This window comes from Erythrolamprus reginae, chromosome 1 (genome assembly GCF_031021105.1).
Source record: "Erythrolamprus reginae isolate rEryReg1 chromosome 1, rEryReg1.hap1, whole genome shotgun sequence".
In the NCBI taxonomy this organism is placed as follows: domain Eukaryota; kingdom Metazoa; phylum Chordata; class Lepidosauria; order Squamata; family Dipsadidae; genus Erythrolamprus; species Erythrolamprus reginae.
The window spans coordinates 155,980,293-156,052,381 of NC_091950.1; the positions used below are offsets into that span (position 1 = coordinate 155,980,293).

Consider the following 72,089-nt stretch of genomic DNA (forward strand, 5'->3'; position numbering starts at 1 on the left):
TAGACATTCCTGTAACATTAATATAAAGTACATTTTTTCACTAATTATGTGTAACAATGGAAGTGAAAGCTACTAAACATGGGCAACAAAAATCTGGACAACTATGAGATGATAGCAGAGAGATATGGAAAATCTTACTTTTAGGTTATCTAGTGGTCATCCTTTTTTTACAGTCCACATAAGATTCTCTCACAGTGTGGTTATAAGTAATTTTCAGACCCTTCTCCCCAATTAGTAAAGCAGAATAGAGTTACAACTAAGAAAAAGAGCAAAGCTAAATAGTTTTATGAAGCAGGAAGAATTTATGTTTCACTGTGTTGTTGCCTTAACTTTACCTCAAGAACCTTGAGACTTATGTAATACAAGTTTTTCAGAAAATCCTATTTCACCATATCAAATGTACTTGTCCTTACTAAATGAAAAAAAAACCTCTTTGATAAATAATAAATTTATCATTTTATCCCCCATATTCTCTTTGAAAAATAGATTCATAAATATGATTTTGTATATGAGCTCCAGGTATTTAAAAGATAACAAAGAGAAATAAAAATAAATAAAGAGCTGCATACAGAAGTGAGAGATTATTTGAATTACCTAATGGACAACCCCTTTCAGTAATGTATATTTTAAAAACTGTGGGTTGAAAAACTTCTAAGCAGGGCGTTTAAGATTGCAATTCTATACTCATTTCTTAGAAAGATGACTTATATATTTGCTATTGAGTATAAGATGCTTATATAAGATGCTTCAGTTCGAACTGGTTTCAAATCCAATTAACGGAAGGAATACTTTCTTTTATAAAGTATTCATCTCTTTGTGTTTTAAGATTATCAGAGGACACCCCTTCCACAAGGAAAAAAAAACACATTTCATCTACAAAAGAATTTTGTTCTCTGTGGTGATATCCCACTTTAGAAATATTCTGGGATGGGCTAACACCATATCAGTCAGACATGAAAGACTAGGACCACATATTAAGTTCCAATTAAATTGTTTTATTGCTCTTTCCTATGCACAGGAATCTAGACAACTAGTAGCATTATTTTGGCAATAAATAAGGATTAAGGAATTTAAGAGGGATTAGATTTACTCTGCTTGTGGCAGCATACAGACTCTAGGCTGATTCCTCTTTTGACTCTGCCCCCAAGCGCTACCATTCCTTCTCCTGCAATGTCCTTTTGATGGCTTAGATAATGTATTCTAATACAAATTATGTGACTATTTCAATCTGATTCAGTTTTAAAGCTCTATAGTCAAATTTTAAGCTATTTTGTTTTATTTAAGTTTACCTTTCTGGGTATATTGTTAGAACTTCTTGAGTAATTTCTAAAACAATTAATAAAACCTTGAGAAGATACACAAATGAAGTTTTCAGCACTAAAATTTAGACCTTGAATATTCTTAAATCAGCCTGACTTTTTAATATATGTTATTTAGAATTAAGTCCATGGAGTTCAAATTATACCCTAAATGTACTTGTGACGGTTTAAAGCTATGCTTTCAATATTTTTAATAATGCACCAGATTAAAAAATAATAAAAATAGTTCCTAGTAATAATTAAATTATTGACACTAGAGCAGTGTCCATAACTTTATGGGTTCATTTCATAACATGTCCATTTTTTATCAATGTGTAGAAAGTTTCTGACATTGATTTATTTGGATATTCATGTTGCTATAAACTGCCAACTTTTGTACTTGCTATGAGCTGCAAATGAAATTATAAATGTGGAGCTGAAGAGGCTGTTAATACTTGTAAATGGGGTGTCAGGAAAAAATATGAAAAAAGATCACAAGTCTTCAATTAGACTGGAAAATGAAATCATATTGAATGATATTAGAACCTGCAGCATAAGTGTTAATGTTTTAAAGATACCAATATATAATAGAGTTACAAGAGACTCACCTTCCCCCGTATGTTCCTGACAAATCAGGTGCATTTGATGCTGCAAGTATAGGAAAAGAAGTTGCCAGATTTAAATAAAGAAATCTCTTTTTTTTTCCCTGCATGATATATCGGCACATTTCAGGTTTTGGTGATAAGTTCAATTGCTCTTATGTAGTATGAATTAATTAACACCTGACTCTAAACATAATTATATGTATTTAGAACTAATAAATGCATGTTGAAATGTATGTGACCAAGCCAAATAATATTTTGTCAGAATTAAGCTGCAACAAATATAGGCTGCTCTAGAAAGGTAAAATAGATTCAGAATTTGGGTTAAGAGTTTGTTACTTGGAATCACAGCCTTGGAGGTATGCCAATTCTAATTCCTATGTAAAAATATTTAAATTACAATCATTAAACATGTTCAAAGTGGAAATATTTCATGTTGCTCAGAAATTTCTTTTCATATGCTATCACAATATGCCAGCAGTGGCTATATCAAATATGCCTCTTCTCATTTTGAAAGACAGATGCTCAATGGATTGCTGTGGATATATACTGCTAAAAAAAAATGGAACACTCAAATAATACATCCTAGATCTGAATGAATCAAATATTCTCATTGAATACTTTGTTCTATGCAAAGTTGAATGTGCACAACAGCATGTGAAATTGATTGTCACAGTGTTGCTTCTTAAGTTGATTTTACAGAAGTTTGATTTACTTGGGGTTATATTGTGTTGTTTAAATGTTCCCTTAATTTTTTTTAGCAGTGTATGTATGTGCACGGGTGTGCATATGGCTATATACTAATAAAAATACAGTGATAGCTCGTCTTACAAACGCCTCATCATACAAACTTTTCAAGATACAAACCCAGGGTTTAAGATTTTTTTTGCCTCTTTTTACAAACTGTTTTCACCTTACAAACCCACCGCCGCCACTGGGATGCCCCGCCTCCGGACTTGCGTTGCCAGCGAAGCACCCGTTTTTGTGCTGCTGGGATTTCCCTGAGGCTCCCCTCCATGGGAAACCCCACCTCCGGACTTCCGTGTTTTTGTGATGCTGCAGGGAATCCCAGCAGCGCAAAAACGGGCGCTTCGCTGGCAATGGAAGTCCGGAGGTGGGGTTTCCCAGCGAGGGAAGCCTCAGTGAAATCACAGCATTGCAAAAACACAGAGGTCCAGAGGTGGGGTTTCGAGGACTTCGGTGTTTTTGCGATGCTGCAATTTCACTGTGCTCCCTTCGCTGGGAAACCCCACCTCCGGACTTCCGTTGCCAGTGAAGCGCTCGTTTTTGCGATGCTGGGATTCCCCTGCAGTATCACAAAAACACAGAAGTCCAGAGGTGGGGTTTCCCATGGAGGGGAGCCTCAGGGGAATCGCAGCAGCGCAAAAACAGGCGCTTCGGCTGGCAAAAGGGGTGAATTTTGGGCTTGCACGCATTAATCGCTTTTCCATTGATTCCTATGGGAAACAGTTTCGTCTTACAAACTTTTCACCTTAAGAACTTTGTCCTGGAACCAATTAAATTTGTAAGACAAGGTATCATTGTATAGATGACATTTATTTTATTTTATTTGGAGAATTTATATGGCTGCCCATTCACTTTCAGTGACTCTAGTCTATGCAGTTCATAATACTGTATCATGATTTTAACTGGATGAAATGGTGCATCATAGAAGAGCAATTTTTGAATCAAGCGTTCTCAAATTGACTAACTTACCAAATGTGTTTAGACTCCTGAAGAAATGAAATTTGGGGAAGTTGTGCCTGTTTTAGCCAGTGGTGAAATTTATTTATTTTTACTGGCTATTACTATCCATTCTGTGGGTGTGGCTTGGTGGATGTGGCAGGGAAGGGACACTGTAAAATCTATATTCCCAGCTCACTCAAGGGGAAGGATACTGCAAAATCCCCATTCCCTCCCCACTCCTGGGGCCAGCCAGAAGTGATTTTGGCGGTTCTCCAAACTAGTAAAAATTTCCACTACTGGTTCTCCAAACTACTCAAAATTTCTGAACTTGCTCTATTTCACTTCTGGTTTTTAGTGCTGCTGGCTGCTGCTATAGTTATGTTTTCCCTAACAGTTTCCCAGCCGGTCTCACAATTACCTCCCTTCTTCCCTGGGACAGAATATACACCTGTAGAATTAGTGGATAGGACAGTGATTCCTGTCAGAGGGAGGTCTGGATTAAGAGACTGTGCAGTCTTGAACTGGAGGGGAAAAAGCAGAAGTGTTTAGGGTAACTATGTCACAGAAACTTGCAGGATACAGTGATCCCTCGATTTGCGCGTTCTCGCTGCAACGCGGTTTTTCAAAAAATATTAATTAAAAAATAAGTCCGCGTTTTTTTTCCTACACCACGGTTTTTCCCGCCCGATGACGTCATACTGATTGCTGATTGGCCAAAATCTCGACCAATCGTTGCAAACGCAAAAAAAAGCTTTGCAACTGTTGGAACTTGTTCAGACTTGTTGGAAGATGCCTCCTAAACGTTGCACACGGAGTGGAGGCGGCGACGCTAAAAAGACCAGGAGGATACTCACAATTAAAGAGAAAATTGACATTTTGGACATGCTGAAAGGGGGACGCTCTTATGCAGATGTTGGTCGGAGGGAGGGAAGGAGAGAAGGGAAGGAAGGAGGGAGGGAGGGAGAGAAGGGAAGGAAGGAAGGAGGGAGGGAGAGAAGGGAAGGAGGGAGGGTTGCCATTGCCATTGCCGCCAGCGCTGCCCCAAGAAAGCCGGTGAGAGGAAGGAAGGAGGGAAGGAGGGAGGGAGAGAAGGGAAGGAGGGAAGGAGGGAGGGTTGCCATTGCCATTGCCGCCAGCGCTGCCCTGTGGGTAGCGGCGAGGAGCCCGGAAAAATCACCATTGCATTGCCAGCCTCCGAACTTGCGTCGCTCCACCTTCTGCGCATGTGCGGCCATGGAACAAAGGGCGCGCATGCGCAGATGGTGTTTTTACTTCCGCATCCAGTATAACGCGGAAATCGGTTAGCGCGGGAGGTCTTGGAACGTAACCCCCGCGCTAACCGAGGGATCACTGTATATCTAGCAGGTTAGACCATAGCTTTATGGTTATGGAGTCGTGGTGGTGCATTGGTTAGAATGCAGTATTGCAGACTAATTCTACTGACTGCCAGGGGTTCAATTCTCACCAGCTCAAAGTTGATTCAGTCTTTCATCCTTCTGAGGACCCAGATTGTTGGGGGCATTATGCTGACTGTCAACTGCCTTAGAGAGGGTGGTAAAGCACTGTGAAGCGGTAGATAAGTCTAAGTGCTATTGCTATTTAGTTTGGCAACATTCTGGCTATTAGGTGCAAACAAATAGGTCTCAATTATATTGTCTGTATTTTCTTTGGGCTTGGGCCTGACACCCATCTTCAGCAGCAGCAGAAGGGAAGATTTCCAGTGCTCCTAGCCAGACTCCCACAATGAAACTCAATGGGAAATCCAGCTTCTGCTTCCACTTTTTTTATCCATCCTGGTCCTTTGAGATAAGGAAATACCTCTGAACCAATGAACCAATGGAAAAAGGATAGGCTAGTGCCGTGGCGGCGGCATGCGGAGCCATATTGGAAGGCACACAAGGCATTGCCCTATGTCAGCTCCAGAGCACATGTGCAATCTGGCCAATTGATTTCTGGCATTTTGGAGGGCGGGGAGAGGCCATTTTTGCCCTTCCCAGCTTCAGGAAAGCCTCCGGAGCTTATGGATGGCAAAAAATAGACCCAATGGCCCAACTGGAGGTTCAGTGAGGTTGGCACATGTGTGGGGGGCAGCATGGGGTGGGTGGGTTGTGCATGCACGCATAGGGGGGAAGGCATTGCATTATGAGTGTGGGCATGCGTGCCTTTTTGGCACTCAAGCCCAAAAAAGGTTCGCCATCACTGGGCTAGTGTATGTATAGCAGGCACTCATACAATGTAATGAATGTCAGGAAAAGTTGAAATAAAGCCAGACTACATTAAATCCATGACCCTATGGTTCTCCCATTCTTATTTATGCAAAGGTAATTCCTGTTGTATTTGGTAGGCTTATATAGATTGCAATCTTAATAGAGCTAGGAAAAATAATTATATTCTGCACTAGATTTTATTTATTCTTGGCCTCTGCTTTTCCAAAATAATGTTATATTGGGGTTTAATAATGTGTGAACAATTGTTTAACATTAAATTAAATTTTGGTTTAATTATGCGTGAACAAGTTTGTGGGGGGGTGACGTGACAGCCAAAAGCTGCAAAATAGATCACCTTAAGCAATTGCTGATATTTGTCATAATAATAGAAATCTCAGTTGGAGATGGGGAATTCATTCGGATTTACACTTGGTAGTCTCTGCACTTGACCTAATTACTTCATGCAAGTAGCATTTCTTAACAAAGTGCCCACAAAGCTCTTTAGCAAAAGGAGAGGAAGACAAACTATTCGATTTGTCTGTGCTGCCAACTGGAAACTGGCAGTGGTTCTGCAGAAAACAGCTCAAGACATGTTGGGGAAAAAAAAGCAGGGAAGCACCCAGTTTAAACTTCAAACTGGTCTTTTGACCTTGAGAACATTCCAACGTCCATCTTTCAAGACACCTGCAGAGGATTCCCTCCCTACAGTTGCAAAGTTATTCCGATTTTAAGGCAGGGGAGGCGAAAGGGGCAGGCTAAGGTAGCGCTTCCAAATCGTTGGTCCTCCATGGTTTTATTTATTGTTGTTGTTCTACTTCTTTTTTATTATTGTATCATTGTATTGTTTTTATTGTTGTAAGCCACCCTGAGTCCTACAGGATTGGGCGGCACAGAAGTCGAATAAATTAATTAAATTAAATTAATTATTAGTACCTCATTTTTTCACAGAAAATAATGCAAGGATCTGCCCTAAGGCCTTCTCAAGGCCAAGGAAGTATAAAAACAAGGGAAGCAGTCCATTTTTGCCCTGTCAGAACACCTCCTCCGAAGGCCGCGGCTCCAAATATCCAGGGCGAACCTGTTCAGTGGGCAGCTGGCCCTTTTCCAGCCATAAGCGGCAGGCGGCGCCATTTGCCTAAAGTTGTCTAGTTCGTCTCCGGCCTGCCAGAGAAAGGACCCAGGAAGGCGCCTGACGGCTACGGCTCTTCTTTCGCCTACTTCGTAACAGACTCACCCCCTTCGCATGGCCTTGACCCCCCAAGGGGAGGAGGGCTGGTTCTGCATCGCCTGGAGCGGGCGGCCGAGCGGCTCTTCTACCAAGGCGATGAGGCCTTCAACGAACCTGCCCGTCGGCCTCCTCGGCAGCGCCCCGAAGCGAAGCCTCCGTTCCGCCGGCGCTGCTTTTCCCGCGCCCCCTTTGAATCCCGCGGTAGCCATTGAAAGGAAGCGCCGATGGTGCAAGGGAGGGGAAAAGGGGGGGGTCAAAGTGCGGCGCGCGCGGGCCCCACAGATTCTGTTAACCCGAATCCACGGAATCCCCACGCGGGACGCCCCAAACACTCTCTCAAACCCTTCGACTCCATAGACTTCAATAGAAAGACAATCGCCCATCAAGTGAAACGGAGCTTATCTGTTAACAGCAAATCTGGCACTCGGCCGCTCAACTTCTTGGAAGTGAGCCACTTCGCACTGCCAAGTTCCGGCTGAGATCCGGGACCATAGAGGAAAAGCCCTATGAGGTGCGACTTCCGAGTCAGATTGTCCCTAGAGATACTGGCGGACCAAACCCCCCCCCCCCATCTCACTGGAGATAAACACGTGTCTGGTTGGAACGTATGAAACGGAGAGCCGTGCGCGCGTTTGGAGAGGCGTTGACAGATTCGGCCCTCACTCTGGAGGAGCCCTGGAGGCCCCTGGTCTCCGGTCTCAAGGACCCCACAATCGAGGCCTAACTTTGGGGGGCCGGAGATTTGGAGCCGCAGTTCTCTACGAAGAGCATTTTTAGGCCTGCGTGTTCTCGGGTGGGTGGAATGGTGTGTGTGTGGCTTCACAGTGTAAGGGTGCGACCTTCCCTCACGCTCTGTTCCCATTGTTGCAAAGGGCTCGCTTGGTGTGCGTTTGTTCCCGCCTGAGGCGAGCGTTTGGCTCTGAACGGCGTGGTTGCGTGTGTGCGGGTTTTTTCCTCCCCTTCTTCTGTGTGTGCTGTCTTCGTGCGCCGGGTGGCTTTTATTCGGTTTCTTTGCTCTCTGTTGCCCGGGATAAGGGCAACATTCCCACTGGCAGTGCCAGGTGCAAGCTCTATTCTCCCTCGCGCGCGCGCGGCCCCCTCACCACCACCACCACCACCTCCCCTTCTTCGCCGCCTGCGGCTGCCTATTAAGAAGAAGAAAAAAAAACCCGCGCCGCGAGCCAGAGCGGCTGAATCAAGGCCTCCGCCTCCCTCCCCCCCGTCCCCACGCACCCCCCACGTCAGGGGGTGGGAAAACGCAAGCGGCCTAACCCCTCCTTCCCCTCCCACCCCTCGGCGGATGGAAAAAAAGGACGGGCCTGGATGGTGGGGAGGTGGTCGAAGCCAGGCCTCAAGGAAAGCCAGGGATTTCCCCGATGAGAAGCCCGCCAAAGGCGGCCGCGACCAAGCCGAGCATGCCCCCGGAATATCAACAAGCGGGGAGGCGCGCAGGGCACTAGCCAGCCCCTTTGCCTTTTGTCTTTCTCTTCCCTTCTTCTCTCCAGGTCTGCCTTTCCTCCCTATAGGACCCCCCCTCCGTGTTTGATGTGGCCGCAGAGGAGCAATGAACCCGACAGGTTGCCCCTGCCCTAAATGTTTGTGGGCATAAGTGACACATGAAGGCTTCTGTTTCAAAGCCCTTTGACCCCTTAAGACTCAAAAGCACAAGGGCCTCTGTAGTTCAGGCGCTTCTTTAGAGAAGCTGACCATGAGAAGCACCACCTGTAAAGAGGTGCCTACCAACACTTTTCACCACACACCAGCCTGTCTCATGAGCAAGGCCTTTAGGTAAAGCTCATCCAATAGCAACAGCACTTGTATACCGCTTCATTGTGCTTTTACAGCCCTCTCTAAGCAGTTTACAGAATCAGCATATATTGCCCCCAACAATCTGGGTCCTCATTCTACCCACCTTGGAAGGATGGAAGGCTGAGTCAACCTTGAGTCAGCAATCCAAATCTTTGGATGGCTCAATTTGATCCTGCTCTCTTACTACTTTTTTAGGGCAAGGTCCCAAAACTGTTGGTATTAGTTATTCAGGTATTAGTTGTGAAAGTCCTCTCCCATTGCCATTCAGACTTGGGGTTAAATCTGTAGATTTGACTCCAACGTAAGGTAAAATAGCTATTTTTACTGAAGGAATAGTTAGTGCTAGTTAGGCCTGACTAGCCTCAGGTAAAGTTCCAAGAAAACTCTGAGCTAAATAATCCTCAGGATAGTGCCAGTCAACATTGGCTGATCTTAATAAAAAAATAAGCAAGCTTTATTCTCAGATGGGAGGTGGCAAACCACTGTAGTCTGGGCTAAAAAGTTTAATAACAACAACAACAATAACAATAACAACAACAACAACAACAATAATAATATATTAGACTTGTATGCCACCCCTCTCCGAAGACTATATTAAGACTACAGTAGTCCCTCACCTATCGCTGGTGTTACGTTCCAGACCTGGCCGCGATAGGTGAAATCCGCGATGGGGAATTTATCGACTGATAGTACTTATTTAAGTATTTATATTGTAATTGTTTGGTAAGTTTTCATTGTTTTAAGTGTTTATAAACCCTTCCCACACAGTATTTATTTTAGATACAGTAAATACAGTATTTACAATTTTAGATATATATATTTTTTTAAAAAACCTGCCGATCGAGTTCAGCGGGCTGTTTAAATCTGCCGATCGACTTCCTCAGAAACCCGCGATGAAGTGAAGCCGCAGTAGGTGAAGCGCGGTATAGCGAGGGACTACTGTATATTAAATTATATTAAAGACTATATTAAAACAATATAGGACTATATTAAAACAATATAGAGGGCGAGAGCAAACCTATACCAGTGGTTCTCAACCTTTCTAATGCCATGACTCCATAATACAGTTCCTAATGTTGTGGTGACCCCCAACCATAAGTCTAGCGCCAATTCTGCCAACAGAGCTTTAAGCTGATTGGCAGGAATGTCAGGGGGACACCCCCATTGTAAACATCTGATTGGTCGGATTGTAAAAATATGTTTCAATGTGCCACAATAGAAGCTTTAGTTCCTAACATCATGGGAAATTTGTCTTTTCCCATGGTCTTAGGTGACCCCTGTGAAGTGGTCTTTCAACCTCCAAAGGGGTCCTGACCCCCAGGTTGAGAACCACTGTTCTATACCAAGGTAAATTCCTTGCTGTACATTCCTAAGTGGTCTCCAGGAACTCAACTGGACTACTGCCTTACTCAATGGAAGCACATTTGCTGTATCTTGTCATGTTCAAATTTATTTTGGTATGCAGTTTCTATCAAGCAAGGAATGTTATGCTTGGAACATACTGGGGATATAGTTGTTCTCTATCTTGTCACTTATCCAAGTGATGCAAGAGTCACACTTTGTCTAGGCAGTTTATTTATTTATTTCCCACAACAATCCAGCATTTTCTACTACCGTTATCTCTACATGGTAGACAAGATTTGGAGGAGGAAGCTGTACACTTTGTCTAACTCCATAAAGGTGAACCTATGGCACGTGCCACATGTGGCATGAGGAGCCATAGCTGCTGGCACGTGAGCCGTTGTTCTATTTCAGTTCCAGCTGATTTTTGGCTTGTGCTTAGGCTCTGGGAGGGTGTTTTTGGCCTCAGGAGGACCTCCAGGGGGTGGGGGGGCTGTTTTCACCCTCCCCAGGCGCCAAGAAAGCCTCTGGCATCTGAGGAGGGTGAAAAACAGCATGCGGTGCCCACTGAAAGTAGGGAAATGGGAGCAGGGAGCATCATGTGTGGCTGGTGGATCAGTGTGTGGGGGTCATGCCCACATGCGTGGGAGGTGGGGAGTGGGGGAATTGGATTATGGGTGTGGGCACGCACACATGTGCGATAGCGCATGGGCACCACTTTTGGCACCCAAGGAGAAAAATGTTTGCCAGTACTGGTGTAACTCAAAGGTGCTTTTCAAAAGGCAAGTGGAATTGAGGATTGTATTTTTTCTTCTGAAAATGTTTTACTTCTAATCCAAGAAGCTTCTGAAGAAGCTTCTTGGATTAGAAGCCAAACGTTTTCAAGAAAGAAAGGAAATAAACCAAGAAAGCCCAATTGCCTTTTGAAAAGCACTCTTGGGACAACCATGACTTGGATGGTTGAGAAACTCTATAGGCACTTTTGTCTTAAGGCAAAATCCCTTGCACAAACTCTCCTCCCAACAGGCTGTGGCAGCTTGGCAGTGATTGCATTGCAACTAACGTTATTGCTCACGGACCGGCGAGAGCTAACTTTTTTGCTACACTTGAACGTGTGCGCGCCAGCGCGCGTGTCAGGGAGGAAATTAAGGACGAGAGTTAATTCAGTTCGAGAAATGAGCAGATATATTATTTCCGCACCGGGAACTTGCTGCAATCCTTGCAGACGTTTTCGAAAGAAAAGTAGCTCTCAACATTGCGATTTGGCAGGTGAAGGAAGGAAGGAAGGGGAGGGGGAAGGAAGAAGCGGAGAGGGGGGGGGGGTTAGAGAGAGAGAGAAGCGCTTTTCCAACCGAGACCTTTTGCTTGGCGAGCGGGGGCGGAACGTCAGGTTCAGGAGCGGAAGCTAGCGAGCGAGAGAGAGAGAGCGAAATTAAAATACGAGGCACAAGCAAAGATCAACTGGCAGAGGGAGGCAACGCTCGCAGACTCTGCTTACTCAGAAGAAGTCCTGGTGCCAAACTAACCGGGGACAGAACTGCTTGAGGCGAAGGAGAGCCGCGAGCAAGCTTCGAGCAGGACCCACTGGCTAGATTTCTTGAAGTTAACTTCGGGAGCTTTCCCCTTCTTTCCTCCCGCGGCTTTCTTTGATATCGGTTTGTTTCCAGCCGCGCTTTTTTTTATTTTAAAACTTGGAAAGCTGAATTCTTCGCGGGACTCCCAGGCTGCGCTTGTAATCCCCGATTTGATCCAGAGAAAGAGAAATCCGTCCGGGGGGGAAAGAAGCAGCCGCTTAAAGAAAGAAAGAAACATCTTTTTTTTCTCCTGTTTGCTTGCTTGCAACTGACCGGATCTTTTGCAGGATCCTCTTTCGCCGACTTGCCTCTACTTCTCCGCTTTCAGGCTACCCGGCTTTTGTCAAGAGAGTGAGCAACCCCAAAGCGCCTGAACGGGAGAGCGCGCCCACCGCGCGAGGAGGGGACAGCTGCAGAGCGTATCGAGGGACCGGCTTGGTGGATTGGATTTGGCGAGCTTCCCCCCACAGCCGACCGCCTCCTCGTGTGGCGAAAGATAGGAAGGCGACGTTGATTGGAGTGTCCCCCCCTCCCCGAGCCCTTCGCCATAAATTGGATTGACTCTCAAATCTGCCTCGTGGATGCTCCACGCCACCCCGTCTTCCCCCTCCCCTTTGGCCCCCCGATGACTCTTGGCTAAAAAAGAGCGCTCTCTCTCCACCTCCTGCCTGCTTTTGGCTGGACGCTGCCTGCCTGAAGGCAAACCACTGACATCATGACAGAGGAGTTGGCTGCTTTGGAGCTACCCGCTGGCAAGTGACCGAGTGAGGCCGCGGGGGGACTCCCGACTGGCCCCGGGGGGAAAAAAAGAGCGGCTTTCCCCAGCGTTCCTTCTTCTTCTCCGCCGCCGCCGCCTCGCAACCTCTCCGCCGGAGCTCCTCCGACTGCCTTGCGTGCCCTCGCCGATCCGGACGCCGTTCTCGCCCGGATCTCTCCTCGGCACTCTTCTCAGCGGGACTTAGCCGTCGCTCACCCGACCGCCTCCGTTCCTGCCGGCTGCCCGGCTCGCATCTCCACCTCCGAGCGGAACGTTGCCCGGGGATCGGCATGGACGGGGCGGATCGCAAGGGGCCCCTGACCGTCTCGCTTCTGCTTCTGCTGGCGGAAGCGTGCTGCCTGATGCTGAGCGCCGGAGCTTCGCCGACGCCTGCCGGGGCGGCGGCACCCCTGGACACTTGCACCTCGTGCGGCTTCCGCCGGCCCCCCGAAGAGCCCGGCGAAGTGGACGGCGATTTCCTGGAGGCCATCAAGAGGCACATCCTCAACCGGCTCCAGATGCGCGACCGGCCCAACATCACCCACGCCGTGCCCAAGGCGGCTCTGGTCACGGCGCTGCGCAAGCTCCACGCCGGCAAGTTGCGCGAGGACGGGCGTGTCGAGATCCCCAACCTGGACGGGCAGGCGAACGGGGGCCCCGCGGCTCAGCAGCAGGTCTCCGAGATCATCAGCTTCGCTGAGACAGGTGGGTAGGCCATACACACACACCACGGCCCGGTCCACCTTCCCGCGGCGTCGCCCTCTTGGCCCCGAGCATCCGTCGCCTCCGTCCCGTCGGTCCGAGCATCCCGTCTCGCCTCCTCGGGGCCCTCCTGCAATCTCACCGCTTCCCTCTGGGGGCCGCCGGTCTTTCCTCCGCCTGCTTTCCGCTCCCTTTCCTTCCCGTCTTCCCTTCCTCTGCATTCCCCCCCCCCTCCCGGCTTGGCCCCATCCACACAACCCCATCTGCTTCTGCTTTGCGCTCCCGTACTTCCCCGTTTCCAACTACTGCCACACCCGGCTTTATTCCTTTTACTAAATTCCTGTCACGCCCGTTGTTACTCCTGCTCCGCTTCTATTTAGCCAGTGGTGTCCCGCGCCCCTCCGTTCTTGGTTTCCCGTACCATTGATCAAGTTTGATCCTCTGTTTCAGTGTTTCTCAACCTTGGCAACTTGAAGATATTTGGACTTCAACACCCATAATTCCCCAGCCAGCGAATGCTGGCTGGGGAATTATGGGAGTTGAAGTCCAGATATCTTCAAGTTGCCAAGGTTGGAAAACACTGCTCTGTTTATTTGCAGTGCTTGCTCCATTTAAATGGGTCTGTGTGTGTGTGTGTGGGGGGGGGGGGTAATGGGTGCACCTTAACCTTCTGTAGGCATGCCTGCTTTAAACCCCCCCATCCCATCTATTTACCACCCATCCTCCAGGCTCTGCTGATCAGACCACTTTGTCATATTTTCCTCCCACAGGCTATAGGTTTAGACCTGCTATTCTCAGAAACTTGTGCTGTCCCGGTGGCATCAAATACGCAGAACCCAATCGCAATTTCTTCTGCTATGCCTTGGTTCTTTTCTATATACCACTGGATGTTCCATATCCTGGGGTTTATTTTTTTAAAAAAATCTTGTGTCATGCAGAATATCTGTCCTGAATCCATTCTCATCCTTCAAACCCCGTCCCCCTGCCCCACCCACCTCCATGGCCATAGATTCCTCTCCTTTGGTGCCTGCTATCAACTAGCAAAATGAACTTGCTCTATTTTATTCACTTATTTTGCTCAGCAACCTTTCTAACTTTCTAATCCAACCCTGCTTAGCACTTGAGTTTCGTCTGCTCGGGGTCTTCTTCTTCAACCTCAGACAGGTTCTTCTGGGTATCCAACCGCTCGCTGACCTATTAACTTCTTTTCCTCGCATACATACCCACCACATAAACCTTTGGTGATCCCAATCTGTATAATTTTTGTATGCATCCTTTATTCTGAGAGACTTTCTACTTCCTATTCCATACATATCCACTTGTGTATTCATTACGTCAGAGTATGAATGAGTAAAAATTACCAGTTTTTACCCTGTAATCTCTCCCCTATTAATATTTACTCACCCATAAGAATAGCATTTGTGATAGCATCTAATCCATTTCCTCTCCTCATTTCCCCAGTCACAACAATATCGGCTCATCTTGTGTTTCTTTCTCTGGTGTAATGTCCACCTCTCCCCCTTACTTCTTTGCTTCTTTATGATTCTGTTGCTCCTTCTATTTTAATAGCACCAACTTTATCCCACATCTTCAGTTTAACTGCTCTAATTTGCTAAAGTTACCTTCTTGCCTATCCAAGTGAGATTTTCTTACTATTCTTCATAAGACGTATCTGTCTGTCCACCCCACCTTTCTCTGATACTTTATATTAACATTTCTGTGTTCTACAGCTGCCAACCAGCAAAGCCACCAGTGTAAATACCATTGTCAAGTTTGCTATTCCTTGGATATTGTTTCGATACTTGTCAGTGAAAAGATGGCAAACAAGCTTTCCCTTCCAGAGAAATATAAACCAATATTAAGTGTGTTTTAAGTCACATCCAGTAAGCACTGATTAAACAATATCCTGTGTATGAACTGAATGTATATATGACTCAGTGTTGTATTCATACCAAAAGTTCAGGGGTTCCTCAGAAGAGCAGGCATTGTAAAAATGATTGTTTTAAGGTAAAAAGTTTGAAAAACATTATAATACATACAGGGCAGGAAGGGATAGAAGGATAAGTGAATGCATTCATTACCTGGGTGAGTAAAATAAAGAAAGTCTAAACTATTAAAATTTAGTTTTCTTGCTCCAGTAGAATTATATTTTTTTACCTGTTTATCATGTTACCTTTAAAGGTTTGGTGCCATTCGGAAGAGTTGGGACTACAGCTTTAGAATAAATGCACATTCAACATTATTATTATTACTATTGTTATTATTAGATTTTTATGCCGCCCTTCTCCGAAAACTCGGGGTGGCTCACAGAATACAATATAGAAACAAAGCGTACAAGACAAATGTAATACATTTTAAAAAATACAGCTAAAAACCCAATGTATTAATCAAACAATCCAATCATACCATACATCACATTTATTGATCAGGGGGGCAAAATCTAATTGCCTACATACTATATGATATTTTCTTCATCATGTTCTTGGAAAGTATAAAATATATCCATCCCATACTTCTACTAATAAAGCATTATCCTGTGGCATTGCAAGAACCAGGCCTAAAGTACAGTATAAAGATTTGCAATTTGACTTGGCAATGCCAGTGCTAGAGTTTGTCTGAACAATATGGAATAGTATTGAAGCAGAATAAAGAATATTGAATAAACCCTGTGCCTATTTGCTCAAAGGTAGACCTGCTGAGTTTCACATGAATGTGCCCAGGATAGTAATTTCTAGGTCAGAGGTGTTTGGGTAAGAGATTCAGTGCCAGCTTGTTCCATTTAGTGTTCATATTATAAATATGAACCAGAAGGCAGCAACCAGTTGCTTGTGGCATCAGCTTTAATGTCAAAGAAAAGAAAACAGTGATGGCATTTTTTGGATACAGAGTTAATTCCACTGACATCAGTGGGCCTTGAATTAGACTTAACTGTGTTAACTCAGATTGACTTCAAGAGCTACTCTATAAGTATAACTAAGTGCAGATCTATCACTCATTGACTGCAATGAAAACTTGCTTAATTGTGAAAAATTGTGTGGGATTTATGAATGATTGATGTCTAAAGTTCATCTTTTAGTTCAGGGTTTCCCCAAACTTGGCATCTTTACAACCTATGGATTTTAACTCCGAGAATTTTCCAGCCAGCTATGCTGACTGGAGAATTCTGGGAGTTGAAGTCCACAAGTCTTAAAGTTGCCAAGTTTGAAGGCCTCTGCTTTAGTTAAACAAAACAGCTGCAAGGGGACACAAGAGGACTTATTCTCTTTAGGTGTCCAGATGCCAAGTAATAAAATAAGACAGGCATCCTGTACCTTTAAAAATGGTGCAAAAGAATTGCAATTATTACTAAGGTAGTAAACCTTTGCCTGGATCATACCTTTTTGAGCTATTGATCGGTAAGGCTCATATTACTGAATAATAACTCACCTTACTCCAGCACCTCTGAAAGCTAAAATGTCATGGAGATAGTTGTGTTAGAAGGTTTTTCTCTGACACTTTTATGTCCCAAATATTATTATGCAAAGAGAACACACTTCTATTTGCAATCTGGAACAATGAAACCAGACACTTTTACAAATGCCAATGAGAATTTGCTTTGGTCAAGTGGACAAATCTAGGAAGTCCTTGCCTTTCCCAAGAATTATAGAGCTACTGAGTGAGTTTACAGTGCATCTAAAATTGTAACCAAATCCTTTCTCTGAAGAAGAAGAAAAAAATACCCCTTCCCTGATTGTTAACAATTTGTGCTTTCTGGAAAGGTTATACAGAAGGGAGGTGCCTGTGCCAGGCCAACACTTTAAAAAAAAACTAATTAGCACTTATCCAGGTGCTCTGAGTTCCTTTCATGACTTTCCATCCATCTGAACTTAATTGCTTATACACTGATTTCTAAGGATCTGGCTCCCCCCACTCCCTCTCCTCATATACCCTTATTAGTTTCTCTCTGGGAACTTTATAAGTAATGGCTTTATAATGACTTTCCAGTGCTGATCCAGCCACTGAACAACTTTGCAATCTATAGCTGATGATGTGTGTTCCCTTCCTCCCTCTTTTCAGCTTAGCTATTTCCGTTTATTATCCGTGGCACTTACTAATATTATGCATTTATTCTGACCCACGATCCCTTTCCTTTTCCTTGAGAAAAAACCTAACACAAACAGTTAAAAAACAACAACAAATTAACATTTTTTCCCTTCCCCCTTCCGTTCTCTTCCAGATGACCTGTCGTCCTCCAGAATGCGCCTCCATTTCTTCATCTCCAACGAAGGCAATCAGAACCTGTTTGTGGTTCAAGCCAGTTTGTGGCTTTATTTGAAGCTCCTTCCTTATGTCTTAGAGAAAGGCAGCCGGAGAAAAGTACGAGTCAAAGTGTATTTCCAAGACTCGGAAACCGGCAGCAGGTGGAACGTGGTTGAAAAGAAAGTGGATCTTAAAAGAAGTGGCTGGCACACATTCCCTATGACAGAAGCCATCCAAGCCCTGTTTGAGAAGGGAGAGAGACGACTGAGCTTGGACATTCAGTGCGAAGGCTGCGAAGAGTATTCAGTGCTGCCGATTTATGTGGATCCTGGGGATGAATCCCACCGGCCTTTTTTAGTGGTGCAAGCCCGGTTGGCTGACAACAAGCACAGGATTCGGAAAAGAGGTCTGGAATGCGATGGCCGGACCAATTTATGCTGCAGGCAAGAGTTTTACATTGACTTTAAGACCATCGGATGGACTGACTGGATCATCGCCCCAGCGGGTTACTTTGGGAATTACTGCGATGGGAGCTGCCCAGCCTATTTGGCTGGCGTCCCGGGCTCAGCTTCCTCTTTTCACACAGCAGTCGTGAATCAGTACCGCATGCGAGGGCTGAACCCAGGCACCGTGAACTCCTGCTGCATTCCAACCAAACTTAGCACAATGTCCATGCTGTACTTTGATGATGAATACAACATCGTGAAGAGGGACGTTCCCAATATGATTGTGGAAGAATGTGGCTGTGCCTGATCTGGAGAAGGATACTGGAAAGGAGCGGGGGAGGGGGGGCCAGGGAAGGTGGAGAGGGAGGGGGAGTGAGAAGGTTTCCCCCTACTTGAATGGATTTGGACGGGCGCTACTGCTCTTTTTCTTCCTTCTGGGAATGGATGTTTAAACCCTACTGCAGAGGCAACAGTGGCAAAGGCAGCAATAGCACTGAAAAAATACATATAAATATATATCAATTGCACTCTGTTGTCAGGACAGTGGCAGTCAATGCATCCTGGACACTAAAAGTATGCTACCACATATAAACTAATGCTTTCAAGTTACTTAATCCTACCTATATACCCAAAGACACAAGTGTGTTTGTGTGTGTGTGTCTGCGTGTGTGTATACACATACATACACCTACATACACACATATATACACATACTCATATATACACATACACACAACAACATGAACGCACACACTGTGTGATCCAGTTTGGAGGAAGGCATTATGTAAAGGAGTTAAATGTCTGCTGGTGATATATGCATACAAACCAGTAGATTTTCCTCTCAGCCAACCCTATGAAATAATTAAAAAAAACACACACCAAGAAAACATTCCTATATGCTCAATAGACAAGCATTTCAGTGACCAAACAAGCAACCAACTACCATCATTTCTAAGGTCTAAATTGAAGCAGCAGGTTACCTGCTCTGTGCAAGATAGGTCCTTCTTACTGATGGGAAGTGTAAGATATGCATATAGCACTTCCAGGAGAGAACAAACTAATGAAATCAGTCTCTCTTAACTCTGTGTGTGTGTGTGAAAGAGAGAGAGAGAAACAGTACCATGTGATCAATATCAGAAATGGTAGCTGTATTCTTCTGAATGATACATCGGCATGATTTTATGCTTTATTGGACATGCCATTCACATGGACAGTTATCCCTGTTATGTTGTTTTTTTTTAAAAAAAAACCCCACAAGACTTTGCCCTTCCTGTTCTAGTTTTGCTCATGGTCCGTACTACAATTCACAAAAAAGATTTGCAACATCAACACCTGGAGTTGAAGTCCCATGCTCGGAGTAATAGTAAGATGACAATGGGAACAGCTGGGGAGGACAGAAGAGAGGAAAGAGAAGGCAGTGTTAGCACAAGCAAACTTATGAGCCATAAGAGAAAACTCAATCCCACAGTGGATTGGGGAAAGGAGTAGTGCACAGTGTTTGAAACAGCCAGAATGTTTACTTCACCCTGTGGAGGGGAGAGAGGGAGAGAGAGAGAGAATGCACAAGTAGAAGGTATTACATTTAGTTTGGTTTCCAAACACTTCCATATCAAGGGTGGCTGCAGAGCTCAGAAATCCATGCTACACTAGAGCACTCGCAACCTGCTTGAATGCACGTTCCTATAGCACTTGCAGATTTCAATGCCTTGACTGGTTGGTACTTGATGGTGCACTTCCTTTTGCTCACTGTTCTCTAGATTTAAAAACAAGTGCCGCATGAGCTATGCAATTTAAAAGTGTCAACCCAAACTAGATGAAACTGGACTGAAATGAGACGGTACTTTTTATATTTTTTTTATACTTGAAATTAAATCTTTTGCTTCTTTTTTTAAAAGCGAGTGATTGGTTTTCATGTTTGCACTGGTGTAGTTGCATGACTTAGTCAGGAGAAACTATCCTTTTGGGGTGGGGGTGGGGAAGGTTATTTTTATACCAGAAAAATAAATAAATACTGGATACAATGAAGATATACTGAAAAGTTTGGAACCAAAGAGGCCAACCATTTTAATTATAATTTTTATCAGGTGGCAAGGTCGCAGTATCTACAGTCACACAACGATACTGAATACTAAGGCCTGTCAATTTCTTTTCAGGGTAGAAAATAGATTCCATTGTCTTTGAATCAGTATCTTCTCTGTGCCCTCATATGTTGGAGACATTCCAAAATGTGCATCCTTTAAAAAAAGAAGGAAAAAAAAAACCACCCTCCGAATTGTTTATTTAATGAAGTCCCTTGTAGGTTCTGTTCCATAGTAATTTAAATACCAAACAACATTCACTTACATTTGCTGTCCGAGTATTTTGCATTTGTGTACAGTTTAAGTAAATAAAACAAAAGAGAAAAAAAAATGTTTGAGAACTACAGCAGCTTCTTGCAGTTATGCTGAACTGTTGAAAAAAAAAAAAGCTTTGTTAAAAAGTATCTTTAGCTTGGGGGATCAAGGCCTGATTGCTGAACACGCTTATGCACTGTTGAATGGAAGCATGAATGCGGAACCGTTGGTCGGATAAGGGCCAAGGAACTTAGCGCAGGTGCAAACTCCATTAAATTCCACTGGGCTAATGTTTTGAGTAAACAATTCAGGGGAACATGGCCTAGGGCCTTGCAAATCCCAAGATTAACTGAGAACAAGCATGCTTTTGCTCTTCCTCAGCCATCATTTCACAATATTCATAGAAACATAGAAGACTGATGGCAGAAAAAGACCTCATGGTCCATCTAGTCTGCCCTTATACTATTTCTTGTATTTTATCTTAGGATGGATATATGTTTATCCCAGGCATGTTTAAATTCACTTACTGTGGATTTACCGACCACGTCTGCTGGAAGTTTGTTCCAAGTATCTCCTACTCTTTCAGTAAAATAATATTTTCTCACGTTACTTCTAATCTTTTCCCCAATTAACCTCAGATTGTGCCCCCTTGTTCTTGTGTTCACTTTCCTATTAAAAACACTTCTCTCCTGAACCTTATTTAACCCATTAACATATTTAAATGTTTTGATCATGCCCCCACCCTTTCCTTCTGTCCTCCAGACTATACAGATTGAGTTCATTGAGTCTTTCCTGATAACTTTTATGCTTAAGACCTTCCACCATTTTTGTAGCCCGTCTTTGGGCCCGTTCAATTTTATCAATATCTTTTTGTAGGTGAGGTCTCCAGAATTGAGCATAGTATTCCAAATGTGGTCTCACCAGCACTCTATACAGTGGGATCATAATGTCCCTCTTCCTGCTTGTTATACCTCTAGCTATGCAGCCAAGCATTCTACTTGCTTTCCCTACCGCCTGACTGCACATTCTTACCAGAAATACCCCTTGTGGAAAACAAGGCTTTAAAAAATATTTAATAATTACAAAGTGAAGATGATTGGGATGAAATAGGCTACGTGGGTCATGGTGGCCATTTTCAATTCAGAGAATGCTTCCCATGGTGAATTTCTGCTACAGAACTCATGTGCATTTGCTGCAGAGTTTTAGCAAGGAAAGAGGGGGTGTTTGCCTGAACTTTAGGGGCAGCATAATGGCCCTTCAGTCCTTTCTTCATTCCTGACTCAATGTACCATTTTGCTTGCACCATGTTATTAGAAAAACGTGGGATCATTGGGTGATAGTCGCCATTCTGTGTTTCAGGATACCTCGGTAATCAAACAAACATCTTGCTTCCCAGGTTGAAGGTCAATCTTTGTTCCTGATAATATTGGTCAGTGTCTAAATAATGATGACCAGGGAGATATGACTTTCCCAGAAACTCAATTCCACTTTGCTCACAACCTGTAACAGGTCTTCTTGTCACTCTGCCTCCTAGAAAAGATGTGGTAGAACACAAATGCTTCCCCCCCCCAACACCATTTTGTTGTCCTGCTGATAAAAGCAGGAAAAAATTACCAATTTTTATGAATAGGAAAGATGGACATAACCGCTTAAAATCCTGGCATGAGAACCATGGAAAGTCAAGTTCCATTGAAGAAGAAGAACATGCAAGTTGGCAGATGGTTCTAGCACTCATGGAAATTATAAATGAAGGAAGAGCTTTGGAAATCTAAGAGCTGTGATACTGGATGGTAATAGGTTGGGGGTGCATAGACCACATGCTCTATACATGATGGAGAGTTTTTACCTCACATATTAGGTTCAGCCTATATAGAATATTGTATGAGGCTTCAAATGTTTCCCATATAATTTCAGAGTTCGAACCAAAATTGCTAATAGTGGACTTCCAAGAAAATTTATTTGCTGTTCATGATATTCCCACTTAGGAATTTCCGACAGCTTCCCTAGGTCAAACCACAACTCCGTTAAGATAGAATTTGAAAGTAAGCATAAAGGGTCCTTTTAACCCTGAGCTAAAATGTAAAGATCAGAAGCTACTTGTACACCTCAAATAATAATCCTCTGATTCAGACTGAAACCCCAGGATTGGAAAAATATGTTAATGAAAAATATACTAATTTCATTTGAATACTTGAAATATTTCCCTTATAAGAAAGATACACATAGTCCTCCTTTAGTAACTGCTTAGTGACCATCAACAATTACACTTGCTGAAGAAAAAGTAACTTTGCAACAAATCCTCACATTTTGGTCTTTTCAGGTCTGTAAAGCAAAGGAAAGCTAAAATAACATAAGCACAATCCGAGTTTCACTTACTAACTACTGTATTTCACTTAACCACTGAATTGCTGGTCCTAATTGTTCTCAGTAAAAGAGAACAGATCAGAGAGCAAATCAGAATCTTCAAAGTAAATGTTTTTATTTAGAAAATGGCATTAGTGGCAGGAAAAAAAAGTATTTTCATATTGAATCTGCCATTGAAATAATTTTTGAATTAGGCCTCTCTAAATATTTTTAAACATTTAAAAATATGGTCTTTGCTGTCTGAACTACTAACACCCTCATTCCCAATGTATTAATTTTTTTCTCCAGAATTTAAGCTCATTAATCTTCAGATAGTTTGCCAAACCCAGGGTACATATGTTCTGATACCCTGGCCCAAACAGCCTGATAGCCAAGCCTTGTCCTCCCTCCATTATTTAAAGAGGAAAACAGATTTGTATTTTTAAAATCCCTATTGTCAAAGCAAGGATTACTTTGCAAAGCCCCCATACTCTACAAAATAATGCATGGTTGAAGTGTCTTCAGCCCCTGGCTTAGGCTGTATTCATTTAATCTCTACGGTGATTTAAATGCTGGGAAGGTTTTTGACAGTGGGAAAGTTCAGTATTTCCCACAATGGTGAACTCCAGATATGCTGAACTTCAACTTCCAGAATCCCCAACCTACGTAGCAACACATTGTAAGACACTTGTTTAAGTAATAAACTATAATTGTTTCATATTAAAACATTTATTTATACTTCCATGCTTGCTTACAACCATCATAATTATCATCATGTGACAATATTAATTTATATTAACAACATTTTAGGAAAGAAATAGCTCATAATGGGCAAAATAGGAACAGAGCACATTTTAGAATAGAAAGAAATTGCCAGAGAATAATTCTTGGAAAATAAAACCAACTTGGGTAGTTTGAAGTAGCTGGTGAGGATGTAATGTGTCTTGCCAGATATTACAAAGTAGCTATGCATGCCATTCTGTTCCAGGTATCAGTTTAGACAACAAATAAATATTGTAGCCCAAGGAAGATCCATTCATTTACAAATTCATACTAGAATGAAAATAAGGTCAAAATTTCTCAATCAAAAATCATTTTTCTTTCTATTCTCCAACTAATTCTTTATGTACAGAGGGGAGATCTAGATTTAAAAAAAACCTGTTTAATAAATAAAAAGACCTTTATTACAGTCAAAGACCATCAATATAATAATATTTTTTTTAAAAAAAAGCATCCAAGAACCATTTCAGATTCTTAGAATCTAGACATTTTAGTATCTGTTTAAAAATAGACATTGAGTCACACATGTTCACAACCTTAAATGATCTCATAACAATGCATTATTCTTCCAATGACTCTGCTTTAAGTTATTATGACTTTTTGTTTGTTTGTTTGGGTAATGGTGGTCACCTGGCATCAAAATTTAAGCTCACCGGGCATCAAAATTTAACATGAAAAATGATCTGCCTTTGTCATATCAATATAAACAAGACTGTTACTTTACCAAAAAATATCACCCAACAAGAAAGCCCAATTTTCATACAATAATTGCTAAAAGTCACTGAGGTTGCATACAGTACTACAGAAATTTGTAATTGAGGACTACAAAAATCCAAAGGATGAAGGTAGGAAAGACACTAACTCTTGCCTATCATCTACTGTAGTGGTCATCCAGCCTTGCTTTTCAAGAAGCTATATTCAATACCTTCGGGACCATCTTCTGCTGCACGAATCCTAGCGACCGATTAGGTCCCACAGAATTGGCCTTCTCTGGGTCCCGTTGACAAAACAATGTGGTCTGGCGGGACCCAGTGGGAGAGCCTTCTTTGCGGCGGCTGGGTTTTTTGCATGTAATATGTAAATAGTATGTAAATAATAATAATAATAATAATAATAATAATAATTATTATTATTATTATTATTATATTATATATATATTCCCTGGTAAAGAGCTGAAGGGATCAGGTCTGGTGGCCTAGAGGTTAATTCTCTGCCTTACAAGGCAGAAGCTGCCGGATCAAATCCCAGTAAGGGTGTGGCTAGCTGATGAGGCCAGAACAAGGCCGAAATGGTGCCATCCTAGTGTCCCTTAATTTTTAAAAATTCAGCAAAAAACATGTGATACACACAGAATATAGTTGTCGGCTATAAATAAATTAACTGCCTTGAAATGGCCCTGGGTTGGGCCCAGAGGCAAAAGGGAGCTGTGACATTCCTTCAATATACCAGGGTGATCCGACATAAAAAACACATAGCCCCTCCCTGGTAAAGAGCTGAAGGGATCAGGTCTGGTGGCCTAGAGGTTAATTCAAGGCAGAAGCTGCTGGATCAAATCCCAGTAAGGGTGTGGCTAGCTGATGAGGCCAGAACAAGGCTGAAATGGTGCCATCCTAGTCTCCCTTAATTTTAAAATTTCAGCAAAAAACATGAGATACATATATATATATATATATATAATACAAAATATATTATATAATAAAAAGTATAATTATATTATAATTATAATATAATTATAATATAATTATAATACAAATCTAATTAATAATAATAATAATAATAATAATAATAATAATAATAATAATAATAATTTATTAGATTTGTATGCTGCCCCTCTCCGAAGACTCGGGGTGGCTCACAACAATGATAAACAGTGTACAAATCCAATATTTAAAAAACAATTTAAAAACCCTTGTAATAAAATAATCACACAACCCAATCAAACCATACATAAACCAAGATAGTTAGGGGATATGTCAATTTCCCCATGCCTGGCGACAAGGGTGAGTTTTCAACAGCTTGCAAAAGGTGAGGAGGGTGGGGGCAGTTCTGATCTCCAGGGGGAGTTGATTCCAGTGGGCCGGGGCCGCCACAGAGAAGGCTCTTCCTCTGGGTCCCACCAGACGACATGGCTTAGTAGACGGGACCTGGAGAAGGCTAACTCTGCATGATCCAATCTGTGGGAAACTGGAAGGCCAGTGGGCCATTGTGCATGCATGAGCCAAAACTGAAAGAGCAATTGCCTGGCATGTTCATGCGCTTCAGGTGACTCCTCCTCCAGTTTCTGCCACGCATACATGTCTGTGTTCTGGTTTTGGCACTCGGTGTCAAAAAGGTTCACCAACACTGCCCTAGAAAGGATGCAGAGAAGAACAACAAAGATGATAAGAGGTCTGAAAACTAAAGTGTACAATGAATGGTTAAGGGTATGTTTAGCCTAACAAAGAGAAGGATCATTAGGGAGAATGATAGCTGTCTACCAATATTTAAAGGACTGTTACAGTTATGAAGGAATTGACTTATTCTCCAAACCAACTGAGGGCAAGACAAAAAGTAATCAGTGGGAGAGATCCAACCTGGAACTAAGGAGAGATTTCCTGATCATGAGAGCAATTAATCAATGGAACAATTTGTTCCCCAGAGTTATCAGTGCTGGAGGTTTTCAAGAAAGGTTTGCACATCTGCTGCAGGAATCCCAGCGACCGGTTGGGTCCCACAGAGTTGGTCTCCTCCGGGTCCGTCAACTAAACAATGTCACTTGGCGGGACCCAGGGGAAGAGCCTTCTCTGTGGTGTCTCCGACCCTCTGGAATCAGCTCCCTCCAGAGATTAGAACTGCCCCCACCCTCCTCGCCTTTCGTAAACTCCTTTAAACCCACCTCTGCCGTCAAGCGTGGGGGAACTGAAACATCTCCCCCAGCCTATGTAGTTATTTGTGTATGATATGACTGTATGTATGTTTTTATATATTGGGGTTTCTTGTTTTTTAGACTTTTTAAATGTATTATTGTTATTTTAGATTCTAACTATTAGATTTGTTATTATATATTGTTTTTACCATTGCTGTAAGCCGCCCCGAGTCTATGAAGAGGGGCGGCATACAAATCTAATAAATAATAATAATAATAATAATAATAATAATAATAATAATAATAATCCCTTTGCCTTGAATGTAAGTAAGTAAGTAAGTAAGTAAGTAAGTAAGTAAGTAAGTAAAGAAAGAAAGAAAGAAAGAAAGAAAGAAAGAAAGAAAAGCCATTCTCCATGACAGTAGTATGAGTGATAGATTTGGCCCACCTGACGCTCGGGAGACAGGAGAGGAAGGGGCATTGATCTCTGGGGTGGCAGAGGGCCGGAATATCCCTGTGTTGCTGGGGAGAGGAAGATATGGCGGGGGTCACAGAGCTAGCCGTTCCAGGGGAACGAGAGACCGTTGCTTAATAACGGTCCCTTGTTCCAGCTCTGTGAGCCCAATCTTGGGTACTGGTGATGAGTGTAACTCTGGCCCTGGACTCAGGTTGCTGCTGCTTAATGCCAGGTCGGTGGTCAATAAAGCTCTCCTCATCCGGGATCTGATCCTGGATGAGGAGGCCGACCTGGCATGTATTACTGAAACCTGGCTGGGCCCAGAGGGAGGTGTTCCTCTCTCTGAAATTTGCCCAGCTGGGTTTCAGATATGGCACCAACCTCGACCCCAGGGAAGGGGGGGAGGAGTGGCTATTATAGCCAGGGAGAGCCTTTGCCTACGTGGACTCATTGCTCCGGAAATTGCGGGTTGCGAGTCACTCTTGATGAAGTTGGACTTAGGGGTTCAGGTGGGCTTATTTCTCACGTACCTGCCTCCCAGCTGCGTGTCAAAAGCCCTGCCTGTGCTACTCGAGGAGGTAGCCGGGTTGGCGGTGGAGTTCCCCAGACTTATTGTCTTGGGGGACTTCAACCTGCCGTCACTCGGCGAAACCTCTGGGTTGGCACAGGAGTTCATGGCCACCATGACAGCAATGGACCTGACTCAAGTACTACGGGGTCCGACTCATGAGGGGGGGCACGCACCTGACATGGTATTCCTTTCCGAGCAATTGAGCAATGGTCTGAGACTAAGGGGCTTAGAAGCAGTGCCTTTGTCATGGTCAGACCATTTTCTACTACGGCTTGACTTCCTGGCTCCAATCCTTCCCCGCAGGGAGGCGGAACCAATGAAGATGTTCCGCCCCAGACGCCTGATGGACCCAGAGGGCTTTCAGATGGCGCTTGGGGTTATTCCAGAGGCACTCATCCACAGTTCGGCGGAGTCTCTTGCGGAGGCCTGGAATATGGCTGCTGCGGAGGCTCTCGACCGGATTGCGCCTTTGCGACCTCTCCGTGGCGCTAGACCCCGTAGAGCCCCATGGTTCAACGAGGAGCTCCGGGAGTTGAAACGCCAGAAGAGACGTCTAGAGAAGCGATGGAGGAAGAGCAGGTCTGAATCTGATCGAACACTTGTAAGAGCTTTTATTAAGACTTACAAAGTGGCGCTCAAGACGGCAAGATGCGCGTACCATGCCGCCTTGATTGCATCAGCGGAATCCCGCCCGGCCGCTCTGTTTAGGGTGACCCGCTCCCTTCTTAACCAGGGGGGAGTTGGGGAGCCCTTGCAGAGTAGTGCCGAGGAGTTTAACACGTTTTTCGCTGATAAAGTCGCTCAGATCCGGGCCGACCTCGACTCCAATTGTAAAACAGAGTCGACTGACAATGAGTCAGTCGAGGTGACTGGGGCACGTACTTGTCCACCTGTCTGGGAAGAGTTTGATCTGGTGACACCTGATGAAGTGGACAAGGCCATTGGAGCTGTGAGTTCCGCCACCTGTTTACTGGATCCGTGTCCCTCCTGGTTGGTCTCGGCCAGCAGGGAGGTGACACGGAGCTGGGCCCAGGAGATTACCAATGCTTCCTTGGGGAGGGGAGTTTTTCCATCACTTTATAAAGAAGCGCTTGTGCGCCCCCTCCTCAAGAAGCCTTCCCTGGACCCAGCCGTACTCAACAACTATCGTCCAGTCTCCAACCTTCCCTTCATGGGGAAGGTTGTCGAGAAGGTGGTGGCACTCCAGCTCCAGCGGTCCTTGGAAGAAGCCGATTATCTAGGTCCCCAGCAGTCGGGCTTCAGGCCCGGTTACAGCACGGAAACCGCTTTGGTCGCGTTGATGGATGATCTCTGGCGGGCCCGGGACAGGGGTTTATCCTCTGTCCTGGTGCTCCTCGATCTCTCAGCGGCTTTCGATACCATCGACCATGGTATCCTTCTGCACCGGTTGGAGGGGTTGGGGGTGGGAGGCACTGTGCTTCAGTGGTTCTCCTCCTACCTCTCTGGCCGGTCGCAGTCGGTGTTAGTGGGGGGTCAGAGGTCGACTCCGAGGTCTCTCCCTTGTGGAGTACCTCAGGGGTCGGTCCTCTCCCCCTTGCTATTTAACATCTACATGAAACCGCTGGGTGAGATCATCCAAGGACATGGGGTGAGGTATCATCAATATGCCGATGATACCCAGCTTTACATCTCCACCCCATGCCCAGTCAACGAAGCGGCGGAAGTGATGTGCCGGTGCCTGGAGGCTGTTGGGGCCTGGATGGGTGTCAACAGACTCAAGCTCAACCCGGATAAGACGGAGTGGCTGTGGGTTTTGCCTCCCAAGGACAATCCCATCTGTCCGTCCATTACCCTGGGGGGGGGAATTACTGACCCCCTCAGAGAGGGTCCGCAACTTGGGCGTCCTCCTCGATCCACAGCTCACATTAGAGAACCATCTTTCAGCTGTGGCGAGGGGGGCGTTTGCCCAGGTCCGCCTGGTGCACCAGTTGCGGCCCTATCTGGACCGGGACTCATTGCTCACAGTCACTCATGCCCTCATCACCTTGAGGTTCGACTACTGTAATGCTCTCTACATGGGGCTACCTTTGAAAAGTGTTCGGAAACTTCAGATCGTGCAGAATGCAGCTGCAAGAGCAGTCATGGGCCTACCCAGGTATGCCCATGTTTCACCATCACTCCGCAGTCTGCATTGGCTGCCGATCAGTTTCTGGTCACAATTCAAAGTGTTGGTTATGACCTTTAAAGCCCTTCATGGCACTGGACCAGAATATCTCCGAGACCGCCTTCTGTCGCACGAATCCCAGCGACCGATTAGGTCCCACAGAGTGGGCCTCCTCCGGGTCCCGTCAACTAAACAATGTCAGTTGGCGGGCCCCAGGGGGAGAGCCTTCTCTGTGGCGGCACCGACTCTCTAGAACCAACTCCCCCCGGAGACCAGAACTGCCCCTACTCTTCCTGCCTTCCGTAAACTCCTCAAAACCCACCTTTGCCGTCAGGCATGGGGAAACTAAACATCTTCCCCTGGGCACGTTGAATTTATATATGGTATGCTTGTGTTTGTGTATGTTAGTATAGGGGTTTTTCTTAAATTTATAATATTTTAATTAATTGGATTATGTATTGGATTGTCTTTTCACTTGTTGTGAGCCGCCCCGAGTTTTCGGAGAGGGGCGGCATACAAATCCAAATAATAAATAAAATAAATAATAAATAAATAAATGATATTCCCAATATTTTGAGAGACTGTTTCAGGAATAATGCCCGGAATTTTGAGCATTGATTTTTGATCGAACCACAAAGTTTGATTTGATCAGAGGGGAGTTTGATTTTAGTGAAGTTGGTATTGTTTATAAGATTTTTGTAATTTTTGGAAGGTCATTGTTATTTGAGTTGCTATTTGGATTGCTGAGATCTTTGAATCTTTTTTGGGGGGGTTGATAGGTGATTTATTCATATTTTAACCTTATATTGGTAAACTATCCAAAATCTTAGGGACTAGATTGTATATAAATACAGTACATGTAAGTACATAAATACCCACACTCAGTGATTCAGAGTCTCAAGATGGAGATGAATTGAGACAACAGTGAAGCTTCTCAATAATTGTCCTTTCAAAAACATTCTATGAACTTAGGATAAACTCATCCAGGAGGCAACCAAGGACCCCAAAACAACATCCAGTGTCTATAGGCTTCTCTTGCCTTGGCTAAAGTCAGTGTTTGTAGTTATTTCAACAAAAATGGATTAATGGGGAAAGTAGCAAGATGAAACCTATTGCCTAAGACTACACTAGACTTCTTTATTGGCCAAGTGTGATTGGACACACAAGGAATTTGTCTTTGATGCATATGCTCTCACTGTACATAAAATAAAAGATACATTTGTCAAGAATCATGAGATACAACACTTAATGATTGTCATGGGGTACAAATAAGCTACAAACAATGGGTGAAGGACAATTATAACAATTTGGAAGAACCACATCAGACCAACATCAGGCTCTAGACCAGTCCTCCATAGGGACAGGCAGGACCCAATTTCTGCTAGAAACCCCACACATATTACTCACTTGAAGCAATTCATGAAGGAATGGGCTAAAATTCCTACACATAGAAGGGAAAGAGCAATCACTAATTACAAGACACATTTGGTTGTCAGCTACTGCTGCCATCCTCAGTTACTGGTTCTAAAAGGGCAATTTTATTTTCACATTGGCACCTTGAATGTTGGATGATTGCTTTGCAAACAAGTGAAGCAAGCACCAAGCGTTGGTGTTACTTTTTCACTTAGACTCTGATAACATTGAGTAGCAAAGACATGAGGAAATCGAAAAAGGAATGAATACTTTTTCCATGGAACTCTCTGGTGTTGCAAAATTCGTCAAGGAGGGATGCTGTATATTTTTGCACACAGCAGTCATGCTGTTCAAAGGATTGTATTGTGAAAGGGAATGTGTCCTCGTTAGGGTTGGGCGAACCGAACTTGCAAAGTTTGGGCTCGTGCCGAACTTTGCAGTGTTTGACATGCCGAACCTGAATCCAAACTTTTTAAAAAGTTTGGCGTTCAGCGTTCAGTGTTCGCTCGAACACCACGAAGCGCTGCCGCCCGGGAGGAGAGTGACATCACGGAGACTCTTTCCTGGCCAGCCGAAATGGGGAGGAAGGAATCTCCGTGATGTCAAAGCCCCACCCCCAGAATCCCATCGTGGGATTCCCCACCTCCTTTTGCTTGCAGCGCCGCTGCGGCATCCTTTTCCGTAAAAATAAAAGGAAGCAAAAGGAGGTGTGGAATTCCCCACCTCCTTGTTTATTTTTACAGAAAAGGACGCCGCAGGGGCGCTGCTGCTGTTTGGGTTTGGGTTCAAGTTCAGGTTCAGCGAACTCACCTGAACTTTGCCGTGAAGTTCGGCCGAACTCGCTGAACCTGAACTTCGTTGGGTTCGCCTAACACTAGTCCTCAAACCCCCCCCCGATACGTTATGGCGGGTAGGGTCTCCTGCCAGCAAACCATCCTGCCACAGAACCATCTCAGGACCAGGCCGAACCAGAAGCAACTCACCGCTGGATGGGTAGGATTGAGAGAGAGTGTGTGTCTGACCCAGAGTCACATAGCTGGCTTTCATGGCTAAGGCAGGACCCGAACTCACCATTTCTTGCTTTCTATCTGGTGCCTTAACCATTGGACCAAACTTGCTCTCAATAATAATTCAGATAATTACTGAATTCAAAGAACTGTCACATAAAACATAAAACTTGCATGGAATCTATCAAAAGCTTCTATTGATAGATTCCATTTTAAACTTCTTAAAACTTCTATTTTTTTTTTATAGAGTACAGTAACATAGAAGTGGTTGGAGTGGGAGTAGTCCATAATAAAAAGGCAGAGCCCGAATTGGGGTTAAGGCTTTGAAACCTAACCACATTTATTCTCAAAAAATGTTTGTAGTTAAGGGCAGATTTTTTAAAGGGAGACTGATGTGACCCAGATGGCAGCTGGTTTTGCTTTTTACTGAAGCTTCCAATGTAGAGTATCTTACAACGGTTCCGATGTGATATAACTCCAGTGAACCTGATAACATTGGTAGGTCACAGAGGCTGAGAAACAGCCAGAGTGCATGAAGGACCACTTCCTTGGCTTATAACCACAGTTGGGCCCAGGATTTCTGTTTCGAAGTAAGCTAGTTGTTAAGTGAGTCACACCCAATTTTACAGCATTTTTTGCCATGGTTGTTAATCCAATCAGTTGTTAAATTAATCACACAATTGCTAAGCGAATCCAGTTTCCCCCATTGGCTGCTTATCAGAAGCTGTAACAAATGGGAAGTTGTCACAAATGACAGCCACATTATCCTGGGACTCTGCAACCATCGTAAATACGTGCCAGTTACCGAATTTTGATTTTGCTCACATGACCCGGGGGTGGGTGGGAAGTGTTGCAACAGTTGTAAGTGTAAGGACTGGTTGTAAGTCACATTTCCCAATGGCATTGTAATGTGGAACAGACAGTAAACTACCTCTACATACAGTTATTTAACCTCCTGCAATGCCATTTTCTAAATTCAGGGGACAAGTCAAAATCTGGGAGAGCTCCCAAGTATAAAGTCAAGATGTCCTTATTGAAGTGCATAAAAATCAAGCAAAGAGTGTGTGTCTTTTTTCCCCTTTTTTTGCTTCTTAAATCCTTGTTATTGAATTATTTCAAGTTAAGACTGCAATGCTCAAGCCTGAAGCTGTTTTTTTTTTTTAAATAAACCCCAAGCCCTGGCCTGGACCCAACAGAATTAATTCTTGATCGGAAGCGTGCAACCTGCTTCCTTTTACATTTTCTGAACTCTTTCTCCTCTTCCCACCATCAGCCAAGTCTCTCCCTTCCTCGGGGTTTCTGTTTCAACCTTGGAATTAGCGTGACTGTTGCAAACAGAGCAAGATACTTCTGCCTTATGAAATCAATGGGAAAGCTCAACATTGACATCAGTTGTGGTGTGACTTTCTAAAAAGTGCTGTAATAAGAATGTAACAAAATGTTTGTGAATGAGGTAAAGCTAAGCGGGCCGTTCCTTTCCCATGCTCGAGACTGTGGAACAGATATATTGATTCGCATAACCTTGATCCCTTAGCCAGCATGCACACTAGACTTATGCTTTGTTTCCTCAGGACTCAAGTTTCAAACTGGGGTCTTTGCTTTGGGGTAGCCAAACCAAGATAATGCATCCTGAAACATCCAGAAAATCCTACATTGCTTTCATCTTCCTTGTCAGTTAAGCCTTTGTTAGGGGCAGGATAGGTTAGGATTTGTAATTTTAAGAGCACAAGGTGAGAATCTTCACAAAATGGATGCCTGGTGTCACGTGACTCATTAGTGGTACAACATCTCAGGTATGAAGGGGGAGCAGGTGTATTAAATTTCATGTTATTGCTCTCACTCTCTCATACTGGTCAGTGGAAGTTCAACCTGGCACCTCATGGCAATGAACTCTCTGAAGATCTGAAAAAAATGAATTGTTGCTCTACATAAAGATGGTCTAGGCAAGGGGTAGGCAAAGTTGTCTCTTCTCTGACTTGTGGACTTCAACTCCCAGAATTCCTGAGTCAATCATGCTAACTCAGGCATTCTGGGAGTTGAAGTCCATATGTCATAGAAGAGCCAACCTTGCCTACCCCTGGCCTAGGCTTTAAGAAGACTGCCAAGACCCTGAAATTGAGCTGCAGCATGGTGGCCAAGACCATACAGCAGTTTAACAGGACAGGTTCCACTCAGAACAGGCATCGCCATGGTCAACCAAAGAAGTTGAGTGCCCATGCTTTGTGTCATATCCAGACGTTGGCTTTGGGAAATAAGATCTATGAGTGCTGCCAGCATGGCTGAAGAGGTTGAAGGGGTGGGAGTGGGATCATCTTGTCAGTGCTCAAACCATATGCTACATTCTGCATCAAATTGGTCTGCAGAGCTGTCATCCCAGAAGGAAGCTTCTTCTAAAGATGATGCATAAGAAAGAGGGAGAGGGCTGAGTCTACGGAGAGGGGCGGCATACAAATCCAATAAATAATAATAATAAATAATAAAGCCCACCAACGGTTTGCTGCAGACAAGCAGAGTAAGGACATGGATTTCTGGAACCCTGTCCTGTGGTCCGATGAGAACCAAGATAAACTTACTTGGTTCAGATGATATCAAGCGTGTGTGGAGGAAACCAGGTAAGGAGTACAAAGACAAGTGTGTCTTACGTGGTGGTGGGAATGTCATGGTCTGGGGCTGTATGAGTGCTGTTGGCACTAGGGAACTGCAGTGCATTGAAGGAACCATGAATGCCAACATGTTTTGTGACATACTGATCCCCTTCTCTCAGAGACTGGACTGCAGGGCAGTATTTCAACATGATAATGATCCCAAACATACCTTCAAAATGACCACAGCCTTGCTAAAAAAACTGAGGGTAAAGGTGATGGACAGGCCAAGCATGTCTCTAGACCTAAACCCTACTTATCTGTGGAGCATCCTGAAATGGAAGGTATAGATGCACAAGGTCTCTGACATCCACCAGCTCCATGACGTCATCACGGAGGAATGGAAGAGGACTCCAGTTCTCTTCAGGTGAACTCTGTGCCCAAGAGGGTTAAGGCAGTGCTGGGAAATAATGGTGGCCACACAAAATATTGACACTTTGGGCCCCATTTGGACAATATCACTTAGGGGTGTACTCACTTTTGTTGCCACCAGTTTAGACATTGATGGCTGTTTGTTGCATTATTTTGAGGGGACACCACATTTACATTGTTATACAAGCTTTATACTCACTATTTTATATTGTAGCCAAGCGTTATTTCTTCAGTGTTGTCACATGAAAAGATATATTTAAATATTTACAAAATGTGAAGGGGTGTAACTCATTTCTGTGACATACTGTATATAAAAATTGTGGCTAACCTTTGCACTGCTTAACCGTTTCCCTTTTAATGTTGAACCCACAACAGACCTTATATTTTAGGGATTGCAACTATTGCATAATCAGACCATGTATAATGGACACTAGATTTAGTTGATATTCACTATTTTAATACTGAAAGACTTAAGTATATATATATTGTTCTGCTGGCATGTTTCAACCGCCGGTAATTACAGGGTAATTAGTCCAGGAAGACACACACCACATGATAAAAGGAAAAACCAAAAGTTGTTATAAACAGAAAAACAGAAACAGCTCCCTTTTTAAATGTTAAAGGGATTTTCTGGTACACACAAGGCACAGGTTATATGCAATCCAATTGCTCACCCAATAACTGGGTAATTGAGTCCAATTCTAAAGTCCAGAGACTCCACACACAATCTTGAACAGCACAAAAACCACGATCTTGACGAAACAATGAATCAGATAAACTGCCATGAGGCTAAAACACCAGGCTGCACTTTTATCTGTAGCACTAATTACAGCAGCCCGACCCAACCAAAGGTGGCCTCATTTTCTCTTGTAATAATCCTTCAGTTGTTGTCTCCTATGCATCACTCTACGCATGCGTGGATGTGTCATTAATTCTTGTTCAGAATCCAGGGATGATACAGATGATTGATCTCCTCCTGGGCTGTCTGCCAAACTCCCCTCTTCCCTGACACTCACGCTTCCTTGATCAGATCGGGAGCAAAACAGGTCTGCGGCATGTGGATGTTTCCCCCACATCCATCTGCACATTCCTTGGGGTGGGAGCTGGGCCAGAGCTAACCACAACAATATATGAAGTGCTTTTATTTGTTTTTAAGACTGTAATAATAAATTGAATTGAATCACAGTAAATAAATGTAATTAAAGCAGCACCCATTGCTGCACTTACTGTGCAAAATTATATTTATATATTACATTCTGCACTGGTATATAGTGTGCACCATTATTATTTTCTAGGTAACTTTGATAAATGATGGTTATGGGACTCATTCGCTCAATACCTTCCAATCAATCCTTTGTCTGACTTCAATAGTATTATCAGCTTCCTGGGGCCGCTAGCTATAATAATATTTTTTTTTTGTTATATCAGTTTTGCAGAAGGAAACTAGATAGTTCTTCCAATGTGCTTTCTAGCAACTCTGTGAAATGCTTTTAGGGCTCAAAAACATTGCTAGCAGCATCCAACAGTCAAAGGCTCCAAACACTGCTAATTAAAAGGCATGATGTGGCATTCCCCTCTTTTTTTTCACATTGGAAAAGAAAAGAAAACAGAAAGGCTACTTGAAGAGAGAAAACAGAAGGGTCACAGTTCTAGAATCAGCCTAAAAATTAGAGCAACAAATTGGATCTTGTAGGATTTGGAAAGCTAGACATAGAAGGCATCCGTAACTTGGAGAAGGGATTCCTAAGGAAGGAATTGATAATTGCCTTATGGTAGTTGAAAGGGTCTTATCCAGAAGACAGAGCAGATTGCCCTATAGATCAGAACTAATCCTAGTGCAGGGGGTCTCCAACCTTGGCAATTTTAAGCCTGGTGAACTTCAACTCCCAGAATTCCCCAGTCAGCTGCTGGGGGAATTCTGGGAGTGGAAGTCTGTCAGGCTTAAAGTTGCCAAGGTTGGGAACCCCTGTCCTAATGTGTGAAAATGGCAGGTAGGTATTAGAAGAAAGTTCCTAACAGCAAGGGCTATTTGACAGAGATTACTCTGAAATCTGGTAGGCTCTTCTTTGGTTAAGCTATTAAATCAGAAAGAGCCATTTGTCAGGGATCTCTGGAATTGCTTCCACCAATGGTATGTTACGTGCATTCACAGAGCCGGAGCTAAACCAAAATAGGCAATCTACAAGATCTTTCCCAGTTCTAAAATTCTTCAGCGCCACCATTACATTTAGATTGCAAAACGGATATCAGAGCTCATAGTTCCCTCTAAGCTGAGCAGTGAGCAATCGCTCACTTAAAAATCATCATCAACTCAGAGTTTTCCAAACCTGCCCAGAAGCCGAGAGGGAAAGAGTGAGAGGGAAGGAGAGAGAGAGAGGAAGAGAGGAAGAGAGAGAAACAGATAGAACAAAGAGAGGAAGGAAAAGAAAAAGAAAAAGAATGGGAGTATGGAAGAGAGAAAGAAAATCAAAATCTAGTTTGAAAGTAGCTCAACTATTTAAGTGGCATTTTGATATTGACAGAGTTGCCCTATTATGAGCTCACTGTTATAGACACACAGTACAGTATTTTATTTTGAAATTCTCTGGGGCAAAACAGGGTGGGTTTTTTATTTGTTTGTTTGTTTGTTTGTTTGTTTGCTTGTTTATTTATTTATTTATTTATTTATTTATTTATTTATTTATTTATTTATTATTTCTGTGCCGCCCAGTCCCGAAGGGACTGCCGCTCAGACACTATACTTTTCCGCCCCCCCCCCAAAAAAAAAAATTAGAGGGAACACTGTCAGAGCTCCTATTTGAGTTTTGCTTGCTGCACTGGATGAAAACACATGTAGACACTTTAGAAAAGCCATTTTATTTCCACACATTGGATTTTAATCATCCTAAGATTCCATTCTTTCACGATAGACTATTTAATTATATCTTGATGGTTAAGCCCCTTGGGTATATGGGTATGCAATTCATAAAGGTTTCCCTTTCATACCAGTTTAATGTCAATATAAATCTATTGTTTTCCATGGCGTCATAGCTGACTTGTAGCAGGGCAGATAAGAGAAAAAAAAATAATCAGGTTTTTAATGTTCTTCCAACATGGGTTTTTGGAATAACTAGGTAAATGATTCTCTGTTTATGTAATTAGTCTAATTATATCAAATTACATAATTGGTACAATTATTTGAGATCACATAACCTCCACGTATAATACACTACAGCAGAAATCCTAATTCTTGCCAAACAAGCATGTATCCTGTGATCTGCCTGCTTTTAAAATTATCCTACAATCCCTTTCACCTGCAGAAAATCTCAGCTGAATTTTATGCAACTTTTATAAAATAGACATTGAATTCTGGGATTTCCGACGTTGTCCTAGTTGTTTTCTCTTACAAAACCCCCGAGAATGTCAATCTTTCTGTTGTTAAAGGTATTGTCTAGGAGCGTATTGATTATTTCTAAGGAAATGAGTCACGGTAGGTCGTGGAGTTGAGGAAGTAGAAAAGTAGAGCAAGTTTGGGAGACTAAATTTACAATGTCTGAAAAGCACAGATGGATAGTACAAAATATGCTGGTTTTATATTAAGTGGATTGCTTTGGCTTTCAGACAAGTATACTGTGAATTACAGTTTAGCAAGGGGGTTGACCATGCTTCTAGGGTTTTACAAAAATGCTTCTTTAAAAACTCGGTCCTTTGCAGACAGATTCTGTGAGTGCCCTCGAGATCTGTGGAAACTTCCAAAAATCAGCTCTGGCTGAGGGGTTTAGGAAAAGATAGCCCCAAAAGATCTGGAAAGCACTGCATTGAGAATAATTGCTCTTAAGAATAAGATTTTGGGACTCTCACATTTGTACCTGTATGAACAAACAAAATTTCAGTTCAACTTTCAAAATCCTCAGCATCTTTGATGTATTGTCTGTCACAGGTGTTCAGAAAAGTTCTTCTCCACTTGGCTTCCAATCTTGACCTGTTTCTACTGCTACTTCCAACTTCTTCTTGATGCAGCAAACCTAGGAAGTGTAGAGCCTCTCAAGTGCAAAAGTCAGAGATCCCAACAGAAGTCTTTTCTTTCTTTCTTTCTTTCTTTCTTTCTTTCTTTCTTCCTTTTCCCATCTTTCCTTCCTTCCCTTTTTCTTTTCCTTCCTTCCTTCCTCCTTCCCTCCCTCCCTCCCACATTTCTTCCTCCTTTCTCTCCTTCCCTCCTTCCTCTTCCTTCCTTCCTTCTTCCTCCCTCCCTCCCACCTTCCCTCTCTTCTGCCTTCCCTCCCTCATTCCGTCTCCCTTTCCCTCTGTGTGTGGTTATGTGTCTCTGCGCACGCGCACATATAGATGCCTTCATGTCTACACTAATTCTTAGCAACTGCCTGGACAAGTCCCTGCAATTTTCTTGGCAACAATTTCAGAAGTGGTTTGCCATTGCCTCCTTCCCAGGGTAGGGAGAAAATGACAGGCTCAAGGTCACCCAGTTGATGGGAGCTGGCTTTATGCCTAAGGCAGGACGAGAGTTACCATCTCACTATTTGTAGCCTAGTGTTTTTAATCACTCCATCAAAATGGTTCTCCAAAGATATTGGGAATAACAAAATTTACCATATCCTGCAAAGCTCTATACAGAAACACTCCGTTCGGACGCCAGAACATCTAATGTTTTGAGAGTATTTTAGAATTGCTGGGACTATGGATGCTGAACTACGGCCAGAAAAAACCAGGCTGCAAGGTGGATAGTTAGGAAGCATAAATAACAGTTATCCTTCTGTTTGCAGCAGTTTTATAGATAAAACTGTTCTTCTGAAAATGCAGTCATATATGGATGTGTCTTCCTCCAACAGTGTAAAGGTTTCTCATCTCTATTGTAGAGCAGGGCCAAACGGTGGTATGTCAAAGCTGTTCAAGCTGAACTTACCCAACTTGCTTCCAGTTCTCATTAGTCTGGAGACAAGATTCCTCATGGACAAAGAATGATTATGAAAGCAGTTATTGTGAGTAGTGGATAAGCTCCTGAAAATAGCAGTTTTTTCAGCATTGTCTGTGGTATGCTCAATAGCCACCTTCCTATTGCAAACAATAGGAAGAAAGAACAACCAGAATGAACTGTTTCCATTGACTGGTGTTAGCATCTCAAAGCTTTTAGGAGAAATGGCTCACAGGATTTGCTATAATTGTAGTACAAACAAGTATTGAAGGGGGAAAAAGAGAATTTATTTATTTATTTATTAGATTTGTATGCCGCACCTCTCTGCAGACTCAGGGCAGCTAACAGCAGTAAAAAAGACAAATATAACAAATCTAATATAAAAAGTAATTTAAAAAACCCAAATTTAAGAGACCAATCATACAAACAGACATACCATGCATAAATTTTATAAGCCTAGGGGGAAGGGAATATCTCAATTCCCCCATGCCTGACGACAGAGGTGGGTTTTAAGGAGCTTACAAAAGGCAAGGAGGGTGGGGGCAACCCTGATATCTGGGGGGAGTTGGTTCCAGAGGGTTGGGGCCGCCACAGAGAAGGCTCTTCCCCTGGGTCCCGCCAAACGACATTGTTTAGTCGATGGGACCCAGAGAAGGCCAAATCTGTGGGACCTAACCGGTCGCTGGGATTCGTGCGGCAGAAGACGGTCTCGGAGATATTCTGATCCGATGCCATGAAGTATACTTTAACAAGGTGATGTAAGGGCTCATAAGACACAGCTAGGAGAGGCACAATAGTATAGATAGTTGTGGGGAGGCAGTATGCGTTGTATATTTCGATCTCAGCAAAGTCTTTAGCAGAGACTATCATGATATCAGCATTAATGAAATAGTAAAATGTGAGCTAGGCTTGGTGGGTTCAAAATGGATGGAATGATTGCATTCAGAGAATATCACAAATAGCTCCACATCAGTTTGGAGAATATTATTGCAAGGATTGTCACGGAGTTTTGCAGTGTTCAGGATTGCAATCTGTGCTTCTCAAACTTGACAACTTTGAGCTGTGTGAATTTCAACTCTCAGAAGGCTGGCTGGGGAATTCTGGGAGTTGAAGTCCATACATCTTAAAAGTTGCCAAGGTTGAGAAACAGCAATTTAAATTAATAAACCAGAATGAAGGAAATGAGAGGAGGGTTATTAAATCTGCAGATGACTCAAAGCTAAGAGGAGTAAATGACTCTTTAGAAGAGAAAGAGAGGATTCAGGAAGATATAGTCAGCCTTAAGCAAATAGTTTGGGAGACAAAAACGAAAAGCAGAATATAGGATAGGAAAGTCATGCTTAGCAACAGTAATATAAAAAAGATCTGAGTGCTTTAGCAGATGACAAGTAGTATATGAGCCAGCAATATGATGCACTTGTTAAAAGGGCAAATGTTGCATTGGGATTTCAAGAATATACAGTTCAGATCCTAGAAAATAATTCTGCTGTGTTTGAAATACTGTGTCCAATTTTGAGTATCCCAACCTATAAAAATATATTTACAAACTAGGCAAATTCATAGGAGGACTGTGGTAAGCTATCTGGAAGCCAGGTCCTACCGAAGATTTGGGTATGTTTAGCTTACAGAGACAATTGAAGGGAGATATCGTAGCTTTCTAATATCTAATGCAGAGCTTCTTGATCATAACACATTTAAGATGTGTGCATTTCAACTCCCAGAATTCCCCATACAGCGTGCTGGCTACAAAGATTGAGAAACACTGATCTAATGGATTGTCATATAGAGGATAGAGAATTTGCGTCCATACCTATGATTCACAGAGGGAAAACACTAGTGTAATTCCAGACTGTCCAAAAGAAAGTATAACTGAATAAAATGTGAGTAAAGTCCAACACTAAATAAAGACCAACATGAAATGTAATTAAATAAAAGAGCAGGAGCAGGGCTCTTGAGTTAGTTCCTTAAAATGAGATGCCAGTGAAGGCCAGCAAATGCATTGTGTGATTCATTCCATATCTTTTCTGTTAGTAACTGATGATCCAAGTGGTACTTTTCATGAGTTTCCAGGCAGTGGTATTTACTGTAGTTGTGCTATTACAGAATGGGAACGAGCAATTAGCAAAATCAGCTATTTTTATGGGCTTTCATCACAAATCTTTGGGTATTTTAATTTAATGTTTGATATTGGATATCAGAAAATATTTTAAATTTAAAGGCCCTTTAAAATAAGATCTCCTCTAATTCAAAGGATAATATAGTTCAGAAATTTCATTAGATTTAACAGTCTTCCAAATGAAGCATGAAGCAGGTTTTCCTCACATAATTAGCTGAACAAGTGACATTATCATTGCTATTTATTTAAGAGTTGAAGAAACTTCTTGGATGAGAAGAGAAATGTCTTTAAAGGAAAACCAGAGTCTAGTTTCCTCTTGCAAAAGCATTATTATGTAAGAGTTGTTCATCTAAATTCTAGTTATAAGAAAAACATATGTGTAGAGAAACAGTAATATTCAGATTATTTATTCATTCATTCATTCATTAATTTATTTATTTGATTTTTATGCCGCCCTTCTCCTTAGACTCAGGGTGGCTTACAACATGTTAGCAATAGCACTTTTTAACAGAGCCAGCCTATTGCCCCCACAATCCAGGTCCAAATTTTACCCACCTCGGAAGGATGGAAGGCTCAGTCAACCTTGAGCTGGTGATGAGATTTGAACCGCTGACCTACAGATCTACAGTCAGCTTCAGTGGGCTGCAGTACAGCACTCTACCTGCTGCGCCACCCCTACTCTTGGTGTTAATGGTTAAATTTGCGTGTAAATGTAGAGGCGAGTCACAGGAACAGTTCAGCCCCTCTATCGTCTATTGTTTAGAATTAATACGGACTGCCAGCAGGCTGCAGGGAATCCACATTTAAGGGCTTCCCTGAAGCTTGCAAGCCACTGACAGGAGTTTATTTCTCCTGCCACTAGATTAGCCAATCAGTGGCGGCTATGCAAATAATCACTACATCTGTCCATAACATTAATAGCCTCAAATCTAGAACATTACTGCAAGGGCAAGAACTAGAACATGCATGATATTAAAAACTTATACCAGAAATCCATTTTGCCTGATTTAACTTACTAATAGATTCCCTGCAGGTGTAATTTGTCTGTTAATAAAAAATTGGTCTTCAGCTTTTTTTCCTAACCAACTTAAAAGGTTTCAGGAAGAGTGCTATATTTAGGTATTATAATATTGCTAGGTAGACATTTTCATAACCTCTAATTATACCCCCCCCCCCCCACAAATTGTGTAGTAAGCTGGATAAATACATAATTAGAGGGTGTTTCAACATGTATTATACCTCATGGTACTTCTTTATCAGCTCTTTTTCACCTTTCCAAACTGAATTTATTTCATTTTTGCAAATGAGTTTTAATCAAATGTGCTGAAGGATTTAGCAAAAGATCACTTCATTTTCAGCGAGGAATCAGGTGTGGCTTTTGTTCTGTCTTACTAACAAGGAAATGTTCATTTCAACATTGGCCACTAAATTGTGGCTTTAGATGCAAAATCCACAAATGTGCATCTTCCTCAGTGGTGGGTTGCTCCCGGTTCCGCCCAGTTCTGCGAACCAGTAACAGTGGCAGCAGGAGGCTCCACCCACCCACCTGGGATGGTTCTGCACATGAGCAGAAGTGTTGCACGCAGGCATGAGTGCTGACACGCAAGCTGGTAGCAACAGGTTTTAGAACCTACTCCTGATCTTCCTCTTTTATCTTTTGATGCGATTTTGAGGAAATTGGAAGCTATTTCAGTTAACTGTTGTTTATTGTTATGTATCGAAGCACAGTTCACCTTAACTAAGTTGAAAGGTAGGGTAGGTAATGGTTTTCAGTTCAGGTGCCATAACTATGGCACCTGAATGGGGACCACAAGCTAGGTCACATATTTGGGAGGTAAAAGCTCTCAGTGTACAAGGCAAGATTCGTAAGTGCCTTGATGACCTCATTTCTATTCAAATGTTGGGAAAGCTTTGATCATTTCTAAATCAATCCTGTGCAAGTTCCAACATCTCCAGCTTTTCTTGGATATCTGCCCAGAGAACTGTCTTCATTGGGTAAACTGAAAAGAAAACAAATTTCTATTGGGAATTTTGAATGTGACTGATGAATACAGATAATAATTTATCAGATGGTAACTCAGTCATCTGAATTGTCCTGTCAAGTGGTGAGAAAAAAAATATCTTTCCACAGTTCTTCATCAGTTAGAAAATCAAGCAGCGGAGAGCTATTTTTTCTCCCTTAGTATGTGGTAGACAATAAAGTTTAGGACATTTATTTTTTAATTATTAATTAGATTTTTATCCTGCCTTTATTACTTTACAAGTGGTTCACCTATCTCTTATTTTTTGATGATAATAATAATAATAATAATAATAATAATAATAATAATAATAATTTATTGGACTTGTATGCCCCCCCTCTCCGAAGACTCGGGATGGCTCACAACAATAATAAAACAATATAGCAGTAAAACAAATCCAATATTAAAAAACATATATAAAACCCCAGCAATTAAAACCATAAAGCACATACATACCAAACACAAAATATAAAAGCCTGGGGGAGGATGTCTTAGTTCCCCCTTGTCTGGCGATATAGGTGGGTCTTAAGTAATTTGCAAAAGACAAGGAGGGTGGGGGCTGTTCTAATCTCTGGGGGGAGTTGATTCCAGAGGGCCGGGGCCGCCACAGAGAAGGCTCTTCCCCTGGGGCCCGTCAAATGACATTGTTTGGTCGACGGGACCCGGAGAAGGCCAACTCTGTGGGACCTTATCAGCCGCTGGGATTCGTGCGGTAGAAGGCGGTTCTGGAGGTATTCTGGTCCACTGCCATGTAGGGCTTTAAAGGTCATTACCAACACTTTGAATTGTGACCGGAAACTGATCGGCAGCCAATGTAGGCCATACGTAATACTCCTCCCTCTTCTACTTTTACCCCACAATGGTAGTGAGGTAGTTCCTGCAAGAAAGTGACTGGCCTAAAGTCACCCAGCCAGCTTTCAGACCTAAGGTAGGACTACAGTTCACAGCCTGCTGGTTTCTCGACTAACATGAGAATGATACAAAAATGTGTGGTTCATTATGAAAACAAACTGCTTGATATTTTTTTTTATAAAGCCTCATTTGACGTGGCATTTCAGTCCTGTGTTCCATTTATAGTTTTCACTAGCTTTTCCATTTATGTGAAATTTATGGCAAATACCTAGTCAAGCAAAGGGTACCACCATATTAAAATGTTGGATCCAGAGCGTGAAGGGTACAGTAGCAGACGAGGCAGAATTGCAATAACAGGCTTGCTCTTAAACTACGTTCCCTTCTGGGACAGGAATTTCTTGCATATTGTATGGATTTGTGAGTGGCCTTGGAAACTCTCCAATTTCTTAAAATGGTTTCAATACTGAAATCCCCTTCCTTTATACTTCACATGCTGGTAAAGGGTCCTACTGTAAGCTCAGCGATATTTTGATCATTGTTTTGTTTTGTTTCTCTCCTCACTATCCACCGGCTTCATTGAAATTTATTAAAGTTTAAAGTTTTTAAAATTCAAAATCAGAAGCACACAGACAGATGACTGATTCAGCTGGATTCATAAACTTCTTTATCAACATAGTAACAGATGAATTCACAATACCCTAAGCAGAGTTCTTCTTCAGGCAGTTTCAGACAACAGAGAACAGTTAGTTTCATTTCAGCAGAGTTCAGAGAGGAGAGTGCAGAGTGGAGAAGAGAACAGAGTGGGATGAGCCACGCCCAGCCTTAAGCTTAAGTATGCAATTTCAATTCTCTGCACAGACTCAGAAGTGGTTAGCTTCCATTGGCTGACTTAGTTGCTATGCCTATTCATTGGCTGACTATGTTACCATTGGCTCTCCTAGTTCATGAATAACTTAACAAAATTAGCTTTCTGACTATTCCATCTAAGGGGTCGATACAAAGAAAAACTGAAAGTCAACACATATAAATTAAGAATTGTCAGGCAAGCCATTCAGAAGTCAGCTGCAGATTTTTTTGCAGAAAATACCATCCCAAAGGAACACCTTCCTTGACTGCAGGTATTAATTGCTACTTGAAGGACAATTGGGTTAATTGGGGGCAGGACATTAGTTCAGAGATTTAAGCTTATCTCTGAACTCCCTGAACTTTATAGGTTTATGTCTGATTCTCAACAGACCCACAGGGAGCTTTTTTTTTGGTGGATTAGCTGGACCTACCTGGAAACAATCCCATCCCTGGTACCAACTGGAGAACACAAAGCTTTTCTTTTCTTTTCCCATATGCTTGTAATTCCTCTTATCTCCTTGCTTCTGCTAAACCAAATAGCTCTGAAACGGGAATTATCACCGGGTACATGTCAAGATGGGTGGAGCGAACCTTTGTCCAAGGGGATTTGAAAGGCATGTCATAAACTGACTTTGAAAAACACATCCCTCTGCGGTGGGATGGTTTATGTCATATTTTTTCTAGGCTTATTATTTTATCTGGGGTATTAGTTTTAAAACAGGAATGTACACAGGCCAGCACTAATGAGACAATGAACTTACATGACCTAATGTCTTATCCATCTTAAGACCTGACTTTCTGTATCAGTATTCAACACTTAGAGCACATTGAATCCATACAGGCACAAGAGTACAATTTGTTCTCTCGTGGGGTCCTTGCATTATTATCCTTTCTCACCAGCACCGTGTTCATAGTGGGGTTCTTTTCTTAGTCATCTGCAAGCATTCCAAAAGGGTCTTCCTTCTCCCTATTTGCAATGGTGCAGTCCAGGACAGCTTAATTATTTGATTTCAGTAGAATCAGGTTTAATTCAATCTATAGTTTTTCAGAACCCATAGCACATGGGTTCTGGTAAAAGAAACTTCAGTTGCAACAATCTATCAAGTGACTTAAGCACAGCAGAGTCAAACATAACAGTTTCCAAAATATCTGGGATGTTAGTTAATTCAGCTCATATTGCAACATTGGCTTATTGTGAATCATATAGTGGTCTAGATGGTGTGAATTGTGGCTTAATGTGTAGATGCAATAATTTTTTCTTTGCTTGTGTTTCATAGTATATTTGTTCATTGAGTTTTACAGCAGAAAGTGATTGGATTTGTACACTATATTATGTCACGCTTCTATTAATATGGCTTAATGTAGAAACCACAACTGGCTAGTGACATTGCCATGTATTTAATTATTGTGTATAAACAATAACTGAAGGATGCAATGAGATGTCTGTCTACTTTTTAGGTGAAACTCAAACTTTGCTCTTTCTTTTCAGTGGATGGAAACGTAAAGTTAGGCTATTTTAATGAAGTGAAAACTCATTTGAACCTGAACAAAACTGCTTCTGAACTGGGAAAAGCTGGTATGAAATTGAAATCCAGATCCACCAAGGGTTCTCCTGGCCTTAGATTTTGGATGAAGAAAAACGATCAATAGAAGTGCTTGGCATCTCAGTTGGAACCTGTCCATAGAATTGCCTCTCCCAGTTCCACCATTAATAGCAATATCCTGGGGCAAATATCTCTGCCACAATCACCACCACCATATCTAGCCTTTCTTTTGGCTACTCTACATCATTGTGATGGCAGAGATTTGGACAGATTTAATTGAGCCCATCTAACCAGAAAAAAAATAGGAGAGGCCAAAAGAAATTTTGGCATAAGCCTTACTTTCCTAATATATTTTGCTCTGTGTTCTGGAACACGAAGTCTACATACACCTCCTTCTCCAGTTTTATCTCCACCCTTTCAGCCTAATTATTGAAAAATCAACAATTAGTTATTGATTCGAAGTCACCTAATAAGCTTCAGGGTTAAATGGAAATTTGAAACACCGTGTGCCCAGCCACTATCTACTTTTTAGAAATGTCTCGTAGGATTCCTTTTAATGGTAATAATTGGTACCTGGGTAAATATTGGTCAAGATAATAATTGATAGTTGCTTACAAATGCATGACTGTAAAGTTCTAGAACCATAATATCTGACTCAGTCTAGTCTAATCTAAAATGAGATTATCCTCTTTTTCCTTCCTATGAAGAAAATTCGTGGAGAGTATTGTTTGACAACAAATCTGTTGCTATTGAAACAACATGGCTTTTTCATCCCATTTTTTAAAAATAAAAAACCTAGAGTTTAACCAGGATAGGAAACGGTGCCTTGAAAGAATATTAACAAAATGCTATGTAAACAGCCAAACAATGTTGGTTGTCTCTAAGCATTTTATTTTGAATTGCTTCCTATTAAACAAAACTTCCGAAATCAGCTTTAAATGCTGCTTACGTCCACAAATTGCGGTATCTTTCAAAAGTATTGAATATACTGTATATGGTTCTTTAAAAGGTTTGTGGACTGCCTTTGGATGTATTCCCTTTTAGAAGAATCTCTGAGAATGTTATGCACCTTCCTAGAACAGTGAGATAAGAAGATATCATCCAGGACAGGTAGCTGGAGCACAATGATATTCTGGACAGTTTCAATAATTCTCTGTAGAGCTTTTTTATTCTCTACAGAGCTGCTCCAACACATGCAAGAATATCGTATGTCAGGACACTCTCAATGGTGCTGCAATAGTAGGACAACAGTAGATGCTGAGATAGAGTTATCTTCCTGAGCATTCTAAAAACGTCTTGTTTTTAGAAGCAACATATGCCTTCATTTTCTATTCATTTAAAAAAAAAATCAGGCCCCTTTATCAAAACAGTGTAAACTATTTGTAATGATGACTGAATGATTTTACAATACTGTACATATTTTATTCATGAAACCTCCTTCTTAGATCACCTGCCACAATCCCTTAGATGCACTTGTTTCTTTCCAATTAAAGAATAATTCCAGGTAATTTTATATGGTAGTATTCTGCATTAAACCCCCCTGGCAGACATTATTTTAAAAGGAGCTTTTCTACATAATCAGGTGAAACTTGACATTTGATGAATATGCAGATGAAAGGCTGATTAGGTTATGTATATTCAGATGTATTTTCTGAATTATTTTTGAAGTATAGTTCATCCATTTATTTCCCGTCTTTATCATATCTTTAATAACCTAAAGTGCAATATTGCTTTGAGCTTTCTTTCAGAATGCAGCTTGCTTGCCTATTTATTTATTTATTTATTTATTCATTTATTCATTTATTCATTTATTCATTTATTCATTTATTTATTTATTTATTTATTTATTTATGTATTGATTTGATTTGATTTGATTTGATTTGATTTGATTTGATTTGATTTGATTGATTTGATTTGATTTCTATGCCACCCTTCTCCTTAGATTCAGGGCGACTCACAACAAAGGTTAATACAAAAACATGTAAGAAATCTAAATTAAAACTCTCTAAAAACCCCAAATACTTAAAATTAATCAATCACATTCAATCCATCATGCACCCTCCATCCAGTCATTGGCCGGGGCTAGATGTTAAAACTCAGTAGAGTACAGTGTTGGCAGAGGTGGGTTTTTAAAACCTTGCAGAAGGTAGAGAGAATGGGGGCAGTGTGAATCTCTGGAGGGAATTTGTAGCCCGAAATAGGTTGGCTTAAACAGCAGAAGAGGTCAAACTCCATAAGTTTGACCTCTTCTGAAGATGTGCTCTCCAAATTCAGAGCATGATCATGATAATAACACTGTTGGGTCATTCTAATCTCCCAAACAATGAGCATCTTATGTGAGAAGAGCAGTGATGGGTTTCACTTAGCTTTGCTACCAATTCGAGAATGGGAGCATCCACGTGCAGTGATGACATCCGGACAGGTGGGCAGATTCCCTGAACAGGGGCGAACCAGTAGCAACCCACCACTGGAGAAGAGGCGAAAGTACTTGGCCCTCTGATTTGGGTCCAAGGCCAGGACTTATTCTATATAGAACTCAGCACCTAGAAAACTTGTATTTGTCAGCGAAGCGAACCTTCAGCACATATCTCATGTAACTCAAACGACTGTTTAAAAAAACGTCATTTCAGTCTGAAAAATCACTACCCTTAGGGCAAAAGAAATCAGTTAATGAAAGCTCGTCTGTAAGTGATATTTTCCCATCCACTTAGGACATGTTAAAAATGTCTTCAAGCAGACATTTGGAATGATAAAGTAATTCTGCCAACAGAGAAGAGAAGGGATTGGATTCACTTTGGCAGCCAATTGACGATTGTAAGCAGCCTCAGAAATGAGGAAAAGGGAACCAATCAACCACTCACAATGCAAACCCAATAAAAATCTGGAGGCACAGTCCGAGGAGCTTCTTTTAATGAAGGCTGAAAGATCAAAGAAACTTTAAGGAGATTTTTTTTCTGTACTTCAAATTGTCTTCTTTCTTACAAAAAAAAAAGATTACGAGATTGTTTATTTTAGAGACTGCGGCAATGGATATTGGTCACTTCTCATCCTGCTTACAATCTCTCTGAACTGTTGCCTTCTGGCAGAAGATACTCAGACCACACATTTTCTGAATAGTTTTTATCCCAGAGCTATACTCGCACTTAACAATGAACCAAAGGGTCACCATCAGTGAACTGTTGGACAGTATTACCTGGTCTGTTGTATAGATGTTTGGGTTGTTCAGGGTGGGGAATTTGAGTGGGGCATTTAAAAATATATATATTTTATTTTTATTTTTTTATTGTTATGTGTGTTGGAACTGGCCTCTAGCATCATGTGATTTTCGTTGTATGTGTATACTCTGCACACACATAAAATGACAATAAAGTATTTATAAAGTTATAAAGTTATAAAGTTAAGTTTTACATTAAATTTTAACAATCAGTTCTTGGAATAACAGCTAAAGCATTTAAATGGAAAAAAAATATGCTAATACATTGCAACACAAATGTGGCTGGCTTTTTGTTGATAGCTCTTCGTGCCCAGATAGAATACTGCTTGCATTGTTATCTTTGTGTTGTCTTTGCTGCTGCTTTGGTTTGGACTGTCATTCCACTCCTTCCTTTCTAGACAATACAGGAGACAACTCTGTAGGTGTAAATAAGTAATAATCATAACTGTTAGTAGACTAACCAGTCATGTATCTGCGTAAGCACTGTAGAGTTGGCAGCTGTTCTTTGGAAAGGAATCTGGCTAATATTGATAGGCTACATAGTGGGGAGAAAGAATGTGCCTTATCTATCCTTTGACCTTGCTGTTACAGTCCATCACCACTGGCCCCCTCCTCCTGTTTAAGGATTCATGATTGTATGAATATAATAGTTGGGTGAAGAAGCTCAAGTTGTTGCATCTGATTATTTTTTTTACCAAATGTAGGATTGAGTGTTGCCCCCATATTTTCCTCCTCCAAGCATGAGTACAAGTTTCTATGGGAGAAAAAAACAGTGGCACTCAACTATGCATTCAAGTAGAAACAAATACCGTGGTACCTCTACCTAAGAACACCTCTACTTAAGAACTTTTCTAGATGAGAACCAGATGTTCAAGATTTTTTTGCCTCTTCTTAAGAACCATTTTCTACTTAAGAACCCAACCCTGGAAAAATTTCCCAGGAAATTTGAGAGCAGCACGAAGGCCCGGTCAGTTTCCTGCCATTCCCCCTTTAATCCCGGCCATCTTGGGCTTTTCTGGACTGCCAGAGGAGCCTTTTGGTGGTGCTTAACGAGGCTTTCACCACCTCAGAGTCCCTCTTTTTTTTTTCAGCCTTAAAGTTTTGGATTTTTTTGATTCCCCTCACCTCACCTTTGTCCTTCGGCAGCGACTGTCCTCCTCCTCTTCTTCCTCCTCCTCCTCCCACCCAAATTCCAAGCTTTTATTTCTTTCCTAATGGGTTTGCACTCATTATTTGCTTTTACAGTATATTAATTCCTATGGGAAAAATAGCTTCTTATTACAAACTTTTCTACTTAAGAACCTGGTCACAGAACGAATTAAGTTATTAAGCAGAGGTACTACTGTATATGATTTCCTAATAATTTTCTGCCAAAACAGCAAAAACACTAAATTTTAAGTACAAATTTGCATTGTTCCATATCTGTCCAATATACAAACCAATTATATAATGCAGTAGATTTGTTTTTTTCTACATACATAGTTGCCTTAGATTGCAATCTTTGGTGATAATGATAATTTCCTAGATTGTATCTGATTAAATCCTATTTTAATTATGCCTTATAGCATTTTGAAACACACACAATATATATTCTGATATGAAAAAGAACCAGGGTAGCTTAAGATAAAACATATGGTTTGTTTGCAGAATATCCCAAGTTCAACTTTTGGTATCTCTTGAAATTATGGGCAATTTTTTTGTCTTAAACTATAGATTAAACACTATATCTGGACTGCAGAATTCGAAATAACCATTCTTCTTCATCTTCTCCTTCTCCTCCTCCTCACAAAATACAGGCTGCACAGCATATAAGTCCAATAATAAAAAAACAAACAAACAAAACCAAAAAATAAATAAACAAATAAATAAATATAAACAAAATAAATAAATAATTTTTTTGCACTCTTATGGTTCTTATATTTGAAGGTTTTTAGGATCTTCTTGATGCTGTTGCTTCAGAGTTCCTTTGTGATGTAAGATATCTGGTAACAGAAAGTGAGGTCAAAGATTAATAGTACATCACGGTGAACTCTATAGCTAGTAAAGGATGACCAATATGATGAACTCTACAGCCAGTAAAGGATGACATAGTACTAGTGAAACACAGATTGTTCAACAGGAGTTAAAATAAAAGAACCTTTTATTTGGACTTTCATCTCCTTGTACAATAGCACATACTGTATTTATTGAGGACTTCCCTAAATTAATCTTGGCAAGCGCTGCTGTTTCCTTAAAAGGGAATTCTACTGATATGAATAAACAGCAATCATTCTAGCCTTTGATTGATATCATGGGATTCTGTATTGACAATAAAGTCACAGGTCAAACAACCCAAAACAGGGCCATAGTAGCTAAAACTTGGCTAATTTAGGATTTTTTAAAAAAAGAAATGGCATTGCATGTCCTACCAATCCTATAGCAAATAGTTTCTGATCAATAGGAACTATTATTTACGCAAGACTCTTTGTGAATAATAGCTTATTATGACCCCGTTTTGTTTGTAAAATGACTTTCTTTATCCTTCCTACTAAAAGAAAACATCACTTGGATCCCATCAGAACAGATGGAAAGCCAGATTATACCTGCCACGACAAACAGGATCTAAGGATGATAGGTTTCCCTGAATGCGTTTTCTCTGCCTGCATTATGAAAGTTTTACGCCATTATGAAAGTGAAATTACAGTACAAAACAAAACGATCTCCTCTCTAACCAGAGAGTGCAGTATGCATAGTATGCAGTATATTTGCATGTTGTAATATCTTTATGCTTACCTACTTACCTCTAATGCAGTGGCGGGATTTGATTTTTTTTACTACCAGTTATGTGGGTGTGGCTTGGTGGGCATGACTTGGTGGGTGTGGCAGGGGAAGGATACTGTAAAATCCCCGTTTCCTTTAATACCTACAGAAATGTTTGCAGGTAAAGTGTACTAGCCACACATGTTAAACTTATTAATTATGAATTCATCACAAATTAGATCACTTTAATAAGTTTACTTATAAGAACTATGGATTGCATTGATTGCTATAAAATAGCCAAGCAACAAAACTGAAAAGGCAAGTCTTTGCAGATCAATGTATGGTTGATTCATTAAAACAAGTGCATTCTGCCTTATGAGTGTCTTGCCACAACTTTTTAAAAAATGTATACTGCTCAAAAAAATAAAGGGAACACTCAAATAGCACATCTTAGATCTGAATGAATGAAATATTCTCATTCAATACTTTGTTCTGTACAAAGTTGAATGTGCACGTCAGCAGGCGAAATTGATTGTCAATCAGTGTTGCTTCCTAAGTGGACAGTTTGATTTCACAGAAGTTTGATTTACTTGGAGTTATATTGTGTTGTTTAAGTGTTCCCTTTATTTTTTTGAGCAGTGTATATATTTCATAAGAATCTATAGGAAACCCTATGTAGCATCTTCCCTCCATTCCATGGGAAAGTCGAATTCCATGTGTGATGGAAGCGAGATGGTGTTCACTTGCTATCTCTACCTTTCAATTATGTTCCTCATCCCTGACTCCTTCCAAGCCCAAGAATGGGATGGTCAAAAGCCGCTGCAGAAAGATCTTTGCCTGCATTGAGCTGCTTTGTCTTATGCCAGGTCATTGGTTAGACAGTAAAAGGCACCAGGGGATTTCAGAATTACTTTGATTATGCCCTGAGTGTCTGTTCAGAAAAGAAGACTAAAGCCAGGCATTGTAGAAAGGGGAGAGAAGGGGTGTCATAGAAGTATTACTGCTTTGCCTCAGCCTTCCAGTCTCCACACAAGATTGATAGAGAGATCCGTGCCAGCCACCCTGGAGGAATGGACTGTTACTCAATTAGTAAACTCAGACGAGAGATGTAATTTTCTTGTCATTAGCCCACACTTTAAATTGTAATTGGTGCCAGCCTGAGCTGTTTTTAATATGTAATGCACTTTGCATGTATCTTCTATAACGAGAAGAGTGATTAAGAAAGTTAGAACAAATATTTCTCACAAGTATGTAGGCTTTTTTTTTTTTTCCAAATTAACTTTCTGAAACACTTTCAAAAACATTCTGAACCTCCTGGCCCTGTGCATAAGAATGAAACAATGTTAGTTTAGCAATTCTCTCTCTCTCTCTCCCTCCCTCCCCATCCTCTCTCTCCCTGCCTCTCCTCTTTCGGCATCACCGATGAATGAAGTATTTTGATTTCTATTGTTCAATTATGGCGCTTCCAAAATGAAAGGTAGCTAAAATTAGGAACTGGATGGCATATTGCACACAGAGAACTATAGAATTAGATTATTATGGTGTGAAGAATTAGTTAATTAGACATTGGCACATCCCATGGCTCAGGAAAAGAAAATCACATTTGTTTTGTCCTTTCCTTATTAATTAGTGCTGCTGCAGAGCTCCAATGAGCTAAAGCTGCAAACCTGGGCCATAATAAATTAAGGGGCCACTGCAAACTTCATGGATATTAAATTTGTTGAGGACTAGGGGATTTTCTGGCATTACATCCAATCTCCATGGTTAAAAGTCTCGGTTATGGCCTGGACAATTAACAAACTTCACATGAAGTTGGGAAGCCACAAAACAACAACAATTTCAATTCTACCTTGGACTACTGTACCATCTCCTGCTCATTTTGGTACCAGGCCAATTATTATTATTATTATTATTATTATTATTATTATTATTATTATTATTATTATTATTTATTGGATTTGTATGCTGCCCCTCTCCGCAGACTCGGGCGGCTAACAACAGTGGTAAAACAACATGAACAATCCAATTAATAAAAACAACTAAGAAACCCTTATTATAAAAAACCAAACATACACACAAACATACCATGCATAACTTGTAATAGCCTAGGGGGAAAGGATAACTTAACTCCCCCATGCCTGGTGACAAAGGTGGGTCTTAAGTAATTTGCGAAAGACAAGGAGGGTGGGGGCCATTCTAATCTCTGGGGGGAGTTGGTTCCAGAGGGCCGGGGCCGCCACAGAGAAGGCTCTTCCCCTGGGGCCCGCCAAACGACATTGTTTGGTCGACGGGACCCGGAGAAGGCCAACTCTGTGGGACCTTATCGGCCGCTGGGATGCGTGCGGTAGAAGGCGGTTCCGGATGTATTCTGGCCCAATGCCTACACATTGTGAGGTTTGTGGAAGCCACCACATTTGGGACCTTTTGTTGCAAATCTCATGTCATTTCTGTCCCCAAGACTTTGGCTCCCAAACACACAAAATCCCCATATGGTTTGCTCAAAAAATATTAGCAAGTATGTATACATATTCCATGGGGAGGAGGCTATTCTCAGACCAGCCATATTAATGTCCCACAGATTTGATACCTATTTCCAAGATAATGGAGGGCACATTGCCCTCTATCAGGAACACAGTTAGCAGCCCCCTTTTGAATCTCATTGACAAGTATCTGTGGAAGGAATTTATGTTCATCTTTACTTGCACCTATTTCTCAAAAATAAATTAGCCAAATTGACATTATGCAATGAGTACCACCAGCTAAACATGATTATAGTCAGGAATTGCTACTCCCTGTTGTTAATCCCAGAATGTTTGAACTGCTTACAGAATACCTAAGTTTGGCAGGACCCAGGGGAAGAGCCTTCTCCGTGGCAGCCCCGACCCTCTGGAATCAGCTCCCCCTGGAGATTTGAACTGCCCCCACCCTCCTTGCCTTTTGTAAACTTCTTAAAACCCACCTCTGCCACCAGGCATGGGGGAACTGAGACATCTCCCCTGGGCCTATACAGTTTATGCACGGTATGTTTGTGTGTATGTTTTCTTTTTAATAAGGGGTTTTTAATGACTTTTAATTATTAGATTTGTTATATATTGTGTTATTATTGTTGTGAGCCACCCCGAGTCTACGGTGAGGGGAGGCATACAAATCTAATAAATTGAATTGAATTGAATTGTGAGAAGAGTATAACCTAAATGGAAGATCATGTTCTACACCTGTATGACCATTTTGAGTGGTTGTGCCATTTGGCTTGTTTCAAGATCTAATGGTGTTCCTGAATTCCATAAATAATACCTTGTCACCCCTCCCAGGTAAGCCAGACAGGAAACACAATAAGATGAACTAACTCTATTTTATTGTAAGGTTATACTAGCAGTATCTTACCAGTCTGAAACCACAAATCTCCCATCTTTACTTTTTAACATGATCCATTTTGGTGGGCTTTTCCTAAGTTTCTTTCTTGGACCATTAAGTGACTGTGGGCTTGATGCCTCTCTTGACTAATTACTTCATAGGAAGAATTTCCTTTTCTTTTTCTCCAAGGTCATTCATTCATTCATTCATTCATTCATTCATTCATTCATTCATTCATTCCATTACATATCTTCAGGAAAGTTCTTGATGTCATCATTTACTTGCTACATACACATCTAATTTACATCTCTGTAGAACAGGAGAACATAAATTCACTGTGCTGCAATACCTCTGAGAGAACTAGTCATTTGCAAATTGATGAAAATGCAAGTCCAAGGAAACTACCACTGATTTCTAACGTCATCATATTTTTCCTGCTGAAACCGTCATGGATTCAGCTATGGTGGAAGCATTCCAAACCTGGAAGCCAGCATTCAAGACTAAAGATGTTCAACATCTGTGTGTGTTTTGAAATGACTTTAAATGATTTCATAGTGCTACTGGTCCATCTCCTATTTTAAAAAGACCATCTTTCTGTCTGATAAGACTACCAAAGTCTTTCAAAATCCTGACCACTTTCTCTTGGACATCATCTGGACACCTCACAGCCATTTGTCATTTGTCTGATATAACCATCAACCTGCTGCTTCTTGACCTCTCAGCGGCTTTCGATACCATCGATCATGGTATCCTTCTGCGCTGATTGGAGGGGTTGGGAGTGGGAGGCACCGTTTTACGGTGGTTCTCCTCCTACCTCTGGTCGGTCGCAGTTGGTGTTAGTGGGGGGGGGCAGAGGTCGTCTCCTAGGTCCCTACCTTGTGGGGTTCTCAGGGGTCGGTCCTCTCACTTCTGCTGTTTAATATCTACATGAAACCGCTGGGTGAGATCATCCAAGGGCATGGGGTGAGTTACCATCAGTACGCTGACGACACCCAGCTGTACATCTCCAGCCCATGTCCACTCAGCGAAGCAGTGGAAGTGATGTGCCAGTGTCTGGAGGCTGTCAGGGTCTGGATGGGTGCCAACAGGCTCAGACTCAATCCAGACAAGATGGAGTGGCTATGGGTACTTTCTCCCAAGGACACGTCCATCTGTCCATGCATCACCCTGGGGGGGGCGGAATTATTGACTCCCTCAGAGAGGGTTTGCAACTTGGGCGTCCTCCTCGATCCACAGCTAACTTTAGAACACCATCTTTCACCTGTGGCGAGGGGGGCGTTTGCCCAGGTTCGCCTAGTGCACCAGTTGCGGCCCTATTTGGACAGGGAGTCTTTGCTCACGGTCACTCATGCCCTTATCACCTCGAGGTTTGACTACTGCAATGCTCTCTACATGGGGCTACCATTGAAGAGTGTTCGGAAACTTCAAGTTGTCCAAATGCAGCTGCACGAGCAGTCTTGGGCCTTCCAAGAAATGCCCACATCTCACCATCACTCCGTGGACTGCATTGGCTACCGATCAGTTTCCGGGCACAATTCAAAGTGTTGGTTATGACCTATAAAGCCCTACATGGCGCAGGACCAGATTATCTCCGAGACTGCCTTCTCCCGTCAACCAAACAATGTCGGTTGGTGGGACCTAGGGGTAGAGCCTTCTCTGTGGGAGCCCCGGCCCTCTGGAATCAACTTCCCCCAGAGATTCACACTGTCCCCTCCCTCCTTGCCTTCTGAAAGAGCTTAAAAACTCATCTTTGCCACCAGGCTTGGGACTTTTAGATCTCCCTTGACCACTGAATGCCTTAAGTATGACTGCTGAATGTTTGGTTAATAAGTTAATTGTTTGGTTAATCTTTTCTTTTAATTGTTTTTAAATTGTATTAATTGGATTACATTATTATTCTGTTTTTATATATGCTGTGAGCCGCCCCGAGTCCTCGGAAAGGGGCGGCATACAAATCCAAATAAATAAATAAATAAATAAACTAGGCAGATCAACACTCATTTACCTTGTTTCTAAATGTTAACTACTCACAGGAATTCACTCCAACAGAACATAATTAAATCACACAGGACAAAGTCCTTGTGAACTCTGGTGCTTTGTGGTATGCTGTGGAAACACATCAGTTGGTTGCTTTAGTCTCCTCAAGTTCTTACACCCACCCTTGAGGGATTTTGGGTGGATAGAAATTCAAGTTGACAGAAGTAAATATATACTGCCTTCTATGTAATGTAGCCAGGTGAAGAATATTCCCAGTAAATGTCTGTTGCCTCTGCCAAACCACTGGTATCAAACTCGATCATGTCACATGACATATTGTGACATATCATGATTTTTTTGCTTTTGTTGAACCGGTGTGGGTGTGGCCTGCAAATGATGCATCTGGCCCATGGGCCACCAGGTTGACATCCTTGGCCCATACTAATAAGGCTTTGGCCAACCATTTTCTTGGGTGGGTGCCAACAGGTTGACATCCTTGGCCCATACTAATAAGGCTTTGGCCAACCATTTTCTGGATGGGTGCCAACAGGCTCAGACTCAATCCAGACAAGATGGAGTGGCTGTGGGTACTTTATCCCAAGGACACGTCCATCTGTCCATGCATAACCCTGGGGGGGAATTATTGACTCCCTCAGAGAGGGTTTGCAACTTGGGCATCCAAATCCAAAAAAGCTATACAATGTTGACAATATGGGTAATAACTCATATTATGATGTATTAGGGTTTGTTGATAGCTTAAAAGATGATCCAGCATTTTACAAAGTGTTGTCTTTTTGCATAGATTGCATGGACTTCTGGACCATATGATTTCTGGCTTCAGTCCACAATTCATTGCCAGTTTCTGAAATTGTTTAAGAGCCTCAGTGTCTGGATTCATTTTTAATCACTACGTCATCTCCAGTTAGATAGTTAGACAGAACTAGTCAGATAGATTATGGAGCAGTACTTGAGTTGCTTGGTCAGTTTCCAGAATAACTAAATGGAGTTTCTGACTTTTGTAGACTCCACCTATAACAACTCACAACATATCTCTACAACCAATGTTTGCAGGAACCACAAGCAATTCATCAAGTCCTCCAGACCAGCTTCAGAAGGTCAAAGGAGCCAACAACAACTGTGTTGATTGACATTGCCAGACTGAAAGCTTCCTTGGTATCAGGAGACTTGGTGGGGATGTCTAGAAAGCAGCTGCAATACAACAGCTAAGAAAACATTAGATCACTAGTTTCTAGATCCATTTCAGGAGAAACTGCAGTCAGTGGTGGGCTACAAGCCAGAATGCTAAATTGTGCTCGCCGGCGCAGCTTGTAAGTGCTTGTGGGGCCAGCATGATTTTGCTTCTGCACCTGTGGAGGTAGCAAAATCGCGCACGGAGCTGCAGGTGCGCCCGTGTTTTGGTGATATTTTTGCTTCCGGGCATGCTGAAACACGGGCGCATCTGTGGCTCCATGATTGATTTTGCTACCTCCACAGTTGCAGAAGCAAAATTGCGTTGGCCCCACAAGCACTCACGAGCCGTGGCGCCAAGCACAATTTAGTGTTCCGCCTTGTAGCCCATCGCTAGCTGTAGTCAACCCTATGGTATAACAAATCAAGCTTCCATCTAGCATCAAAGTACATCTTTTATTTCATCATTTCTTATTGGTCCCTGCTGCTCCCATGATCCTGTCCCACACACCACTATATCTGCTCCACTTTGGCCAGAGTCACAAAGATGATAGTGTTCGGAAACTTCAGATTGTGCAGAATGCAGCTGCGAGAGCAATTATGGGCCTCTCTAAGTATGCCCATATTATTCCAACACTCTGCAGTCTGCATTGGTTGCCGATCAGTTTCCAGTCACAATTCAAAGTGTTGGTTATGACCTATAAAGCCCTTCATGGCACCGGACCAGAATATCTTCGGGACCGCCTTCTGTCACACGAATCCCAGTGACCGGTTAGGTCCCACAGAGTCGGCCTTCTTCGGGTCCCGTTGACTAAAAAATGTCATCTGGCGGGACCCAGGGGAAGAGCCTTCTCTGTGGTGGCTCCGACCCTCTGGAACCAGCTCCCCCTGAGATTAGGATTGCCCCCACCCTCCTTGCCTTTGGTAAACTCCTTAAAACCCACCTCTGCCATCAGGCATGGGGGAACTAAAACATCTCCCCGTTGCCCATGTTGTTTGCTGTCTGATTGATTGTGTGCTTGTTTTTTATATATACAGTGGTACCTCGGTTCTCAAACGCCTCGGTTTTCATACATTTCGGATTTCAAACAAAATTTTCTGCAAAAATTTGCTTCGGTATCCAAACAAAAATTCGGATACTGAACAGAAAATTTTGTTTACTATCCGAAATGTAAGATCTGAGGGGACGAGGTCAGAGGGAATGGGAGTCAGAATCCCGACACACCCCTCCTGGCCACCCTCTTAACAGCCTCCCAGTCTCTACCTTGTAACTGCTGCAAGCTGCAGGAAGGGTAGGGCTGGCTACAATACCGGCAGCTTCGGGGGGCTCCTTTCCTCAGCGGTTCAGTTCGGTACCTCCAGGCAGCTGCACCAACTTTTTCCTTCCCGGCGGTGGCGGCTCCGGCAGCTTCCCTACGAGGAGGAGCAGCGTCAGGAACGTCATGTGATGAAGGTAAGCCGCCGGAGCCGTCGCTGCCGGGAAGGAAAAAGTTGGTGCAGCTGCCTGGAGGTACCGAACTGAATCGCTGAGGAAAGGAGCCCCCCAAAACTGCCGGTATTGCAGCCAGCCCTACCCTTCCTGCAGCTTGGAGCAGTTACAAGGTAGAGACTGGGAGACTGTTAAGAGGGCGGCCAGGAGGGGCGTGTTGGGATTCCGACTCCCATTCCCTCTCACCCCGTCCCCTCAGATCCTTATCCCATAGGAAATAGAGGAAATACTGTAGATTTAATTGGTTCCCAGCAAGTCAATGGGCTGGGAACCAATTAAATCCATTTCCATTTTTTCCTATGGGATAAATTAATTCGGTTCTCAACCAAATCGGTTCTCAACCAGACTTCTGGAACAGATTGTGGTCGAGAACTGAGGTACCACTGTATTGGGATTGTTTTATGAATTTCTCAACTTAAAATTGTAATTGGATTGGTGGGCATTGGATTTGTCACTATGTACTGTTTTTTACTATTGTTGTGAGCCGCCCCGAGTCTGCGGAGAGGGGCGGCATATAAATCCAATAAATCTAATCTAATCTAACTTGATTAAAGGGGGACTGGACCAGGGGCGGGTTCCAGTTCCATTTTGCTACCAGTACGTATCTGCACACGTGTACACGTCCCACCATATGATTTCACTTCCGCGCATGCTCAAGACAATATTACAAGCCAGAACACAGCTGAGGAGCTTCTCAGGTGTGCTTCAGATGAAGAATAAAGGTTGGCATTAATGCAAGGGTGGGTGAGAGGATTTTTTTGACACAGAGAAGCCAAATAAATCTAGAAAAAAAATCGGCAAATATTATGGAATCACTGGGCTCCTAACGGTGCATAGCACCGGACCGGATCAGTAGGAACTAGGGGTGGGCTACTGCCCGGACTGGGGTGAACGCAGTGGGGTAGCGAAAATGGAGCTCCACCCCAGAGCACCCAATCTGCACTGAAAGATGTTGAAAAAAATGCAGGGTATCCTGCATAAGCCACGCCCACAGTGTGGTATTAAAAATTTTGGTAGCCCTTCACTGGTAGGAACTTACCATTGTACTGGAGGAAAACCAAAAATGCACATGGGAAGACACAGCCCAATGGATATACTCTGCAATTAGTGCAATATTTTAATCACAGCTAACTCCAGAAACTTAAATTTGTGGTCATGTGGCAACTCAAGATCATCATATTAATAATAACTCACAGTGTGCCATTGAATGACCTCCCTTTGCAGTTTCTCACAGTTATTAAACATAAGTGGAAAGAGAATAAAGCCTGAGGGCCTGCACCAGGGGTGGGTTCCTACCAGTACGGTACAGTGCACCCGTAACAGTAGGATCCCACTTTAATTTTTTTTGAAAATGTTTTTTTTCCCCTTCTGAGCATGTGCAGAAACTGAGCTTCTGGCCTTATGCATGCGGTCACCATCTTGTTTTTGGCTTTCTTTTTATTTATTTATTGGATTTGTATGCCGCCCCTCTCCGTAGACTTGGGCTTTTATTTTTTATATTTAATTTTTAAAAAATTATTTAATTTTTTGTTTACTTTTTTCTTCTGAGCATGTGCAGAAGCTCAGCTTCTGTCCCTGTGCATGCGGTGGCCATCTTATTTATTTGTTTGTTTAATTTTTATGCCACCCAACTTCCAAAGGACTCTGGGCAGATTGAGGAAGCCAGCCAGCAACTCTGCTTAGGTCCCCTCAACTTTTCAGACCCAGAAATGATGCTGTGGCTGTAAAATACTTTTCTCCTATTTATAGCTAGACATGCCTCTGTTTTTTATTTGGTTTTCCCTCCCACACTGAAAGCAAAAGGAAATGAGGGGGAAGGGGAGGAGGGGAAGAAGGATAGCTCACAGCCTCAGGCTATTGCTATGTTTTCTTTGCTCCCATATTCTGTTGTTTAGGTATAATTTTTTTTAATGTAGAAATTTTACTTAGAGCCTTTTAAACAACAGAGCTAGCTGATTGTCTGCAATCAGACTGTGTGTGTGAGGGGGGGGGGAAGGAAGGAAGAAAGGAAGGAAGGGAGAAAGAAAGAGATAGCAAGGAAGGAAGATAAAATCAAGAGGGAAGAAGGAAAGAGGAAGGATGTGAAGGGGGTTCAACTTCTGTGGAAAATGGGTACAAATGGCTCTTTGAACGTTTAAGATGATTAGGGGACTGGAGGCTAAAACATATGAACCCAAATCCTCTTGTGGTCAAAACACAATTCCTTTAACTAAACAATGAAGGATTCGAACACATGTTGCTGTCATGAATTATCAGGAGTAAGGAGGGGCTTCTCTTGGCGGTTGCAGAAAATGTTAACAGTCTGCATTTTGGTTATCCAAAAGAAACAAGCAGAGCATGTTGGTAGGGGAGAGGTTCTCCTGCAAAAATCTCTCTTGAATTATATGTCCATTTCCCCACTTCCCCCCATAGTGGGGCTTACATGGATAAAATCCCTAGTGGAATGTCTGATTGCAGAATTTATTAGAATGGAGAGGTCATTATTTAATGCAAGACATACAAGTAAGGGATAGTAATATGAATTCAGATATTTTTATGGTTTCATTCTCTAGAACAGTGTTTCCCAACCTTGGCAACTTGAAGATATTTGGACTTCAACTACCAGAAACCCCCAGCCAGCGAATGCTGGCTGGGGGATTCTGGGAGTTGAAGTCCAAATATCTTCAAGTTGCCAAGGTTGGGAAACACTGCTCTAGAATAAGAGTTATAGTTGACTGCAGCGCATGCAGCTATTGGAGCAGCATTGTGACAGATTAAATAAAAATTATGTTTAAACTTTCTATATTCCTTTGTGTGAAATGCAATTTTTTAAAGGGGTGAACCATTGCAGTAAACGGTACCTATTAAATTCCTGCAGCAAACCTTCAACTACGCCTAAATTAATGTAATATAACTTAATATACCAAGTTAATGTAACTATCCTTGAAATAGATTTAATTGTTATCCAGTGTTTTTCAACCTTGGCAATTTTCAGACCTATGGACTTCAACCTCCAGAATTTCCCAGCCAATTTTAGGAGCCAAATGCCATAAAACTACGAAGCTTGAAAACACTGTTAGTCTATGTAAAAATGATGCTGAGACTCTGGAAAGAGTGCAGAGAATAGCAACAAAGATGATTAGGAGACTGGTCTCATGCGTCAAAGAGACACGAGAGTGGAAAGAGGAGGAAAAGAGAAAGAAATGAGAAAATGATGGAGGGAGAGAATGGGAGACAGGAAAGAGAGAATTGAGAGAGAGGAAAGGAGAAAGAGATGAGGGAGGGAGATGAGAAAGAGGGGGAGAAAGAAAAAGAGAGAGATGAAAGAGATGTCTATGGAGAGGGGTGGCATACAAATCTAATAAATAATAATAATAATAATAATAATAATAATAATAATAATAATAATACCACTGGGACCACTTTCACTGGCTTATGCTGCAACGACTCTGGCATAAGCCAGTGAAAGTGGTCCCAGTGGTACTTGGCACGCTGGGCGCAGTTCCAAAGGATCTCAGCGGACATTTGAAAACCATCGGAATTGACAAAATCTCCATCTGTCAATTGCAAAAGGCCGCTTTACTGGGATCGGCAAACATAATTCGCAGCTACATCATGCAGTCCTAGGTGTTGTGATTCCGTCTGAGGCTCCTCAGGGAACGGCTGAACCTCTGCCGGCTCCCTGCTCAGAGGGGGAGGATGAGGAACAGGAGGAGGAGGAGGAGGCCCAGGCAGAAGGGGAGGAGGAATATTAGGCCGAGGGAGAGGGAGAACAGCCAGAGTCCCCAGGGTGGAGCTCTCCCCAGCAAGCAGCCTGGAGTCCTTAGATGAAAATGCTCAAGCCATCATCGATCACAGGCAGAGAAGAGCAGAACAACGAAGGGGATAATTAGCCAGGTACTTCCAGTCCTAAATAGGTAACCTAGGTGCTTGGGAAGTGCCCGACTGGTGATGAAATACGAAATCCAGCATAGTGATCTCGTTTGGTGTGTTGTACTGACATAATAATAATAATAATAATAATAATAATAATAATAATAATGCGTGACAGAAGATGTTGAAGACAGAAAAAGTTCAAAATAGGCATTGCTTGATATGGTTTTTGGAACGGTGGAAGCATGCACGTATGTGTGTGTTTGTCTGTCTGTGTGCTTTCAATTAAACTTTGCAAAAAAATGTATACCTATTTACGCTTTGGAAAAGACAGAAAAACAGGATGTAGGTTGAAACATTTTTATTTCCTTCATAATAGGGGATTTCATGAAGTCAACCAACCCAAAACATCAATTGTTTCAGATGCAATCAAAATAGGGTTTAAAATACATAGGTTTTATTTTTTAAAAAATGTGTTTTATTGATTTTTCACCTTTTACAAATCATAACATTTCTTTGAGCAGATCTACAACCTTTTATATACATTATTCTTATATTTATACAATTTATGCACCATTTTACAATACTTTCTAATTCTATATCTTCAACCCACATTTTCTCTTTGAATTTCTATCATTAGTCCATTTATACCACTTTTCCCATGTCTGAGACCTTCTCTAGGTACTATGGTTAATTTGTCCATTTCTGCATAATCACATACTGTATCTTCTTGATTATCAAGCTTTCAATAGGTGCATTAGGGTTCATTGCACATATGCAATCCTAGCAGCTGTTGTGATGTACAAAATCAAATACTTGATACTTTTATCGTATAGGTTTTCAATAGAGTCAGGTTTGGGAATTATCAGAGGTCAGTGCAATCAAGTGAAGGGTTGTTTTAATTTTAAATTTGAGACTAGCAAGTCAAATTTAGGTACCATGCCATATATGGCAATTTTTGATTGTTCATTTTGATGATATCACTGATTAAAGCAACTAAAACACCCCATTATAAGTTAGTGTGGCTACTTATACTGCTGAATCACTGGAATATATACAACAATGAGCTCTGAGATCTACAAAAATGTGTTTATTCTATGTATTTGCCCTGTTGTTGGCTATAATAAGACCCTCAGTGAAGGAAGGCAGTACCAAATTCAAAAAGCAAACACTGTTATTTCTTCTTCCTGAACTTTGCATTTGCACCCAAAATAAGGCCTAAATAAAATTAGATGACATAACTGTGTTTTTTAAAAATAAGACAACTATATTTTAAGGACTTGGATCTGAAACAAATTACAGCCAATTTATACATGTTTTTATTAAGTTAAGTGACATGGACGGTTCTGCTGACATGTGCATATTTGAATAATTTGTTCTACCACAAAGGTTTTCAGTGCCATTCCTAGACTAAATGAAGCTTTTGTTGTTTTGTAGCCAAGGTGTGATGCACATTTTAAATGAAGTAAAAATACTTTCTGGCGCCTGAATTTAGTGTTTCCGGGTATCTGGGTGGGCAATTTTTTCCAAATTTGAAGGGAACTTGGTTTTTATTGCCGTCAATCACTGCTACTGGCAGGTGGGTTACTGTGTCACCAGAAATGGTTACATTCAAATACAGTGTTGGGATAACAATAGTCTTTTTCAGACTGTGGACCTTAAGTCTCTTGTGTGAAGTGGAGCAAAAAATTGGACAAAACAAAATACTGAAGAATAAATGACGAGGTACAAAGTAGATGTCCTACTGGGTCTTTTCTAAAGCTCCTTTCTGTAAATCAGTGGAATCCAAGGCTAAAGGAAAGAGACAGCCAAGCAAACAACCAAATTCCTACAGCAAGGACATCACAGTTCAATCCTGGGCTACAAATACTGTATTCCCTTCTATTGGAGGAGCATGTTCAAAGATGAAAAGATAAAGCAGAGAGCTAAATTGCAGAGGCCGTTATATGGCAGAGGGAAAACAATATTTTTCCACAACCATTGATGGAACAGGAAAAGTGGTCGATTCTAATCACTGCAGAGGAAATATGGATGGGGTAGCGGAAAAAATAAGAAGAAACCCAGATTGGCATGGTGATTAAGGCATCAAGTTAAAACTAGAAGGCCATGAGTTCTAGCCTTGCTTTAGGCTACAAAGCCACCTGGATCACCTTGGGCCAGCTCCTTTCTCTCAGGAAGCAAGCAAGGGCAAACCACTCCTGAAAAACCTTGCCAAGAAAACTGCAGGGATTTGTCCAAGCAGTTGTGAAAAGTCGTCACTAAAGGCATACACATACCCGCACACACACACACACACACACACGCACACTGTCAGGCCCACCTTGGACTTCACATAATGACTTACCCTTCATGCCCTATAAGTAGAGTTTATGAATGGCCCAATATAGTGTTGTGGTTAGCTCTGGCCCAGCTCCTGCCCCAAGGACTGTGGATGTGTGGGAGACATCCACATGCTGCAGGCCTGTTTTGCCCCCGGTGGAATCTGATGATGAAGGCTCCTCTGACCAAGAAGACATGAGTGACAGGGAGGAGGAGAGTGTGGCAGACAGCTCAGAAGGAGATCAATTATCTAGCTCCTCCTTGGATTCAGAACAAGAGTTAATGATACAGCCACGCATGCATAGGCAACAACAACTGAGAGATTATTATCAAAGAAAATGAGGCCACCTGTGGTTGGGTGGGGCTGTGGTAATTAGTGAGACTGCTATAAAGAGCAGCCTGTGGGTTTGGCCATTGTGGAGGATTATCTGATCGGTGTGTTTCATAACTGCTTTACTGACTGACTTGTGTGTGCTGATTTTTCCCTGCTTTGAAACTAAACCAGAGCAAAGTGTGTTTCACTTTGTGAAAGAAGGACTTTGAATTGCCTCACAGCTGCAAGCTAAGTATCACAGGACTGATAAGGGACTTGTATAAATTACCAGTTTGTTTGGAGACTAGTGCTCTTTGCTATACCAAAAGAGGGCTTAGTTTAAGTGAATTTTCATTATAAAGAACATTGTTTTGAATTTTCAAACGTGTGTCTGTCTGAAATTTGTACCTGTGAATTTTTGGGAGGATTCTACCAGAGCCCGACAGAACATATAGTTTGGAAATTGATAGATAGCCTCTGACTCGAAGTCTTCAAAATGGGTTTTAAGTGGCTTTATAATATAATATTTAGTTGCCCACTCTTGGTACAGATGTTAAATGCTGATGGGACTGGAGCTGAGATCAGTTCCTAGTTTGGTTTCAAAATAAATAGCTATCCAAGAAGGTTTTATTTACCTGTCAGAAATTGGACTCTGAATCTTCATCGTCACTGCTACTTACACCATAATAGAACAACAACAACAACAACAACAACAACAACAAAATCCACTGCAATATCGGATTCCTCGGAGATGGGTGGCACATAAGTCCATTAAATAAATAAATAAACAATAAATATCAACAGATCTATATAAAGAAACCTCAACAGATAATGTCAAAAAAACCCACTCTGTACAATAAATAGCATTAAATATTTGTTTTAAAGTAGATCTGTTCAAAATAGTGAACAAGGAACCCAGTGTGTTTTGCAATCCTGCTCCCCTGCTTCTTTGTCTCTTTCCTGTCTGCAGTTGACTCAATTGGCTGGAGCAGATCCTTGTCTCCTTTCGATGCATAAGGAGGACACAATTGTAGACTTCTAAATTCTATCGCTCCATTCTAAAGTGTAACTCATCACTGTTTTCCAGCCACTTTTTCCTTCTCACAGTCTGACTCAAAGCCCTGAATCCCACGCAGTTCCCTGCTGGGTAAAGGCTTGAACTTTAATCATACCTGTCCCAGGAACAAAGTGTAATCATCTTTTAGATGAGCTGGAACAAATGATTTGTTCAGGATAATAACCTGCTTGTGTTGTACTCCAGTTTTCTACTCTTGGATTGTTGTTGGACTAGGTCTAAGCAATGGGAGACTTGGCAAAATTTTAACTGGCTGCGGATGAATATCTCACAAGGCAGAAGGTGTGCTGTTTTAATTCAGAAAACTCATAGTAGATACTAGTACTGATATGCTTCATTGAGACCTAAGCATAGCTCATAAAATTATCTGCTACAATGTCCTTCCAGTCAACGACTACTTCAGCTTCAACCATAACAAAACACGAGCACGCAACAGATACAAACTCAAAGTGAAACGCTCTAAACTTGTCTGTAGAAAATACGACTTTAGCAACAGAGTGGTTAATACCTGGAACTCACTACCTGACTCTGTAGTTTCATTTCCTAACCTCAAAAACTTTATCCTTAGACTGTCCACTGTTGACCTCACCCGATTCCTAAGAGGTCAGTAAGGGGTAGGCATAAGCACGCCAGCGTGCCTACTGTCCCTGTCCTAAAGTTCCCTCTTATCAGTACCCATCTTATAGATATGGGTGTGCATTAAGGGGCATGCATAAGTGCACCTTTGTGCCTACCGTTCCTTTCCAAATGTCTTTTTTATCTTTTCTATCTCTAGTTTATACTTATATTATGTTAAACATACTACAGTGTTCCCTCGATTTTCCGGGGGATGCGTTCCGAGACTGCCCGCGAAAGTCGCATTTCCGCAAAGTAGAGATGCGGAAGTAAATACACCATTTTTGGCTATGAACAATATCACAAGCCTTCCCTTAACACTTTAAACACCTAAATTACCATTTCCCATCCCCTTAACAACCATTTACTCACCATTATTACTGGTACTCACCATTGAATAAGATACTTAGTGATCCTGATATTTATAAACATAATTATTTATTAACAATAATTTTTTGTTTTGTTATTTGTTTGCAAAAAATATTAGTTTGGTGATGACGTATGACGTCATCGGGTGGGAAAAACCATGGTATAGAAAAAAAACGCGAAGTATTTTTTAATTAATATTTTTTTTTAAACCGTGGTATAGGCTATTCGCGAAGTTTGAACCCGCGAAAATCGAGGGAACACTGTACAATAAAATACTATATTTGTATGACAAATAAAATAAGTAAAAAAATAAAAATATAAACAATGTTATATTGTATCTATGTACAGTATATTACAAATAAGTACTTGGCTGACTGACTTTTTAAAAAAATATTTTTATTTATTTTTATAATACCAATATAACAATAAAACATGCACACAACATATAACAATGTGCTCAGCGTTCAAAGTGCCCACCACCAGACAACATTCAAACCCCTCCACCAAAATGGGGGCATATTTTCTATACAGTGATCCCTCTATTATCGCGAGGGTTCCGTTCCAAGACCCCCCCGATAATCAATTTTTCGCGATGTAGGGTTGCGGAAGTAAAAACACCATCTGCGCATGCGCACCCTTTTTTCTATGGCCGCGCATGCGTAGATGGTGGAGTTTGCATTCCCTGCCGCCCACGCAAAGGGGAAACCCCGATTCGGCTCCTCGCTGCTGCTGCGCTACCGAGCAGATCAGCTGCTGGGCGGCCGAAGGAACCTTCCCTGGGTCTTCCCCCTCTTGCTGGCGGGCGGGCGAGCGGTGGGCATCAGCGAGGAGTCGGGGTTTCCCCTTTGCGTGGGCGGCCAGGAAGACCCAGATTGGGGGTTCGGGGGGGGGTGCTGGGAAGCCCCCCAGGTCGGCTGCGACCTTTTAAAACAGCCGCGCCGCTTCCCAGCTGAGTCCTGAAGCCAAACGCGGAAGTTCGCCTTTGGTGTTTGGCTTCAGGACTCAGCTGGGAAGCGGCGCGGCTGTTTTAAAAGGTCGCAGCCGGCCTGGGGGGCTTCCCAGCACCCCCCTGAACCCCCAACCCGGGTTTGGGGGGGTGCTGGGAAGCCCCCCAGGCCGGCTGCGACCTTTTAAAACAGCCGCGCCGCTTCCCAGCTGAATCCTGAAGCCAAACGCGGAAGTGGTTTTTTAAAAAATTAATATTTTTTTAAAAATCGCGATATAGCGTTTCGCGAAGATCGAGATCGCGAAACTCGAGGGATCACTGTATACCGTTTTAACTCAAGAGCAATATATCTATTTACATATTATAAAGTAACTCTAATTTATTCTGTGTAGCTTGGATTCTACTGACCACATATTATCTTACCTTATCCCAGTGAAGGGCTACCAAAATGTTTACTGCCATACTGTGGGTGTGGCTTATGCAGTTAGCCCTGCATTTTCTTTCAACACCTTTCAGTGCAAATTGGGTGCTCTGGGGTGGAGCTCCATTTTCGCTACCCCACTGTGTTCACCCCAGTCCGGGCATTAGCCCACCCCTGCCTTGTCCCATCGTCTCATCAGTTCTCACAGATTAGTTTCATTGGCTGAATTCATCCTCTTATCCATAATCTCAGACTGAATATGATCCACCATGTACCGATACCAATTTTCTATTGTCCGTTTCTGACTGACTGACTGACTAAACAAATAAATAAATGGGGAGAATAACTGCAATGATTTGGATTCCTGGTTCTTTCTTGAAAGTAGGCTTGGTCAGTCAATCAGTTAATATCATTCACATTAACTCAGCTAAAATCATTCAAATTAACTTCACTGATAGTTTCGGTACCTTGTTAACTACCGTAAGTGTCTCTGTTTTATTGATAGACAAGTCTTATATTTTTTTAAACGATTACAGTTATATTCCATTTTCTTCTGAGCATGCAAGATCGCTACTATAGGGATTCTATATTTCTTCACCTCTGATAACGTCTTATCTTTACATTAATATACCAGTGATGTAAGCTTTCATTAGATTGGATGACTTAATTCTCCTGATCTAGAGTGTGATTTATATAATCCAGCGTATTCTAATTCCTAATTAAGAGATATACATTTTCTGCTTATGGCCTTTGGGGGGAAATGTGCATTTATCATATAAGCATTAGACACTCTTTAAAACGAATAGAAAATCTGCCACTAAAAATCTGATTTGTCACAGTTACTTGCAATTCAGATATTGATTACATTTTAGCTAAAATTCATATCTTAAATTACCCCCCCAACCTTTGCTCATGTGCTTATTTCTCTTCCACTGAAATTAAATTTAAATTTAAATTTCATTGTTGTGAAGTTGTACCCCAAACTAATTTGGAGTACTGTACACCAATTTTTCCTGATATAACATATAACATGAACTAGATATTTATTTTTTGTTAAATACAGACAATTCTGTCTGCTCTTTTCCTTATTCCTACTCAGAATAGCTGAAAGATGTTTGTTGTGCTTCATGCTGAAACTAAATGATTTTCAACATCT

The 72,089-nt window shown here is 42.0% G+C and overlaps 1 protein-coding gene and 1 long non-coding RNA gene across 2 annotated transcripts in view; one reads left to right on the plus strand and one right to left on the minus strand.

The window, feature by feature from the left end:
• LOC139159579 (uncharacterized) overlaps positions 1-7,283 on the minus strand; it is a 15,338-nt gene extending 8,055 nt beyond the window's left edge. The window contains exons 1-2 of the long non-coding RNA XR_011557811.1: positions 7,028-7,283; positions 1,907-1,946 (exon numbers count right to left, since the gene is read on the minus strand). This is a non-coding gene — a long non-coding RNA (uncharacterized lncRNA). The remainder of the gene's footprint in view (positions 1-1,906; positions 1,947-7,027) is intronic.
• A 4,275-nt stretch (positions 7,284-11,558) lies between these two features.
• INHBB (inhibin subunit beta B) lies at positions 11,559-19,783 on the plus strand. The gene is made up of 2 exons (XM_070730015.1): positions 11,559-13,207; positions 17,421-19,783. The coding sequence occupies exons 1-2, from the start codon at positions 12,793-12,795 to the stop codon at positions 18,194-18,196; spliced, it is 1,191 nt and encodes a 396-aa protein (XP_070586116.1). The 5' UTR covers positions 11,559-12,792; the 3' UTR covers positions 18,197-19,783.
• The last annotated feature ends 52,306 nt before the right edge of the window (positions 19,784-72,089 follow it).

Bases quoted from the DNA above. Each gene is read 5' to 3' on its own strand.
- INHBB (XM_070730015.1), top strand. From the start codon at position 12,793: ATGGACGGGGCGGATCGCAAGGGGCCCCTGACCGTCTCGCTTCTGCTT. The intron at 13,208-17,420 runs GTGGGTAGGCCA...GTTCTCTTCCAG, and splicing joins CATCAGCTTCGCTGAGACAG to ATGACCTGTCGTCCTCCAGA.